This window comes from Diceros bicornis, chromosome 6 (genome assembly GCF_020826845.1).
Source record: "Diceros bicornis minor isolate mBicDic1 chromosome 6, mDicBic1.mat.cur, whole genome shotgun sequence".
Classification (NCBI taxonomy): domain Eukaryota; kingdom Metazoa; phylum Chordata; class Mammalia; order Perissodactyla; family Rhinocerotidae; genus Diceros; species Diceros bicornis.
The window spans coordinates 23,321,122-23,393,210 of NC_080745.1; the positions used below are offsets into that span (position 1 = coordinate 23,321,122).

The following is a 72,089-nucleotide window of genomic DNA, read 5'->3' on the forward strand; positions in this document are numbered from 1 at the left end:
GGTGTGCCCTTCAAGTCCTCCTTCCTCCAGAGACGTGGACAGGACCAAACCTTTGGGATAGTCCAATCCTTTCATCAAAGATGGCCCTGTCTTGACAGGTCTCAGCATGAGCTGGGCCAGGAGGGACCCCTGAGGGGAGGGACGGCTGGCACAAGGGAGCTGGGAGCCACACACCTGTTAACTGAGGCCTGCGCCTGGCCAGTGAGGCCGTGCACACCCCTGTGGGGCCTGTGAGGTCTTCCTGTTAAAGATCTTGATCTTAAGGGAAACCTTTCCCAGAAAACAAAGGTCACAGCACGTGTCTCAACCCTTTTTTTTTTTCTTTTGTAAGGAAACTAAAAATGATAGAAACCTGCTTTCTTTTTCTCACTGCTTATCAGAGGAGCGTAGGAGCCCAGGTGCTGACACAGGAACAGAATCGGATTTGCTCTGTGAGGCCAAGTTATGGTGCCAGTATCATCCCGGTTTGCTGGGGATGGAGGCTTCCAGGGATGCAGGACTTTAGTGCTAAAACCATGGGAGTCCTGGGCAACTGGAAGGATCCATCACCCTAGCCGCTGCTCCCCACACCAACACCTCCCACCCCGCCCCTGGGCTGCCAGGTGCCCTTGGGTCAGCCCTTCTGTTCTCAAGGCCTCGAGACCCACAGTGGGGCTTCCAGCTCTCAGGCCTGGCCTTGAAGGTGATGGACCAACCTGGATCCCTCAGGCCCAGCCGGAGCAAGCCGCCCATCTCACTGCGCCAACGCCAATGTTGGTGACCACCTGCTCTGGCAACCTGTTCTGCTTTCTTTTAAAGGCAGGAGGAAAGGCAGGAGTCAGTCTGTCCAGGCACGTGGGGCATTAGGCCAAAGGCCACCCATCCTGAGCTCGTCTGGCCCGAACTTAGAAAGCCACCAGGCCTTCCTCCAGACGTCCACGTCAGTCCACGAGCTAGCCCAGAGGCTCTCGGGCAGCCGGCTCTCCTTGCACACCTCGGCTGCGTCTGTGCACTCTCAGCCCCCGCCCGTCACGACCACCGGCCACCTGAGCGTCCGCGAGCGGGCCGAGGCGCTGATCAGGTCCAGCCTGGGCTCGTCCACCAGCTCTACCCTGAGCTTCCTCTTTGGCAAGAGGAGCTTCTCGAGTGCTCTCGTCATTTCTGGACTCTCTGCCGCAGAGGGGGGCAACACCAGTGACACCCAGTCATCCAGCAGCGTCAACATCGTGATGGGCCCCTCGACCAGGGCCGCCAGCCAGGCCACACGGGTAAGGGGCTCAGCAGGGTGGGCCAGGGTGGATGTGCAGGCTCCGGGCCTGAAGACCCTCGTCCAGCTGCCTGCAGACTCCTGTTACATTCCCCACAGGGTTCCCTGAGTGACGGACGACAGGTAGTTAGATATGAGATGGTTTGGCTGCGCTCCTAGGCAGAGAAGATACAGAGCACTCGTCCTGTGAGTAGTCACACCCAGGCAGGCGTTACTGGAGGTTCCAGGTGCACGAGTTCAGCAGAATTGTTCTCCTTGGCCCTGAACCCTGGACGTGAACGGGAATGTTCACTCATCCACACAGTGGGAACATGTTTCACTTCATTCTCTTTTTGCATTTCCTGTGGCCTGAGGGAGAGGAAAGGAGACACATCAACACTGAAATTAGATTATCATTGATTCCTGTCCACCTGGTTTAATTTTAAAGCTGCCGAGATGACCTTCTACTCTTATATATTTAAATATTAGAAACAGAGTTTTGAGGATTTCACCCAAATAAACTGTCACTTATCCAGAGTTCCAAGCTAGCTGACATGAGATGAGTACTTGAGCTCCATAAGTAAGTAAATAAATAAATTCCCAGCAGTTCTCTTACGTCCTGTGGTAGAGAGGGAAAAAGAGGAGACATTAAGGCAAAAATCGGTGTCAGAGTGGGGATTTCCCACATTCTTTGGGAATGTCCACATTCTGCCTGCAGTCCCTGCTCTTTAAAAAGCACACAAGTCACAGCCTGCTCGGCTCTGGTTCCAGGTGCAGTTATTTGGAGGGGGTTGTGGGGCTACACCCTTCCTCTCCCGCCATGGGGAGAAGCCCTCCAGGCAGGTGCCTTCCCCACAGTGAAAAAAACTACATCTTTCCGGGGCGGGGTTTATGGGCTTCCTGGAGCCCCCAGGCCACGCTGGCCAAGACCAAGAACTCGGGTAACTTCAGGAGTTTTAACTAAGTTAGTTAGATAACTAAAAGTGTAAACAAACTTCCCTCCCTATTTTTCATTTCCTCAGTGAAAATGTACAAAATATCACACCTTTCTCCCACCCCCAATCTATATTGAAGACACAGTCTGTGGGTGTAGTTATGGGATTCTGGCAAATTCTCTTTCCCTCTCTCCATTAAGGACAATTGAGTCCTTGGGATTATATGCATCCAGAATAAAAAAGCCTCTGTATTACCGTTCGGGGTCAAACCTGCAGGGCTTAGCATTGGTGAGAGGGGCTAAGAGTATATGAATTGACACTGACTGAAACCCAGGAAACCCAGGCAAACAAATGACCTTTTACCCAAGGTCATCTCTTCCCAGCACGTCCCAGATTACCTGAGAAAAGGTCCTCACATTCAGAGGCACCTCCCCACCACCACATTAGATCCGTGGCTTCGGTTGCATGTCGTTTCCTCAAAGGCCACCCTATTGGTTCTGTAGAATTTGACCTGACTTCAGAATCTGACCTCAGATTCCTGCAACATTGGCTGGTAGTGCCTACAGCAGTGGGGGTGGTAGTTAGAAGTGGCAGTAAATGTTGATTGAGCTATTCGCTGCTTCTCTGTTCTCTTTGGAAGCACTTCTCTGAGCCGTGTGAACCCACCGAAGCCACCGAGCAGGGGCAGCTTCAGGACCACCGCCTGGCTGAGGCCGTGGCAGAGAACCTGGGAGTGACCTGCAGAAGAGCAAGCCAGGAGGACATGGGCCTGGATGACACGGCTTCCCAGCAAAGCGCTTCCGATGAGCAATAGGGAGCCCGAGGCTGGGACGGACCCACACGGTCAGGGGAGGGAGTCCTCCACGGCCTCGCCTTTCTTTTTCTCCCTTGTGCTCCCCAAAAACTAAACAGAGCAAATATTGCCATCCATGGGAGTACCTTCCTGTGGAATAATGAGAGCTGTTGGAGAAAACAGAGTAACTTGATCTCAGGTTCTTGAAAAATATCTCACACCATGAAGAAAAACTGTTGGCCCCTCGCCTCCTTCCCCCAGTACTGCTCCAAGTGCTGCCCCAGAGCTGCAGAATGGGGAGGCATAGAAGACTTTCCAGAATTTGAAAATCAAACAAAAGCCATGTGATATCTTAAAACAACTAAAGTAGAGCACATAAAGCACTCTTTCCTGCCCTGATGAAAATAAGACAACTGCATGTTAAATAATTGGCATTGTATACATTACTGTTACCTTGAAAAAGAAACGAGCAGCAGCACGTACCATACCATCAGCTGGTCACATGCACTACGGTTAAATCTACGTATAAAGAAAATCTCCCTTTATCATATTTATGCAGATGTTAAGTAAGTATAAACCCGTGACAGCTTTACTGAAGAAACGTGCTAGTGCATGCAGTCCTGTCTACGGTACCCTGTGCAGGAACCCCACAATACCTAGCGATGTGAGTGCAGCAGTCTAGGCGAGGCGGAGCATGGAAGCCGTCTCGGAGTGACATGACGCCCAGCTACAGTTCAGGGCGACTTCCTACCACAAGCCAGGCTCCGGCTCGCCCGGGGCTCCCGTATGCTTCACAGGGACACACACTTGTTTTCCAAGCCAAGAGTCTTACTGTGCCGCAGAACACTTGCACACAACTTTGTTTTTGGCATTAAAATGTTTATAGTTATTGCTGTGTCCAGTTGTTTGAGTTCTGCTGAAACTATTGTCTTTTCTAAAAAATGTATCCTTTCTTGTGAGAATGACATTTGGGCAAATTCTGAGACAACTTTTCTCATCTTAGATTCCCATAGGTAGAGCAGAAACCTGGCTTCTTGCTGATGCGAGGGAGGGAGAAGGGGTCCGGAACACGGTCCAAAAAGAACATCATCACGGACCTGGTGAACCATCCCTTATGGAAAGATAATAGTTAGAAATAGTCAATTTGGAAACAGTCACACAAACTTCTTCAAGGTGTCTAGGCTCTGGAAGTGTGGAGGGAGTGGAGGGTAGTGCAGAGAATGCCTTACCCCTTGGAAGTAGATGGTAATGCTGTATTTTTTTTTGGTAAAATACGAATTAGCAATTAATAACAATAGGTGGGCTCTATAATCAGAGACACAGGACATTATTCTCAGATCAGCAATCCCCGGAGACGCAAACGTGGTTGTTTCTGATTGATGTGCAGGTGTTTGTCTAATGAGGGGCTTATGTGACCTCACTGCAGTTCCCCAAGTCGGGCAAACCAAACTTGGCTGGCAGCTCCTGAAATCCTCTTGGGTGGCTTTACAGCCAAGCCCTAAGGACCACATGGCAGGCCCTGAGCTGTGAGGGTGGCCTCCACTAGGGTGTCTCCTTGCGTTTAGTAAGACAAATGACAAACGCCTAGCAACAGTCAGCCTGATGTACAGCTGACCACTCCTCGGGCATCCAGAAGTAAGAAACACCGAAAGCCACCACGTTCCAGAAGTGAACTCTCCTGAAAGAGCTGGAAAACCAGTCTGTAGGGAAATGGCAATGCACATGAGAAGGCGGAAGCCCTGGGTGCTCCTCCGTCTCGTTCCACTGGAGAGATTCGTGAGCTTCTCCTCTAACCATTGAATCCATTACTTACCCTAGTTCTCCGTGCAGCATTCTGAGGAGGCAGCTGGAGAGGAAATTTATAGTTTATCAACAACAGTAGGGCCAAATTCCTCAGATACGAATGCAACTCTCTGCATTGTCTAAGAAAGAGTAACCTCATCTTGAGTGTGTGTACTGAGAATGTGTAAATGCACACACACTTATATTCACAGGTGTACGTGCCCACAAAAGGAAGGCTCACTGTTGGACTCACTCTGGGACTCCTCATGGCTGTCAATGATGCACACTTTTTTTTAAAATTGTGGTAAACAACTTTTATATTTACCACTTGTGAGCTTGTTAATCTGGCCTTCAGCCAGTCAGCTGCTTATCAGACAGTATTCCTTGTGAAATATTGTATTATTAGCCCCCACTTAAAGGAGATATTCCTAAGGTGACATTTCTTGCTGGAGTTATTCAAGTGTTATGTCAGCATACAGCTCGAGTTATTTTCTGCATTTGGACACTGAACCCAAAATTGTTTCTTCTGTAAAAATAATAGAAAAACTGTAGTGCTTGGTTTTATATAAATCGTGGCTAATCTGGCATTACTGATTCTAAATTTTGCACTGTGTTGAAAGCATCTGTGCCTGGCAAGTAGTTTTCTAAAATCACTCGATGCTCCAACTTCTCTTTGCCCGTAAAATGTGCAATGCAATGCCTGTTTACTTAGCCTTGCCTCTCGAGCCTCCAGCTGTCTTCTGTTTTGTCCCAAGTCATTATGCTTCAGGGACACATACACCTGCCATCATCTCTCTCTCTCTCTCACACACACACACGCACACACACACACGCATGCACACTTCCCAGACACAAGCTTCTATGAATACCGAGCTAGAGAGAGAGAGAGAGGAGGCAAGGCCCATTCCACATTTCCCGGGCTCCCATCACCCCTTACCCCATGCTTGATGATTTGAGGGCTGGGAATGGAGTGAACGACTGAACTTGCAACTTTAGTAGAGACCTGTTCCTGTCAGCCATGATAAGCAGAGAGGTTATATTCTGTGAATTTAAAAGACTTGTCCATCTCCTACGTGTGCTTACTCTTATTCAGAGGTGAAAAGAAACAGTTTTTAAAATACTGTGTGTTCAGTGGCTGGTGGTACAATCTGTTATGGGGAAGAGGAAAGAACGATTTAGTAAGTCAGTCCATTCTCCAGATCAGTTCTTTGTCTCATCCACCCATGTTAATCTAGGTTAAATTCCTCATACCAGCAATAAATATGCCAATTTTGTGCTTTTTGACAGGAATTTTTCCTTCAAGTCTGGACTCATACCCACTTACCTGTTAGGTATCTGGATTTGTTTAAACAGTAGACATTTCAAACTTAGGTATAAAAGAGAATTCCCGCCCCCGCCCCCCCCCTTTCTCTCTGAGTGCTCCTCATCTCAGTTGGTGGCACGAGCATGGACACAGTGCTCAGTCTCCTCCTCTGGTCCTGGCTGTGCTCAGTGAGTGAGTGGACCCCAAACGTGTTCTGCCTCAGCATCTCCTGCCTCAGCAGCGCCTCCTCCCTTAAACCTCAGCAGCATGCTGCTCTACAGGCGGGCACCTTTGGCCCTGAGTTCGAGTTATTTGTGAATTCATCTAACCTGACACCATAGACTAGGTGGCTCAAACAACAAACATTTATTTCTCACAGTTGTGGAGGCTGGGAAGTCTCAGACGAAGGTGCTGGCAGATTCAGTGTCTGGTGAGGCCTGCTCCCTAGTTCACAGACAGATGTCTTCTCACGGTCCTCACGGAGAAAGGGCGAGAGAGCTCTCTGGGGTCTCTTTTATAAGGGCATTAATCCCATTCATGAGGGCTCTGGCCTTATGACCTAATCACTTCCCAAAGGCCTACCTCCAAATACCATCACACTGGGGGCTAGATTTCAGCATATGAATTTGTGGGGAGGACACAAACATTCAGACCATAACATTATCCTTTATTAAATTTCATTTCTTAAAATACAGGGATTGCATCTGACAGCTTCATACATGCTCCCTGATCATTCTGTTTGACAGTCATACAGTAATCATTCCCAGTGAACACTAGATGCTCTTTCAATCTATAGCAGCTACCATCTGTCACAGCTAAATGTCAGCTCTGAGGTCTGGGGGCACATGATGCACTGGAAAAGCCAGCCAGCCTGGGACACAGCGGGAGGACACAGTGGGAGGAGTCGAAAGATCATGGGCTTCGGAGCCACACAGACTTGGGTTCAAATCCTTATCTGCCACTATAAGCTTCTTTCTTTCCCATTAAAGAGCACATGCAGAAGCTCCCAGCACCCTACTAATGCTAGTGGCCGTCCCGAACCTGTTCTGCACCGTGGATCTTCTGAGATGGTAACACTCTTACCCTCCATAAGCACATTGGGCTTCAGCTCTGAGGGCCCTCGAACTGTCTTACCTTCTCTGAATAAATCTCATTAGCCTTCCTTCCAAGTTAAGGCAAAATCAAACCTACAAAGCCATCCTGACTGAAAACACTGAGCTCAAAAGGGCAAGTGGTGGAAGGAAAATGTCCCTTCACACTTCAGATGGATGAGAATCCTCATAAATACAGAGCCCCTTCCTGGAAGCACCGGTAAAGCCTCCATCCTGATGGGGGTCCCACTTCACTGGGGCAGACCAGCTCCACTGGGCCCGTCTCGGGGGAGCACGTAGCCAACATCTCCCCAGGCTGCCTCCCTCTTTCTCAGTTCCCCTGAGGGCTGAGTGGGGCTCGCTCAGGGTGGTGAGAGTCGGATAAGAGTAGATTTATTGTAGGGGTCGGGTTCCCGGCCTTGTGAGAAGCCTCTACCTGCTTCAGAGGCAGTGGCCATCCCAGCCCGCTGAAGCTCACAGACCACACTGCTCGGTGTGCCTCCTGTCCCGGTGAGTGTGGCTGAAGTCACATCCAGCCTGTTAGATGTCATGAGCTCCGCCTCCCTGAACAACCCAACTGGGCAGAGACAGTGGGACAGAGATATCCTCTTCCTTACACTGGACAAAACACCCTTTTTAAAAGATTAGTTCATAATCTATTAGGCCTTTTAGCTGTGATTCCTCAAAGGCCTGGCAAATCTAGACCAAGGTTCAGAAACCTACCTTGGGAGAAAGCACTGAGGAAATACATTGACTTGAAGATCCTGTCACAGGCTGCAAACTGCTGTATGGGATTAGAGACTGTAATGCTTCCTGCACTGTCCACCGCGCCCAGTGCTCAGCTCACGGGACACCTTGCTCCAACACACCTGGACTGGTCCATGGTTAGATAGGGGCACACTCCGTACTAACACCAGCTGGGTTTGTAGCTGATGCTCGTTGCTAAAAAATCCTGGAAATTCAGAGATCTTCACCAAAAATGATCTAAATACACTGAACTGTTTATCACTCCCCTACCATCAATCACTCAGAGGGCAGCTTTTATCATTTACGAACTCTGGAGTTTCAGCAGTCTTTTCTACAGTGCCCTGCAGTGAGCTGAACCTTATCCTTCTACACCATTATCCTTGTCAGCCCAGCCCCTGGCACTGGGCACTCTCCAGGGATCACACGGATGGCTGAAGATGGTTTCCTTCCATGCTGTGGCACTGCCTTCCTTTGACAACACTCATTTCCCCCTTTTTCTGGAAGGGAAACGAGGCACAAAAAGGTTTAAGAATATGTCTAAGTTGACGTAGTCAAAATGGGGCTCTCATCTGTACCCACAGGCCTGACTCTGCTGAGTATCAACTGCTATCAACATTTCTAAAGACCATTTATCCCTCCCACAGAAGAACTGACATGTTTGTAACCATCACATTTATTTTTATTTTATTAAGCAATAAGCAAACAAACAATAAGAGGTGGACCTAAAATGGTTTTCTTTTGAAATAATAATTTTTGAAAATCAATGAACTGTTACCACTTTAAGCTGCAGGAGACTGCAGCTGCACCTGGAGAGGGAGTTAATTTTCATGACACACAAAATTGATTAGGCAGTGGACTCTTTCCTCCCCCTTCCCTGGACACATGTATAAACTTCAATGGGGGCAAATTCCATCTAATACTCTGAAAACCATTTCTCATTTCGTAATTTACCCAAATCATATGCACAACTGCAAGAGGAAATAAACAGAAATCTCTCAGCATAAATAAGCCACAATGGATTGTTAATCTTGTAGAGTCAATCCAGCATTAGGGCTAATTTGATCTTTTAAACATTTTATGGAAACCAGCTGTCAGGCTTTCTTTGGAAAAGCCCACAAGGTTCCATACATTGAAGACATGAAACTCTGACAGGCAGGGCATTGCTCAGGCTCCTCTTGAGCTGGCACATTCCTTCACGTGCAGAAAAGCAGAACACAAATCCTTGTCACTTCCTGCTGCTCTGCACACACGTCACAATATCTGGCAAAAGGTGGTTTCTGTTTTCCTTGGTGACCTGTGGGAAGAAGCAAGAGAGCGGGCTTCAGAGTTCCTTTCCTTTTTTGCAATCCTGATAGGCAACAGTCGAAGACAAGAGCCCGGAAGGCCGGGAGAGGGCGAAGCCCAGCTCTTCAAGAGCACTCTGAAAACAAGATGGGGATGGTTGAATCTCACCACCAGCTTCTGCAGTGATGGCTCAAAAAGTGAAAGTGGGTTTTGATGACTGATGGATTTTAACCATGAAAAGAGCTGTGAGTTGAGCCCTGTGTGAGACTCTGGGATGGACAATGGGAATGCAGGATGGGATGGGACACAGCCCAAGTGCAACCTGACCTGAACAGAAGGGACTGCCTGAGGGAAGCCAGGGGAACTTGCCCACGAGGTGGGCCCACTGGCCGTGAGTCGCACCCAGAGTTCTGGGATGCTCTCGAAGCTCAGTAATCTACTCCTCTCTCCATGAACTCCGAAAATCAGTGTTGCAAGGAGCCCCTCACACCAGTCAACTCCTCATTTGAAAGATGAGGAAGGTGGAACCCAGACCAGTGCAGGGATTTTCCTGAGATCTCAGGGGTAGTTGGTAATACGATACAGACTAGAACTCAGGTCTCCCGACCCCCCTATTTTGGTAATAGCGTTACCAAAACAAACAAAAGTAACACAGAGTTTATTTGAGCTTTACCTGGTGATCTGTTTATTTTTCTTTCTTTCACCACCACAGTCCCAATGAGTATAACAAAAGCATTGAGACACCATCGGGGAGTCTCAAGTAAGGGCAGGGCCACCTCATCTCCCATTACCAGTGCCATCCTGTTTGGCCTCACACAACATTCACCCATTCAACATACACTGATGGCGTGTCAACCAGAAACTGGGCAAGGTGCTAGAGATAGAGAAATGACTCGTATAGGGACCTTAACCTCATGGAGCCTGTAGACCATAACAGAGGGACAGACATGAACAACAATGAGAGCAATGAGTGGAAAAGGATCCATGAGAGAGAGTCTGGAAAGGCATGCTGCACTGGGGGTTGGGGGTCAGGAAAGGCTTCCACAGGTGGTGATGCCTGGACTTAATTTTGACAGGTGAACAGTGGGAGAAGGGCACCCAGACAGCGAGAAGGACCTGAGCAAAGACTTATGGCAAGAGGGAGTGCATGTGGAAAACTTCAGCGGGTTCAGTGTGGGTGGACCCTGAGAGGAGAGATGGGCCTGGTCCCACTGCAGAACTTCACACTCTCTGTAGCTAACAGAGGGCCTGGCACACAGTAGGTGCTAAATAAATGTCTGATGAGGAAATGCATAGTGGACTTCATCACTTTTGGCTCCTCAGCAGCCACTCACCCTTCTTGTAAAAATGCTTTGGTTTTCGTTGGAGACTACAGTCTAGTAAACTAGCCCACAGTCAAGGAGTGCAAGGTGGACCCTGGAGATCTTCCTGAGAATCGGAATCCTGAAAGGAGTCAGCCAAGCAGCAAATGGCTGAGGCTAATCCTCCCAGTGGTGTCCAAGGACACTGCCCATTGGTCCCTGCCATGCTGCTCCCTGGGGCAGCTCTGGCTCCCCTGAAATGGGGACCATCCGCTTTGCCTTCAGCTTGAAGAGAAACCGCACAGCCTGGCGAGGCTTTTTGTTGCTGTTTTCACTTAAATTAGCCAAAGTCGATTTCTGCTATTTGCATTCAAGGAAATCCCCTGATATGGAACAGCAGAAAGGGGGAGGCAGGCAGGCCCCCAGTGGTGGGAACACAGTAGGCTCGCTGGGGAGATTCATGTGGCTTTAGCAGTAGCATGCAGAAAGGACTGGCGGCCAGACTCAGAGCCATTAGTTCCCTTTTCTCCACCCTGATGTCACCAGGAATTACAACAGGTTCTGCCTTCGGAGTCTGTGAGAGTCTACCGTGTGCCTCAAAGGAGAAGAGGAGATGAGGGGCATTTGGGTCCATTTCCTCTTCTCTGAACATTTCATCACTTCCTTTATAGATGTAAGAGAAACGATGAGATGTTGAGCTGGGAGAGGAAAGAAAGACGGAAGCAGCATAAAAGAGAAATGGGCAGGCGGGAGGAGGAAAGGAAAGAAACTGTCCAGATGGAAAGAATTAACTCTAACTTTGCAAGAGGGGGTACTGAGGAGGGGCAAGCACAGCACTGCTCCCTCAAGACACCATTGCCTCTAATATCCGTGAGGAGACACTTACTTCTCCATCCAGCTATTAAAAGGAGCTGTCAGAGATGGAGCCTGAGCATTTGACTTCACCAGTTCTGCACTGGACGGTTCTGATGCTGCTCAATTGTAAATATAAGTTGGTGCAGTGAGATACAGATGAGATACCAGAATCAGCCATTTGCAGTAAGGACGGGGGAAGGAAGGGAGGCTGTCTTCCTATGGGTCATTACTGAAGCTTCATTTCTATTCTTTCAGTCCCTAAGCCCTTTGACAGAATGGTTAGGGGGCATATGAAGGGAAATGAAGGGCGACAAGGTGGAAGACCCCACTGTCCAAGATACAGGTCCTGAGTGAACGCTGTGTAAATGGCACACCCAAGGCCTGCAGAGAAGTCGGATTTTAACAGGAGTGAGGCTTCAGAGGTAATAAAAAGAGGCCCAAAGAGCGCTTACATGCCACACAGCCCTAGTTCCATATTTCAGGGAAATGCCTCGTCCTCTCCATCACCACAACCATGTGGCAGCCCTAGACTCAGTACACTGGGCTGTCAAGGCCTCTGTCACCTCCTTTCAACTTCACATAGGCCTGTAAGGTACATGAGACACGCACGATTATCCCATTTCATACAAGAGAAAACTAAGGCATAGGAGACGAGAGAGTTGCAAAGACTGATGAGTACAAACGCCTCACCCATTACCCAAGGGTCCTGACTGAGTGAGGCCTGACCCTGCCTCCCTCCCCCCTCACGAGCTGCTGGGGGCTGAGGGTGCTACAGCAGGGCAGTGCCTGCTGCCCCAACACTCAGAGAACACTCTCAGCCTTGGTTAGATATAAAAAGAATCAAAATTCAAACTGGAAAAGATGCATTTTAAGAATGTTTTCTCATTAAAAATTAATGAACAGAATGCAAAAACTACATTAATATTTTGCTACCCCCCTCTGATTTCCCTAAGATTTCTGAAAATCATGCAGGATGATACCTATGTGAAACTGTCTACTGTATTCAGTTATTATGTTCCTTGTACACCAATGACAAACTCTCACATGCGAGGACAAGTATGGCATCATCTGTCAACCTCGGGGCCCTTCCCTTTATGTAAAATTCTAGTCTTTTTATTCAACCACCAGAATCTTGGCTGCAGAGTCTTTCCTGAAGGCTAATTAGAAGAGGGAAGTGGGGGCTGGGAACAGAAAAAGAAGGTGAGGAACACTGTAGAAAGGAACCAAGGTTGACGCACCCTCCTCCTTCCTGCACTGCAGCCTTGAGAGAGAGAAAGGCAGCTGAGGGAAAACCTGAGCACTCTGCCCCGCCCAGTGGCTGCAGGAGTGGCCTACCCACATGGCCCTTGGGCAAGGGAAGACTGGACGGTGAGTTCTATGGGGACAGGTGCTGCCTCTCATTCATCCTGTGTCTGGCACACAGTGGGGGCTCAATAAATGTTTATTAAATTCTAAGCTGAGAAGAGTCTTTGAAGTAGAGCTGAGTGGTTAAACAAACATTACGAAGAGTTGGACCATCTTAAGCGTCTAAGTTGCTCTGTGCCTCCTGGGGCCATGGAAGGGCCTGAGAGTCAATAGTCAACAATTTGGGTGCCATAAATAACACCAGAAAAACTGTGAACATTTGGAGAGAGGCACAGGCAGGGAAAAAAATGCCTCTTATATCATGTGCAAGAAAGAAAAACAAACCCACGTACATTTCCTTGAAACTGTGTGGGAAGGACCCTGAAAAGTTTCTAATAAGCAAAGGATTACAAAAAGAAATTAATTTGACAATGCTTATTATTATAACAATACATATCATAAGTTATTACTAGTCTCTCTGTTTCATGTTTTGTCTTTACTTTATTGAACCTAAAAATAGGATCATTCATGAATGCAAACCCTGTATCTCTACTTTTTCTAGAAAGTTAAAGTTTTTAAACCAAGAATTATTTTGCCAATGGAGTTTTCAGGAACCCGGGGCCCACGGCTGGTAAGGGCCTATATGTCAATATCCAGGTGGCAATGAGGAGGACGCTTCCCTGGAGGAGGAAGAAGGGGTGATGGCTTCTTTAAGGATCCTGCCTACTGACTTCTGTGTGTATATAAATTGAGATATAATACATATATCATAAAATTCAACCTCTTCAAGAGTAGAATTCAGTGGTTTTTAGTCTATTCACAGATTTGTACAATCATCAGCACTATCTATCTGGAATATTTTCATTGGCTACCCCCAAATAACCTTATTCTCATTCACGACACTTCCTCCTTCCCTCCAATCCCTCGCAACCACTAATCTATTTTCTATCTCTATGAATTTGCCTATTCTGGACATTTCATACAGATGTAATCACACAAGATGTAATCTTTGGTGACAGGCTTCTTTCACTTAGCATAATGTGACGTTAATTCACCCATGTTGTAGCATGTGTCACTACGTCATTCCTTCTTATTCCCAGATGATATCCCACTGGGTATGTGTACCACATTTTGTTTATCCATTCATCAGCTGATGGACATCTGGGTGGTTTCCACTTTTTGGCTATTACGAACAAGGCTGCTATGAACACTCATGTACAAGTCTTTTGTGTGAACATGTTTTCAATTCCTTTGGATATATGAATACCTAGAAGTCGAATTGCTGGGTTATATGGTAACTCTACATTTACCTTTTTGAAGAACTGCCAAACTGTTTTCCATGGTGGCTGCATTTTTACATTCCCAGCAACAGTGTTTGAGGGTCCCAATTTCTCCACATCCTCCCTAACAATTGTTATTTTCCATTTCTTTCCTTAGATTTTATTATAACCATCCTAGTGGGTGTGAAGTGGTATCTCATAGTGGTTTGATTTGCATTTCCCTAATAACTAATGATGCTGCACATATTTTCATATGCCTACTGGCCCTTTGTCTATCTTTGGAGAAATGTCTATTCAGACCCTTTGCCCATTTTTTAATTGGTGCGTCTTTTTACATTGTAAGAGTTCTCCATATTCTGGGATATAGGTTGCTTATCAGATATATGATTTGTAAATATTTTCTCCCATTCTGTGGGTTGCCATTTCACTTTCTTGGTGGTCTCCTTTGAAGCACAAAATTTTTAATTTTGATGAAGTCCAATTTATCTATTTTTTTCTTGTCACTTGTACTTTTGGTGTTGTATAAATAAGACTTTGTCTAATCTAAGTTTACAAAGATTTACTCCCATATTTTAAGAGTTGAATAGTTCTTACAGTTAGGTCTATGATCTATTTTGAGTTAATTTTTGTACACGATGTGAGGTATGGATCCAACTTCATTCTTTTGCATGTGGATGTCCAGTTTTCCAGCACTATTTGTTGAAAAACTACTTCATTCAATTGTCCTGGCACTCTTGTCGAAAATCAATTGATCCAAGATGTAAGGGTTTATTTCTGGATTCTCAATTCTATTCCACTGATGTGTGTCTATCCTTATGCCAGTACTACACTGTCTTGATTAATGTAGCTTTGTAGTAAGTTTTTTTTTTTTTTTTATAATTTTATTTATTTATTTTTCCCCCCAAAGCCCCAGTAGATAGTTGTATGTCATAGCTGCACATCCTTCTAGTTGCTGTATGTGGGACGCGGCCTCAGCATGGCTGGAGAAGCGGTGGGTCGGTGTGGGCCCGGGGTCCGAAACCGGGCTGCCAGCAGCGGAGCGCACGCACTTAACCGCTAAGCCACGGTGCCGGCCCTGTAGTAAGTTTTAAAATCAGGAAGTGTGAGTTCTCCAACATTGTTCTTTTTCAAGATTGTTTTAGCTGGGTCCTTTGCATTTCCATATGAATTTTAGGATTAGCTTGCCAATTTCTACAAAAATCTCTGCCTATTGACTTTGACTTAGAGGTTGACAGATGAACTCTCACTCTTGTATCTACAGAACAGGAGTCCACAGACCCAGAGGACAGCATCAAATTCTTGATGAGATTAAAATGATTTATGCCCTGCTTAGTGAAAAAACCCATGGCAGTTAGAGAAAGAGGTCTAAAAATTTCCAAATTGGAGGAAAACTTGGACCTAGCTTCCATTATTCCCGTGATCTTGCAATCTACAAATAAAAACTAAAAGAATAAAAACTGCTTTATGGAAAAAACAAGTTTAAATGGCTCTAAATTCACAATAGTAGAATAGATTTTAGTTATAGTAACATTTTTATAAAGTAGAAAAAGCCAAATAATTTCTAGGGATCTGAGATTTTATAGCAAAATCATCTGAATCACCCCTATCAATGAAGGTAACAGTACAGCAAGGTTATGCTCATAATGCTCAGGCTTCTGAGTTAGACAGACTGAGGCTTGAATTCTAGCTCTGTCGCCTGCTAACTGAATGACTTTGGACGAGTTATGCAACCTTCCATTGATAAAATAGAGATTATATGATAGACCTCCCCAGGTTACCGTGAAGTCTGTATGCACTGATGTACCTACAGTACTGAGCACACCACCCAGCTCCAGATGCTCAATGACTGGTGGCCACCTTGGTATCTAAATCAATGCTCCGCAGACTCCAGGCACCTCTTCTGTCCCCTCAGTAGGCAACATTCTCCAGCATTTCCATTAAGAAAATATTTCAAAGGAAATGATGAAATATGCTTTCTAAATACCATTAAAACGACCAGACTCATTTATATGTATTTTTTGGTAAGAAGTGACTAGCAGGGACAAAAATATTCTTTTCATGTTGTTAATTAGAAAACTATGAAAACAGTACACACAGCTCTTTCTAGTAATCTTGATCCATGAAGGTCTTCATCTCTTGCCTCTACAGCATTAACATTATAATTAAATGTTTTTTGACAATTAGCCTCAAATAACCAAATACTGAAATAAATTAAAAACATTTACGAGTGGCTATACTTAGCAGTAAACTCTAGAAGAAATCAGAAAAAAAATTTAACCAAACTTCTGAAAGAGAAACCAATTTCAAGAAGGCAGCTGTCAATACCGTAGCCTGCACCATCACAGAAGTTTCTAAATTACCAAGACCATCCTCCAATGACAGGAATAGTAGATCTTTTGTTACAGTCCCACAAGTCCCTGAGGCTCGGTTCTTTTTTCAGTCTGCTCTTTGTTAGGTAATTCGTATTGTTCTACCTTCAACTTCACTCATTCTTTCCTCTGTTATCTCCATTCTGCTGGTGAGTCCATCCAGAGACTTTTTCATTCAGTTATTGTATTTTACAGTTCTAAAATTTTCATTTGATCCTTCTTTATATCTTCCATATCTTTGCTGAAACTTTGGATTTCTTTGCCGAGACCTTCTATTTTTCATTTGTTTCAAGCATGTTTGTAATTGATCACTGAAGCATTTTTATTACAGCTGTTTTAAAATCTCTGCCCTATAATTCCAACAGCTATGTTGTCTTGCTGTTGGGATGTGTTGACTGTTTTGTCTCATTCAAGTTGATTTTCCTGGTTCTTGGTATGGTAAGTGATTTTCAGTTGTGTCTGTTGTGTTATTCTTTGGGTCCAGTGGTCCCAGCCAGTGTGCCTCCTTCTCTCCACCATTCAGGTCTTCTTATGCTTGTTTTATATATAACATCCAAAGTTTTTAGCTGTACTTAGTAAGAGGAACAGGGAGAAGTGTATCTAGTCCACCTTGTCTAAACTAGAAGTGTTCTCAGGTGTTTTTCTGAAAAGTAATGCTGTTTACTTGACACTATTAAGAACAATAAGTCTAGATAATACAAATAACTTTGAATGGAATCCTTTCCCCCATATCGTGAGTTCAGATCCATCTCCACAGCCCTCACATGCTCACCTGTTAGCAAGGGGAGGCTGCCCTCCACACTTTTCATAACTTATTTCCTTACCTAGAATGTTCTCCCTTCTCTTCCCCACTTCCTCCTTCAAAAACGCACCCAAAAACCACTTCCTTCGGGACACCTCTCCCCACTCCTGCTCATACAAATCTCTCCCTTCTCTGCCTCCCGATTTTGACTGTCCCATGGTCTGTTTTTCTTGAGGGAAGGGAAGATGCCTCACGTGTGCCTGTACCATGGACTAAGTGCTGGATGCAAACGATGCTCTCAAAAATGGATTCAGAAACTTTAGTGCATAATAGAAAGGACCCAAGAAATATCTAATCCAACCCCTAAGTCTGCAGACAAGGAAAATGAGATTCTTCATTTATAAAATAGTAACAGAAAGATCACAGAAGCCCCCAAGGAACACAAGAAAGAGAAGAATAATACGGTATGTGAGCCCCTATCTCTTACATAATTAACCAAAAGCTAATCACTTTATTTACACATCATTAGGAGCAATGATTACCTTGCCTGGAGAATAATTTCCAGTCTGAGGAGAAAATATGGTATTATCTTAAAATATAATGTTTTTTTCTGGACTTAACAGTCAACTCCCCTCAATCCCACCTTAGGACTTTTAGATTAGTTTGCAGAGAGCCAATCCCTGAAGTTTAACACCAGCAATTTCCCAGCCTCCCAGCCTGGGAGCTACCTGACCTGAAAACTAGTTGTCTTTCATGATCTTTCGCTATTCATGATCTGCCTCTATTTCCATAGAAACTCTAGAATCATAACCAAAAACTCTAATATGGAGGCCATGTAAAGTAAGACATAGAGAAGGCAACTTAAAAACTCTGAAGACAAGAGCCCCACAGACTTTTCAAAGCCATCATTGAGGACGTGACCTTGCATGGCTCTCAGGTCTCAGCTCACATGTCACATGTCAGAGAGACCTTCCCTGATCACCACCTCCCTCCCCCACCCTCCAGCCCCAACTACCACATTGCCCTGGTTTATTTTTGGTGCATTTATCAATATCCGAAATTGCCCAACTGTTTGCTTCCATTTTGTTCTCTCACTCTTCCACTAGAATGTCAGCTCTCGGTCAGTCTTGTTCACCACCAAGACTTAGAATGATGCACAGCACACAACAGATGCTCAATCAACATTTACCAAATGAATGAAAGAAAAAAACTGAATGAATGCACGTCTTTTTTCACGTCTGGCTGGTCTAACCCTAATGGTCATTTACTGCCCCAAAAGACCCCAGGATACTCTGGTGACAAATGTGAATGTCACACTAGGCCCAGCTGGCCATGGTGACATTTTAGGTGCTCATGGGTACTCTGTAGCTAGAGCTCACTCTCCACTCTCCCTGACAGGAGTGGCCCTGCCAGCCTGACTTGTTCACTTGGCACCCACAGGACCAGTGAGCTTTTAAACTGGGGGTGGGGAGAGAGGGGTACGAGCAGAGCTCCACCAAGAAAATAGTTAGCACTGACACAAACAAAAGTGGAGCAGGGCAAGACAGTATCTGACTGAGAACGGTACAGAGAGATGATGAGGAAAGAAAAGGCAAGTATGTAGGCAAAGCGCCAGCAGTGCTATCACAGTCCCTTACAGCTGGCTCGGACACTGCCACGAGTTAATAGGACAGAACTACTCATCTCTCACATGTGCTCTATGCCACAGCTTCTCCAACTGCGGGGGGCCTGAGAACCACTGGGTGCATGTTAAAACAGATGACTGGACCCCGGCCCAGAGACTGATTCATTAGATCAGCACGAGGCCTAAACTCTGCACATCTTACAGGCTCCTATGTGATGCCCCACACTGCCGGTCTGCAAACCTCACTTTGTGTAGCAAGACCCCACAGCTGTGCTGTCCATGTGGCTACTGAATACGTGAAATGTGGCCGGTGTGACTTGAGGAACTGAATATTTTATTTTATTTACATGTAAATAGCCACATATGGCTAATGGCTACTGCACTGGACAGTGCAAACAGTACATTTCCATCATTGTAGAATGTTCTATCGGACAGTGCTGCTCTACGGCATCTGGAACCTGTGCTTCAAACTACAGCCACAGCTTCCTCTCCCCACAAGCAGAAGTGGGTCAATTCAAAAGGGAAACCTTTAAAATAAAATGGTATTTATTTGCTTCTGTATCCCAACCTGACCATCACCCTGAGAAGAGATGTGCTCAGACCAAGAGCACCAGCTGCTCAGGTGACTCTGACGTCAGGGAGGTCCTGGTGTCTGGTGGGGAGGTGGAAGAACGCGGCCAGGGCAGCTGAGACGTTGGGCGGCTCCCCCACAGGCGAGTTTGTTTCTTCATGGAGTAGAGATATAATTTAATTTCTATAAATTCCTAGGAAATCAGACTCACCTATATTCTAGCATAAAAGGAAAAAAAAGGTAATTCAAAGACAAACGTATATTTTAGAGCCATCTGCTGTTTTAGGTCATCTGCTCCGTTTTGCAGATATGGAGGACCGGCTGTACTCACACTGAACACTTGAACGTCGTTTCTGTTTCTTATTTCTTCCACAAGGGCCAGCGGTTTCCCCTTAGGGATTGGGATTGTGCCAAGGACTACAGTCCCTGCGGTGGACAGTGTCTGACGAACAGCCTGGATGAAAGGCTGACTGAAGAGCTCCATTTTCCCAATCTCATCGATGACACACACTCTCTGCCCTGGGCCACTGCTGGAACCTGCCTGAGGATGACAAAGACATTAATTGGGACACTAAAGTCACATTAAGTAAAGGGCCCTGGGGTCCCACTCCCCAATCACTCACCGACCAACAGTCATACCAGGGTGAGTCAACTATGGTTTGGAAGATAAGAGATCACCCCCCGGTCCACAGGGAACACTTAATTGGCAAACTAATCTAGAAGAGCTCCCCTGGAGACTGCAGCACTCAGATCACTCAATTCCCTGAGCCACCCAGTTTTCCTGGCAATTTTTACTCCTCTAGAATGGTTCCAAGAATAACCAAGCTTTATATGTACATACACGCAGACAATAAGCAGGACCCAAACGCCTCAGGTTAAAAGAAATGAGACAGCAAGTCTGGGAGCCCTTACTAACACTGGTCTCTTGTTTTTTGAGTTTGAGTCGTATGAGGTTCCCTGTCTGCCGGGAGGAGGTAACTACTGCAAGCAAACGCTTGTGTGTTTCATAATCTGCACTACAAGGGCTGGTGGAAAGAAGTGAAAGTTAAAAGGAAAGGAGTCTTGTTAAAAGAAAAAAAGTGAGCAGGGCTGTGCCCTTTAAATCTCACATATCCTTTCTAATGACTTTATACCAATTCATGTCCATTACTTCCTTGAAAACTCCACTGGGAACAGGTGTGGCAGCCACCCTCTAAGACTCCTGATGATTCCCAGCTCCTGGGATTTGCACCCTTGTGCAGACCCCACTATGCAGTACCAGGGCTGGTCTGTGTGACCACCAGAATATGACAGAAGTGATGGTATGTCACTCCTGAGATTAGGTAAGAAAGACTATTGTTTCCATCTTGGTCTCACTCTCTCAACATCTCCGTCTCTTACTTGTGCATGCTCGTGCTCTCTCTGTCTTTCTCCCTCTCTTGAATCACTTGCTCTGGAGGAAGACAGCTGCCATGTTGTAAGGACACTCTGCCAGCAGATGACAAGGTCATGTGGTAAGGAACTGAGGCCTCATGTCAACAGGTAGTGGGGAACTGAGGCCTCCCTGCAACCATGAGAGTGAGCATGGGAGCGAATCCTTCTAAGCCAAGCCTCAGAAGACTGCAACCTCATGAGAACCCTAAGCCTGAAACCCCGGTGAAGCCACTCCTGGATCCCTGACCCAGGAAACTGTGTGAGATAATAAATGTTCGTTCTAAACTGCTAAATTCTGGAGTAATTTGTTACACAGCAACAGAGAACTAATATTCACATCGTCTCTAGAAAGCCCTCCCAGAGAAAGGTGATATGACTTTGAACAGTTCTTTCAAAGTAGGGACACAACAGAAGACATGATAAACACTTCAATGAACGCTGAGTGACATTTTATATATCTTTGCATAAAAGATTATTCTGAAAACTGTATGTAAAGCTAACTTACAAAGTACTTTTCACTATAATTCTTAGACTCCTTAAATAATGACATCAATACATTCTCAGAACGTATGTCTCAGTTAAGCTCGATTTTGCTCAAATTCCAAATACCAAAGCCATGGTACATGTGGCTGGTGGTAGCCAGTGACACACGGGGCTGAGGGGCAGATCCTAAAGCCCTGTATGAAGCACAGAGGGATGGAGATTTTGTCCAACAGCTGAGACATTCTAAGCCAGGGAGGATCACAAGTTGTGCTAGAAAGGCTACTACCTGAGTGGAGTCAGGAAGACAAGTCAGACATTTTTTTGGATTAGATGATATGAGATTATGGGGTCTAAACCCAGGAAGTGACTGGAGAAAAGCATCAGAGCAGCAGTTTTCAAACTTTTAAGTAAGTGGTACTCTTTATTTTCCTACCTAATGTCATATATATATAACTTATTTTCCACTCATTTTATTAGCAGGAAAAACAGGAAAGGACCCACTGTAATCATCCAAAAGAGGTCTAAACAATCGCTCAAACTTCCGTGTTTCAATGCACTTCATTTTTACCTTTCAATTTAGTTTACGTGTGTGTGTGTGTGTATATATATACATACATATACATATGTATGTATATATATACGTGTATATATATATATACATACATATATATGTGTATATACATATGTATATGTATATATATATATACACACACACACACACACACCCCATACATACATACAGGGACAAAGTTGGATTCATTTTTTTCTTTCCCATGGGATTGAATGATGCTGCGAAGTTGAGCTGAGGCAGCTAACGTTGCCCTCCAGTGATGGGGTGAGGGAGGAAGGGTGAGTATCTGGAGTAAGTTACTATTTATTCCAAACTTTTTCTTCAAAAATGAATGCCAAATTTGGGAGAAGTAAAACAGCTATCAGCCACCTGCTCATAAGCATAAAAATAGACAATCCCACAAGAGCAAGCCATTCCAACTGACTTGACTCTTATCAAGGAGTATTTGGGGCATTTTGCTGCCTCCAGAGGCAATGAATAATTGTATATGTTGTCTTTCTGGAGGTTACCATCTAAAAACCAAATAGAACTCTATTCTGGCATGTGAAAATGACAGTTTAGAAGGCAGTCAATTCAGACAAACAGAGACAATATGAAAGAACGTGTGTGCACCTATGTATGTGTTTATTCGGGTGTATCTATGTGGGCAGTCATGCATGCAAATACACAGCAGCAGGTATAAATACACAGCACGTGGCTCTACAAGCACCCTGCTGCCAGTCGCCACAACACTCACCAATGAGAGCTCACAACATCATTGAAACCCCTGCACAAAGATACCTGGACACACACGCATGCATTATTTTCTACCAATTGGAAATGCTCATTTTAAAACCTTAACTTATATAAAATCCTCATTCTGTCCAGAATTAGGGAATTTTATTATCCAGGAACTAGAGGAATCTCAAATATAAATCTCGGATTTTTAATGAAAAATAGAAGTTATTCATGCTCAATTGAGAGACAGATACCAGATGTTAAGCCACTCAGAAGCCAGTAAAGTTTGTTTTTCTAAATAACACATATTCAAGAGCTTAAGAAAAGAACCACTCAGGTTCAAAACTGTTTTATTTCTACATAAATTCAAGCAGCTTTATAGGGAAACAAAAAAATAAGCCAGTGAACAAACATTTACCCTGTTTACACTGTTCCGGATTCTCTTCTGAGCAGATAAAGACACGGCCTTACAGCACTCGGACCAATCGAGGCTTGAAAACTGTCAGGAGCCTGCCCCGTCCTCCCCATTTCCGGTTGTGGGGGAGTAACAACGAGGAAGAAGCTCATGAAGAACTTCGGGTGGCTCTGGGCCACCAGGGGAAAATCCCTGTGTACACACTCTCTGGGTGTACACACACTTTCTTCCTCGCACACCTTCTCTCCCCAGAGGACAACACAGGCAGCGTGACCGCTGAGAGCTACACCGCAGGCCTGTGTCACTCACCACACCCCTCTCAGGCTTATGTTTCAGTTGATTATACATTTTCACTGTGACAAAGAGTGAGAAAAACTTCTTTGTACAAAGCCTATTTTGTCCTCTGTTTGTTCTGAGGGAGAAAATATTTCCTTGGGATGACAGAGTCCTAAAATTGACCAGCCACGGGTAAGAGAAGCTATGAATAATTTTATAGCTTTGGTTGCACTCAGCTAGTCTGCTTTCTGGAAAGATTAAATCAATTTAGAGCAACAACAAAATATCTTTGTACCAGTTATGCCAGAGACCTGAAAATAGTGTGATTTTTTTGATCCTTCATTTAATCTTTGTATGTACTTTTAAGAATACAAAGAAAATGAAAATAATCAATTTCATTTAACCAAAATATTGAACTGAGAGAAAGCTAAAGTGTTTTTTGCCTTATTCTGAATTATTTTCTTAATATCTCTGATGGTATTAAAGTTACCTTTTTTTTAACATCAGACACACAGACTGGCTTCTGAGCTCGCCTGTCTGGGACAGCAAGTATCAAAAGTCATGGGAGAGAACTGGGGGGTGTCGGTCAGAAGTTAGGCAGAGCTGTAGCCCTTCGCCCCAAAGAGCCACAAGTTCCAGGGAAGCCAGAAAGGTGAATGGTGATAACCGCAGCCACAGCCAAGCCGGCCCACAATTCCTCGATCCTCTGAAGTTATTAGCTGAAAATGCAGGGCACCAGTTAGACTTTTATGTGTGTTTATTCCAAGCCTAAAGTTTCAGAATCCCTTTACAGTCTGGTGGCATGTCAACTGTGTACCGTTAGGGAGTAAAATCACAGGCTGGCAGCCAGGAAAAGACGTCTAGACTGCCCGACGCACCCCGCAACCCAGCCCTTCCCCACTTAGGCATGCGTGCTCTGGGTGGAAGCTGCCCCCACCGACATGCCCGATATCCCTGCCCCAGGGCCCACACACTAGTTCTGAGGCTCCTCTTGTGTCCTAACTGGCCTCTCTGGGGCTCACCCACACCAGCATCTGACCGCAGAGCACCAGAACGGCGCCCTTGGCATTTTCCAAGCTACAAGAACTATCCTGGGACTGAAACAGCATCTACTGGCTGACAGTCAGCCCAAGGGATCAAGGACCCAGTACTCCTCATGATCCCAGTGCCTGGGGACTGGCCTGGACATTTGGGCTCACAGGCCTCCATGACACATTCATGGCTCTCTCTGGCCCCCGGGTTCCTGGCAAACACAAATCAGACTGCTGATGTGAGGCTCCTCCCAAGGTACTGCCGCCAGTCACCTCACTCACATTCTCAAGAAAAATAATCAGAACTATCCCGACGTTTTGCACCTCCTCGCAGCCAGGGACTAACGCACTTGCGAGCATTATCACATTCAGTCCTAATAACTTCATGTAGCAGGTATCAGCATCTCTGTTTTACAGATGAGGAAAGGAACTGATTCCTACCAAGTCACAGAGCTCCCAAGTGACAGAGCTGTGAGTCAAACCCAAGATCACCTGATGCCAAAGCTCTCTTCCACACCCAGTGAGCAATACCACCTGCACACTTTCAATGTAAAATAAGGAAAAAATGAATCTAAGACATTCATCGAACCATGAAGAAAGTACTTTTCTATTCAATGAGAAGCAGTAACACTTCAGTTTCTAGGGGCCTACAGAGGCATAGCCAGGAAAATCCCGATTTTTTTGGAGCAATCATATTACTTTCAATTACTCAAAAAGAACTACATGTTTGGGGTCTCAGAACAATTAACATCACCAACACCATTTTATCAGGTACAGAGAATGGCCCCCTTTAGGGGCCAGATGTGAGCTGCAGGTGGAGGGACCTCCCCTCTACTAGGAGCACGCCTCCTTACACACAGCAGAAGAGACACGACCATGTATCCCCAAATGTACTAACTTCTGCCACTTCCTTATCAGCTGATAGTGTTTACAATAAATTTTTTAATTTCACTTGCTTAGAAAAATTGTAGTCAATATTTAAACTTCTGATAGAACTTGGGTATCTTTGATACCTGATATCCTTTCATTAGACATTGCCTGGAGAAGAGAAAGTTGATTGTTTTTCCTAAAGTAAAATGGTGATGACTTTTTTCCTAACTAGTGACGTAACTGGATACAAATGTAGAGAACAGCTTAGATTAGGAAAAACCAACTATTATGGCTTTTTTAGTTCAGCTTTTGAACGTACAGTGATGTTATGTTTGTTAATTACTGCTCACTTTGTTACAGAAAGTATTTCAAAAGGCAGTCAAGTTACTTTCCAGTTAAAGCCTCAGGAGAAAATTATTTTTATGTTAAGATAACCTAATGAAGATAAAACAATTAAAATTGGGCTAGCCCCGGTGGCCTAGTGGTTAAGTTTGGCACGCTCCGCTTCAGCGGCCTGGGTTCGGTTCCTGGGCGCTGACCTACACCATTTGTGGGTCAGTGGCCATGCTGTGGCGGTGACCCACATACTAAACAGAGGAAGACTGGCAACGATGTTAGCTCAGGGAGAATCTTGCTCAGCCAAAAAAAAAAAAATTAAATTAATTAGGAGAAATTTTGATGAGGAGGATGTGCATGATCTTAAAGAGTCTCCCTGCTCCCTGTTTATTTGCTTCAAAGGAAAAACCAGTAAATACAGAGTAGAGAAAATGGACAATTCTTTGATCAGGTAATCAAAAATTAACATCACGTACCTCCAGATGAGATGCCCGAGAAAGAGGCATCACCATTTATGTAGTAGTCTGGCTAAACCCAATCATGAGAAAACCTCAGAAAAACTCCATAAGAGGAATATCCTATTAAAATAGAACTGTATTCCTCAAAAATGTCAATGCGATATGGGGCCAGCCCAGTGGCATAGTGGTTAAGTTTGTGTGCTCCGCTTCAGTGGCCCGGGGTTTGCAGGTTCAGATCCCAGGCACGGACCTACGCATCGCTTATCAAGCCATGTTGTGGCAGGCGTCCCACATAAAATAGAGGAAGATGGGCACAGATGTTAGTTCAGGGCCAATGTTCCTCAGCAAAAAGAGGAGGATGGGCAACAGATGTTAGCTCAGGGCTAATCTTCCTCACCAAAAGAATAAAAAAAAAGTCAATGCCCCAAAAGACAAAGAATGAGTGTGGAAATGTTCCAGATTAAAGGAGGCTATGGAGATATGACAACTAAATGTAATACTTTACCCTAGATTGGAGGAAAAGAAATGTTACAAAGAACATTGTTAAGTCAACTGACAAAACTGGCAGAGGAATGGTAGATTAGATCAAGGTATTTTCTTAGTGTAAAATTTACTGAGGTTGATAATTATATAAGAGTATATCCTTATTCTTAGGAAAAATATACTGAACATTTATAAGCCAAGTACCCTGATGACTGCAACATACTCACAAATGGTGTCCCCCACAAATTTATATATTTATACAATCATACACACAGGGGAAGAAAGAGTGAACAAATGATAGGGCAAATGTTAAAAATAGGTGACTCTGGATAACAAGTATACCAGTGGCCTTGCACTATTTTTATTCTTGCAATTTTCTCTGACAGTAAACTTATATCCAAATAAAGTTTTTACAAATACGTTTTTTTCTAATTTCTTAAATTAGAATCAATACAAAAAAAGGAAACACACCCACACTTTCCCAGTATCAGATTGAAGAAAACAACCAACTCATCATGTGTGCACCTCCTTCTGAAGGACTGGAGGGCTTTGAACTGACATGTATGGGAGGAGAAAGCCAGAAGAAATGTTGGAAGTGGGACAAAGTGAATGAGTAAAAAGGAGAAAGGTAACAGTTTATACACATTTTACCCTCGTCCCACTTACGGAGCATGTGACTTTTCCACGTTTCTTAGGAGTGGGCTGCAAGAACTGCATGAAGGTATCGAAACCCAAGGCTGAACCTGCTCAGCATCTAACTCCACAGAACCTCACTAAGGCCAGCAAAGAGCAATAACGAAGCATCAGACCCTGCCCAGTGGCATTACGGAGGTTACCAGCAAGGGCTACCATGACAAATCCTGCAAGATAAACTGCAGGGCCAACCTTACACCGAACTTTCAGGTCATTTCCTATTTTAATTCACTGCAGAAATTTTTTTATCGAAAATGTTAAAACTAATTTTTATGTTTATATCAGAGAGCTTTTAGTTTCCCTGGCTGATCCTGCAATACAAATGTGTAATCGTAAGGTACAGAAATAGTGAGTGAGGAGGAACAAAGAAACAAACGTCACATTTGCTAACAATGAGGGAAATTCTAAAGTAATGCCTGGGCTCCTGTCGACCTTTCAAGAATGGATCCTGACTAGAACTTGATTTTTCTAAATTTTCTCCAAAGCCTAGTGGGTTGAAATACAAAGACGCACTTCCAGATCAAGTGATAAAAAAATAACCTTTCCCTAGACAGGAGTTCTCTCACCTTCAGATAAAATTTCAAAGATTCAAAGCGGAGTCTTATTTCAGATTCAAAAGGAGATCCTGCTCTCAAAAACAAATATACACTAAAAGCCTTATTTTGATCAAAACAGGGAAATACAAGGTTCAAACTACACTGATTTTTATTGGGTGTTCTGGTTCTAGTTTACAATTCCTTCCATGGATCTTGATTAAGAACGACACTGTTCAGCCTAGAAAATAGGGCTTTGGGAAGGTATCTCTTGCTTAATCTATTGTTATCTTTTTTGTGTGAGCAGGGAACCAACAAAATATTAAATTCTACTTTGCATCAACTTCTAATAAAGCTTTCAGTGTGGCTATCAAAAAGACCATTAAGAAAAGGCCAGTGATATCCTATCAGTCTTGATCATTAGAAAATAGAAAAAAAATCCTAGTTACAGTAGCAGCAGAAAACAGAAGAGACCTATGAATAACTTTACCAAAAAAATTTTAAAGAAAGAAATGAAAAGAGATACTACGTTTTTGGCTGTGGAGAATGAAGGTTGCCTGAAAAATTAAGATACTCTTTATATTCTAAATAACTATCATTTCATATAGTTCCAATGACTCCATATAAGACTTTTTTATAATGGATAATAAAGTTTTGATTCTACAACTCATGCCAGCTCTACCACTTATAAGCTGTGTGTCCCTGGGCAAGTTTATTTCTATTCTATGCCTCAGTTTCCTCACGTGTAAAACAGGAATATAGTGATAGTCTTATTCTGAGGATGAAATGACTTAGTGCCTGGCACACAGTTTGTGCTCAATAACTGTTAACTACCGCTGCCACTACTACCACTGCTACCACCATCACCACTACCACTGATACCACCAATCCTCCTACAATTTGGAAAAATGAACGAAAAACAAAAGATAAGACAATTTTATGAACAATAATAATAAGTAATTACCATGGTAATTAAAAACACTATGGTACTGACGCAAGGATCAAACATATCAGTGGAAGAGAACAGATAACTCTAAACATTATACACACACACACATACACATTTTTAATATAATTAATGAAACATAATAAACTAATGAAAAATGGGTCATTTAACAAATGGTTCTGGTAAACTGGCTAAGTATTTGGAAGAAAATCAATTGAGAGCTCCTTGTATATCACATTCTAAATAAATCCAGATGGATTAAAAATGTCAACATTAAAAAGAAAAAGTATACAGAAGAAGAAACAAATTTTCTATTAACTTAGAATAGGGACAGACCTTCTCAATGTTAAAAAAAAAAAAACAAAAAACAAAAAGAGGGGCTGGCCCAGTGGCCTAGTGGTTAAGTTCGGCATGCTGCACTTCAGTGGCCAGGTTTTGGTTACCGGGCGCGGACCTACACCACTCGTCAGCAGCCATGCTGCGGCGGCAACACACATACAAAATAGAGGAAGACTGGCAACAGATGTCAGCTCAGGGACAAGCTTCCTCAAGCAAAAAGAGGAAGATCGGCAAAAGATGTTAGCTCAGGGCTAAAAGAAAAGAAAAGAAAAATCACCAAAGTGACAAACTCAGAAAAATCTAGTCAATAAAATAAAGAGGTTATTTGCCTTACAAAAGATCTCTTTAAGCCAAAAGAAAAAAAAAAATGGGAAAAAGAATGAACGAACAATTTATATTAAATAAAAGCGTGTTTTGTACGGAAAATCAGTATAGTGCTCAGCGTTGGCAAGAGTGCAGCAGGACAGACACGCTCACGCACTGGCAGTGGGGTGAAAAATGACACAGCTGTCCCAGGAGCACCTCAGTGCACACAACAAAACCCTCAAAGTTCACATCCCGTCACCTAGTACCTCCACTTTCAGAGCCTTCCCAGGGAAACAATCACAGCTGGAGAAAAAGACTGATGTACAAAGTCTGTTTGTTGCAAGGTTACTCACAATAGTGATAAACAACCTAAATGTCTGACATTGAGAGAATAATGGTTATAGTGAAGATGAAAATCTATACCATGAAATATCAAGCAATCATTAAAATATCAGTTTTAAAGATTATCATGCTGTAAGACCATTCTCATGTCACTCAATCATATTAAGGAAAAATACCCAAGCCTATAAAACTATATGTACCATATTTCCCAATTTTGGGATGACTGAATAAATAAACTACGTATAGAAAAAGGGCAGAAACAAAATATGCTAACATTGGTTAACTCAATAAGATTATGAGTTATTCATATTTTCTTTTTTCCTTTATATTTTTTTAAAAATTTTCTACCTTGAGTATGTAGAACTTTAAAGAAACTTTCAAGAAAACCCTAAATGTTGACAAATAAGGAAAGATGTCACCCACAGAATGAAAAAAAATCAAGTCAACCCTACAAAGGACTTTCTAAAAACCTTACTGAAGTCTAGAATGTTTACCAATCTTGCTCTATTTTCCTTTATTGCCCACATGTGCCCATGACAGTTGATGGGTCCTCATTCCTGCCTTAGGAAATGAGAGGGTGCCACAGCACAAAGGGGATGGGGTCATGCCTGGACCTCCTCCTCCAGCCTTTCCCTAGCTTGCTGCTTTTCAGCTCCCAGCCACAGTCTTACTTCCCAGCACACAGCGGCCATAGCCCTGCTAGCCCAAGCAAAGAATTATATTTCTTATGTTTTTCACAGTATTTAAAAAAACTCAAAATATTTTTCACCCATAGTGAAATTTCTTATACATAGGAGGCACTTAACAGATATTTCCTGACTTATTGTCAGAGTTTGTGTTTCCATACATGCCAGCACTATGAACCCACCCATTGTCTAGCTGTATAAAGTATTCACTTGCCTAAGCACTTTCACCTGTCTAAAGCTTTCAGTTTACTTTAGTTGGTCATTCCAATTTCCAGTAATAAAAACTGTCTCTTTATATCCCCTATCTTTGCCTAATTACTTTAACTTTTTTTAAGTATAAAAGTAAAACACTATTCCTTTTCTTTTCTTTATCCCAATAAAATATATGGACATGGAGGGAAAATTTCTGCTTCAGAAAATAAATCCATGACCTTGACTATATAAGAACCTGCAGCCCAGGAACTTTTCCTACCTGGAATGTGAAAGTCTAGGTTTGGTAATCAAAGTATAAAAATATGAGAGAAGTCTGCTTTCCTTAATATTTCAATTTAAAAAAAGGGATTCAAGCTCTTATTCTGATCAGCATAAAATTTCTTACATAATCTCACAGATAGACTTTAAGCACATATGTGCACGCTGTTCTCCCAAGATTTTGTCTGTTCTAAGCAAGGTAAGTAAAAATCGATTCATTGTATTGATACAGTGCCCAAAGCTGGAGTCTTCACATAGAATTTCACTTGAAATATTTCACTTGCTTTTTGCACATTTAAGCAGAGAGTTATGTATCTGGTAGGAAAAGAACTAGAGAGAAAAATATCAAGTTCTCTGACTGCTCCCATGCAATACAATGGCCATAACAGTCCCCAGCACAGGGAATGAGGGAAAGTGTCAAGAGGAATTAGGCAACAAGGAGATGGCAGGAGCAGGCCAGGGGGAGAAAGCAAACAAGGTGGACTGAGGAGCATCAGCCCTCTACAAAATAGAGTGCAAGATATTGCCAGCCCTCTACTATTAGAAACTGTCCTGGGCAGGCTATAGCTAAAATTTTCAGCAGCCTTGGGCAACTAGCAAACCAGGCCCACCACAAATTTTAGCTAAGCCCTGAATGTCAAAAGAAGAAGAGAGGTGAAGACATGAGGAGTGTTCCAACCAAAGAAAATGGTAAGTGCCAAGGGCCGACGGCTAGTACAGCCCTGGCATGTGCAGGGAACATGTTTGAGCCAGTATGGCTGGAGACTGGTGAGATGAGGTCAGATATTAGTAGGGCCAGACAGCACAGGGCCTTCCAGGCCATGGGAAAGACTTCAGACTATATTGCTGGTACAACAGCACCCTCCAGAAGGTTTGTAATTGCCTCTTGAGACAGGTCTGTACCATTCAATTTTCACAAAAGTAAATCAAAGTAGTAAGTCTATAGCAGATTAAATGAAACCCATATTCCTTAATATGGTCCACAAGGCCCTGCATCATGTGGCCCCCACCCACCTCACCAACCTTACCCTCTTCTTCACCTGCTCCTGCCTCAGGGCTCTGGGGCCTCAGTGTACATCTGTTCTTGTCATCTATAATGTTCTCCCCAGACCTCCCCCGCAACACACCCACCCCAATATCTTCTCTCTGAAGTGATAGTGCCTTCTTATCTTTTCATTGTCATCTCCTCAGAGCTGTTTCCTGGTCACCAGATCTAAAGTTGGTTCCTCTTACCTCTCTCTCTCAAAGCACCCTGCTTTTTTTTCTCACAGCATTTGTGACAATTATACCTTTACTTGTTTAATGTCTACATTTCCAACTAGACTGAGAGTTCCGAGAGAGTGGAAAACATGTTCTGTTTTGTTCATGACTGTATATCCAGGATTTGATAAATATTTGATGAATGAATGCAAAAAATAAGTAATATATAATCAACAAAACCAAAAGTTGGTTCTCTGAAAGATCAACTAGGGAAATGTGACATCAACATCATGGTGGAGAGAGTTAGTCCCTTTCTCTCTCCCCTCTAAGTTATAACCAACTGGACATCCATTGACCAATAAATGATTCTCTACACAGCACAAAAGGATGCCTAAGAGATCCACACATCTATACGTCTGAAGGTGGGGGAACTGGAACCCTGGGAGGCAGTGGAACCAGCAGAGTAGTCCCCTCCACCTCCCACAGCAATGGCGATCCAGGGCACAGATCCTCACACCGACGTGTGTGCCTGTGAACAGACGCTGTGGGAGCAAAAACAATAGAAATCCCTGGCCGTCCCCCAGCAGATCTGGCCCGCATGCCTGCAAGCAGATGCTGTGGGGTCAGAAAAAGCAGGCACGGCTTGCTCCATGCAAGAACCAAACCTCAGAGCCGAAGTCCCTCGGTGGCTCCAGCATGCATGCACCCTCGTCCTCCCCTGGCAGTAGCCAGGTTGTTCCAACAGTTGACATAATATGCAAAACTCGGACTTTCCTGGCTGGAGTGGGGGGCCTTGACCTGAATTTTCAAAACACACTGGCTAGCACCAGAAACCAGAGGCTGCATGAGCGAGGAGCAACAACCACCACTCCCTGCTTAGCCCCTGCTCTCCCTCAGCAGTGGCAGGTGGAACCTGCGTCTAGAAGCTTCAGGAACCACAGCAGAACCGGTGACCCAGCCCCCAGTGGCAGTACCCCCAACACTGGCTCCACCAGCAGCAGGGGATGCATACAAGTCCCCAGATCCCTGGACCCCCCCAGGAGCAACAGGAATACTCGTGAACCCAGCACCCCCGGCAGCGGTGCAGCCAGCAACTGCAGACAACCTGAGAGCAGGAGTACAGGTAGTGCACAAGGCAGCAGCATCTGAGCCTGTGGAGAGCCCACAGAGAGCTAGTGGAGGAACCTGAGATCCAGGTGACCTGGGAAGCAGCAGAAGTGCTCACAGCCTGGTGACCCCAGTGGTGACACCTGAGATTGCAGTGACATCATAAGCAGCAAGGCACCAGCAACCTCAGAGGCACAGTGGCACAAGGAGGGCACTGACAGTGCCTCTGGCAGAGGCAGTGGAGAGGGAAAGTGCGGGTTCTCAAATACAACCAGAAGCAGCTCAAAAGCAAAGTAACCAAAGCTGTACACAAATAAGAAAAGGTGATTACTACCACAAAAGTGCAGGCAGAGAATCAATTCATCAAACAGCATGAAGAACTACAGTAACAGTGCAGAACAGAAAGAGAATGACAACTCTCCAGAAACCAATCCTAAAGTCACATAAATTTACAATCTAAATGACAGAGAATTCAAAATAGCTGTCATGAAGAAACTCAATGAGCTACAACAAAACTCAGACAGTGCAATGAGCTGAGGAACAAAATTAATAAACAGAAGGGATACTTCACCAAAGAGATTGTAACGCTAAAAAGAAAACCACACAGAAACTCTGGAAATGAAGAACACAATTTATGAAATGAAAAATAATGTAGAAAGCATTAAAAATAGAGCAGACCACATAGAGGAGAGAATAAGTGAACAAGAAGATAGAAACCTAGAAATGATTCAGGTGGAGTACGAGAGAGAACTAAGATTTTAAAAAAATGAAGAAATTCTTCAAGAAATATCTGCCTCAATTAGGAACAGTAACAGAACGATAATATGTATTCCAGAAAGAGAGGAGAGAGAGAAGGGAGTAGAGAGCTTATTCAAAGAAATAACAGATGAGAACTTCCCAAACCTGGGAAGAAACTAGACATATAAGTACATGAAGCTAATAAAACTTCTAATTACTTCAATGCAAAAAGACCTCCAAGGCATATAATATTAAAACTGTCCAAAGTCAGTGACAAAGAAAAAATATTAAAGGAACCATGACCGAAGAAAATAACCTACAAAGGAAACCCCATCAGGCTTTCAGCAGATTTCTCAGTAGAAACCTTATGGGCTAGGAGAGAGTGGAATGACATATTCAAAATACTGAAAGATAAAAACTATCAGCCAAGAATACTCTATCCAGTGAAATTATCCTTCAGATAAGACAGAGAAATAAAAGATTTCCCAGACAAACAAATGTTCAGGGAGTTTACTGGCACTGGACTGGCCTTACAAGAAATGCTGAAAGGAGCCCTCCTACCTGAAACAAAAAGGAAAAGGTTTACAAAGCTTCGAACAAGGAGAAAAATAGACAGACAGAATCAGAAAATTGCAGCTCTATATGAGAATAGCTTAGTGAAAACTTAATTATAACATAAAAGATAAAGGGAAAGAAAGCATCAAAAATAACTATAACCACTTTAACTAGGCCACAAACTCACAACATGAAAAAGAAAAATTTGTGACAACAAAAACACAGGAGAGGAAGAGGAAGAAGACAGAACCTGTAGAGGCTAATGGAGGTAAGAGGCAATGAGAAAAAGGACTATCCCACCTATGAGATCTTTTATAAAAACCTCGCAGTAACCACAAAACAAAAAATCAGAGCACAGTCATAAATCATAAATAAAGAGAAAACTGAGAAAAACATCACAGAAATCTACCAAACTGAAATGTCAGACAGAAATACAAGGAAAAGGAAATAATGAAAATTAGAACAACCAGAAAACAAAAGATAAAATGGCAGTATTAAACCCTCATATATCAATAATCACTCTAAATGTTAATGGATTGAATTCACCAATCAAAACACAAAGTGGTTGGATGGTTTTAAAAAACAAGACCCAACAATGTACTGCCTCCAGGAAACACATCTCAGCTCTAAGGACAAACAGGCTCAGAGTGAAGGGATGGAAGATGATACTCCAAGCAAATGGCAAGCAAAAGAAAGCAGCTGTAACCATACTTATACCAGATGAAACAGACTTCAAGACAAAAAAGATAACAAGAGACAAAGATGGGCATTATATAATGAAAAAGGGATATTCCACCAAATGACATAACACTTATTAATATATATAAACCTAACACAAGAGCACCAAAGTATATAATGCAACTATTAACAGACCTAAAAGGAGAAAATGACAGCAACACAATAATAGTAGGGGACTTTAACACCCCCACTTACATCAATGGACAGATCATCCAGACAGAAATTCAACAAGGAAATAGTAGACTTAAGTGAAACACTAGATCAGATGAACTTAATAGATATATATATATAGAACATTCCATCTAAAAACAGCAGAATACACATTCTTCTCAAGTGCACACGGAACATTCTCATAGATAGACCATATGTTGGGAAACAAAGCAGATCTCAATTAATTTAAGAATTCTGAAATCATATCAAGCATCTTTTCTGACACAATGGTATGAAACTAGAAATCAACTACAAGAAAAAAGATGGAAAACTCACCAATATGTGGAGAGTAAACAACATGCTACTGAACAACTATTGGATGAATGAAGAAATCAAAGGAGAAATTAAAAAATACCTGGAGACAAAGGAAAATGAAAGCACAACATACCAAAACTTATGGAATACAGCAAAAGCAGTACTAGGAGGGAAGTTTATAACAATATAGGCCTACATCAAAAAAACAAGAAAAATCTCAAACAATCTTACACTATACCTAAAACAATTACAGAAAAAGAACAAACAAAGCCCAAGGTGAGTAGAAGGAAGGAAATAATAAAGATCACAGCAGAAATAAACGAAAGAGACTAAAAAATCAATAGAAAGGGTCAATAAAACTAAGAGCTAGCTCTTTGAGAAGAGAAACAAAATTGACAAACCCTTAGCCAGACTCACTAAGAAAAAAAGAGAGAAGACTCAAATACATAAAATCAGAAGCGAAAAAGGAGAAATTACAACAGACACCACAGAAATACAAAGGATTATAAAAGAATACTATGAAAAGCTATACACCAACAAACTGGATAACCCAGAAGAAATGGATAAATTCTTAGACTCATACAACCTCCCAAAACTGAATCAAGAAATAGAGAATCTGAATAGACCAATCACAAGTAAAGAGACTGAAACAGTAATGAAAAACCTCCCCCAAAACAAAAGTACAAGACCAGATGGCCTCTCTCGTGAATTCTACCAAAAATTCAAAGGTTTACTACCTATCCTTCTCAAACTATTCCAAAATACTGAAGAGGATGGGATGCTTCCTAACTCATTTTACAAGGCAAACATTACCCTGATACGAAAACGAGACAAGGACAACACGAGAAAGGGAAACCACAGGCCATTATTGCTGATAAACATAGATGCAAAAATCCTCAACAAAATATTAGCAAATCAAATATAACAATACATTAAAGGATCATACACCATGATCAAGTGGGATTTATTCCAGGGATGCAGGGATGATTCAACATCCATAAATCAATCAAACTGATACACCTTAACAAAATCAAGAATAAAATAACATGATCAACTCGATAGACGTGGAGAAAGCATTTCATAAGATCCAACATCCATTTATGATAAAAACTCTCAATAAAATGGTTATACATGGAAAGTACCTCAACATAATAAAGGCCATATATGACAAACTCACAGCCAACATCATACTCAATGGTAAAAAACTGACAGCTATTCCACTGAGAAAAGGAATAAGACAAAGATGCCCACTCTTGCCACTCTTATTCAACATAGTACTGGAAGTTTTAGCCAGAGCAATTAGGCAAGAAAAAGAAATAAAAGGGATCCAAATTGGAAAGGAAGAAGTAAAACTGTCACTATTTGCGAATGATGTGATTCTATATAAAGAAAACCCTAAAGAATCCACTAAAAAGCTATTAGACATAATTAATGAATACAGTAAAGTTGCAGAGTACAAAATCAACACACAAAAATCAGTGGCACTTCTATACACTAATAATGAACTAGCAGAATGAGAAATCAAGAATACAATCTCATTTACAATCACAACAAAAGGAATAAAATACCTAGGAATAAATTTAACCAAGGTGAAAGACCTATACACTTAAAACTATGCAACATTATGGAAAGAAATCGAAGAAGACATAAAGAAGTGGAAAGCTATTCCATGCTCTTAGATTGGAAGAATAAACACAGTTAAAATGTCCACATTACCTAAAGCAATCTACAGATCCAATGCAATCCCAGTCAGAATCGTAATGATTCTTCACGGAAATAGAACAAAGAATCCTAACATTTATATGGAACACCAAAAGACCCCGAATAGCCAAAGCAATCCTGAGAAAAAAGAACAAAGCTGGAGGTATCACACTCCCTGAATTCAAAATATACTACAAAGCCACAGTAATCAATACAGCATGGTACTGTCAGAAAAACAGATACATGGATCAATGGAACAAGAATTGAAAGCCCATAAGTAAAACCACACATCTATGGACAGCTAATCTTTGACAAAGGAGCCAAGAATATACAATGGAGAAAGGAAAGTCTCTTCAATAAGTGATGCTGGGAAAGCTGGACAGCCACATGCAAAGAATGAAAGTAGACTATCTTATAGCACACTTAAAAATTAACTCAAAACAGATTAAAGACTTGAATGTAAGACTTGAAACCATAAAACTGCTGAAGAAAACACAGGCAGTGGGCCAGCCTGGTGGCACAAGTGGTTAAGTGCACACGCTCCGCTGCTGCAGCCCTGGGTTCACCGGTTTGGATCCTGGGCGCGCACCGACACACTGCTTGTCGAGCCATGCTGTGGCAGCGTCCCATATAAAGTAGAGGAAGATGGGCATGATGTTAGCTCAGGGCCAGTCTTCCTCAGAAAAGAGAGCAGGACTGGCATCAGATGTTAGCTCAGGGCTGATCTTCCTCACACACACACAAAAAAAACACAGGCAGTATGCTCTTTGACGTCAGTCTTAGCAGTACCTTTTCGAATACCATGTCTCCTCATGCAAGGGAAACAAAAGAAAAAATAAACAAATGGGACTACATCAGACTAAAAAGCTGCATGGCAAAGGAAACCATCAATCAAACAAAAAGACAACCCACCAACTGGGAGATTACTATTTGCAAATCATATATCCGACAAGGGGCTAATTTCCAAAATATATAAAGAACTCATACAACTCAACAACAAAAAAATAACTCAATCAAAACATGGGTAGAGGATATGAACAGACATTTTTCCGAAGAAGATATACAGATGGCCAACACGCACATGAAAAGATGCTCAACGTCACTAATCATTAGGGAAATGCAAATAAAAACTACAATGAGACATCACTTCACACTCAACCGAATGGCTATTATTAAGAAGACAGGAAATAACCAGTGTTGGAGAAGACGTGGAGAATAGGGAACCCTGATACACTGCTAGTGGGAATGCAAACTGGTACAGCCGCTATGGAAAACAGTATGAGGGATTTCTCAAAAAATTAAAAACAGAAATACTACATGATCTAGCCATTCTATCACTGGGTATTTATCCAAAGAACATGAAATCAGTAATTCAAAAAGATACATGAACCCCTGTGTTCATCACAGCATCATTCACAAGAGCCAAGATGTGGAAGCAACTCAAATGCCCATCAACAGATGAAAGGATAAAGAAGATGTGGTATATATATATATATATATACACACACAATGGAATACTACTCGGCCGTGAAAAAAGAAAAATCGTGCCATTTGCAACAGCGTGGATGGACCTTGAGGGTATTATGCTAAGCAAAATAATGCAGACAAGGAAAGACAAATATCATGATTTCACTCATATGCAGAAGATAAACAAACATATAGATAACGAGAACAGACTGGTGGCTACCAGAGAGGAAGGGATTGGGGGGAGGGCGAAAGGGGTAAAAGGGCACATATGTATGGTGATGGATAAAAATCAGACTATTGGTGATGAACATGATGCAGTCTGTACAGAAACTGAAATATAATCATGTACACCTAAAATTTATACAATGTTATAAGCCAATATGATGTCAATAAAATAACTTTTAAAAGGTTGAGGAAAAAAAAAGATCATCTAAATTACAAACCTTCATCTAGACTGGCCAAAAAAAGAGAGAAGACTTCAATAACTAAAATAATGCATGAAAGAACATAAAATACTATAGAGCTTACAAAACAAAAAGGATTATAGGGGAATATATGAACCACTATATACCAAAAAATTAGATAACTTAGATGAAATGGACAAATTACTTAAAGACACAAATTACCACAACTGATTCGACAAGAAATAAAAAATCAGCAGACCTGTAACAAGTAAAGAAATTGAATTCATAATTAAAAAGCTTCCTATGAAGAAAAGCCCAGGCTCACATTGCTTCACTGATGAATTCTATCAAACATTCAGAGAAAAATTAAAACCAATCCTTCATAAACTTCCAAAAATTAGAAGAGGAAGGAAAACTTCCTAACTCATTCTATGATACCAGTATCACCCTGATACCAAAACTAGACAAAGATATCACAAGGAAAGAAAGCTACAGACCATATCCCTTATGAATATAGATGCACAAAGCCTCAACAAAATACTAGCAAACACAATTCAGAAACATATAAAAAGCATTATACACCCCAACCAAGAGGTATTTATTTCAAGAAAGCAAGGTTGGTTTAACATCCAAATATCAATTACTGTAATATACTATAATAATATTATAAAGAACAAACATCATATAATCTCCTCTGTATGTGCAGAAAAAGGATGTGACAAAATCCAACATTTCTTCATTGTAAAACATCCAACAAACTAGGAATAGAAAGGAACTTCCTCAACTTGATGATGGCCATCTACAAATAACCCACAGCTAACATCGTACCTAACGGTGAAAGACAGACTGTTTTCTTCCTAAGATCAGGAACGAGACAAAGATGCCCACTCTTGCCACTTCTATTCAACATTGTACTGGAGGTTCTAGCCAGGACAATTAGGCAAGAAAATGAAATAAAAGGCATCCAAAGTGGAAAGGAAGAAGTAAAACTATCTTTACTTGCAGATAATATGATTCTGTATATAGAAAATTCTAAGGAATTCACTAAAACACTATTAGAACTAATAAATGAGTTTAGCAAGGTTGCAATATACAAGATCAATATATAAAAATCAATTGCATTTCTATACATTAGTAATGAACATTCCAAAAATGAAATTAAGAAAACAATTCCATTTACAACAGCATCAAAAAGTATAAAATACTAAGGTATAAATTTTTTAAAAAGAAGTATAAAACTTATATGCTGGAAACTATAAAACAACATTGTTGAAAGAAATTAAAGAAGACCTAAGTAAATGGAAAGACATCTCATATTCATGGATCAAAAGATTTAATATTGTTGGGGCCGGCCCTGTGGCACAGCAGTTAAGTGTGCGTGCTCTGCTGCTGGCGGCCCGGGTTCGGATCCTGGGTGCACACTGACGCACTGCTTGTCAGGCCATCCTGTGGCGGCGTCCCACATAAAGTGGAGGAAGATAGGCACAGATGTTAGCTCAGGGCGAGTCTTTCTCAGCAAAAAGAGGAGGATTGGCATGGATGTTAGCTCAGGGCTGAGCTAACAGCTCAGCGTGTTGGCTGAGTTTTTGTTTTTTCCTCACAAAAAAAAAAAAAAGATTTAATATTGTTAAGATGGCAATACTCCCCAAATTGATCTACAAATTCAATTCTATCCCTATCAAAATCCTGGCTTCAGTAATCAGGACAGTGTGGTATTGAAATAAGGATAAGCGGACTAGAATGAGAGTCCAAATTAATCCTTATATTTATGGTCAACTGATTTCAACAAGAGTGCCAAGATAATTAAATGGGAAAGAATAGTCTTTTCAACAAACGATGCTGAAACAACTGGATATTTATATGTAGAAGAATGAATTTGGATCCATACCTCGTACCATATACAAAAATTAATTCAAAGTAGACCACAGGCCTAAATGTAACAGTAAAACTATAAAACTCCTAGAAGAATACAAAGGAGTAAACCTTTGTGAAATTGCATTACGCAAAGCCTTCTTTGACAAAACACCCAAAGCACAAACAACATAAGAAAAATAGATAAATTGGACTTTTCAAAATCAAAAACATTTGTGCTTCAAAGGATATCATCAAGAAAGTGAAAACGACTATAGAATGGAAGAAGATACTTGCAAATCATATATCTGATAACAGACTGATATCTAGAACTTATAAAGAAATCTTGCAACTCAGTAATACAAAGACAACTAAGCCAATTGGGGCCAGCCCTGTGGCACAGTAGTTAAGTTCGGTGTGTTCCGCTTCAGTGGCCTGGGTTTGCGGGTTTAGATTCCGGACACGGAGCTACCACTCGTCAGCCAGGCTAGGGCGGCAACCCACGTACAAAACAGAGGAAGACTGGCATGGACGTTAGCTCAGGGCTGATCTTCCTCAAGCAAAAAAAGAAAAAAAAAAGGAAGAGGAAGAGTGGTAACCCATGTTAGCTCAAGGCAAATCTTCCTCACCAAAAGAAAAAAAAAAGATAACTAAGCCAACTGAAAAATGGGCAAAGGAAATGAATAGACATTTCTCCAAAGAAGATACACAAATGGCCAATAAGCACATGAAAAGATGCTCAACATCACTAGTCATTAGGGAAATGCAAATTAGAACCACAATGTGATACTGCTTCACACCTACCAGAATGGATAAAATTTAAAAGACAGATAATAGATGTTGGCAAGGATGTGGAGAAATCAGAATCCTCATCCATTGCTGGCTGGAATGTAAAATGGTGCAGCTGATTTGGAAAACAGTCTGGTAACACCTCAAAAAGTTAATATATAGAATTACCATATGATCCAGTATTTCTACTTCTAAGTATATACCCAAGAGAATTGAAAACTTGTACATGAATGTTCAGAGCAGCATTATTCATAATAGCCAAAAATGGAAACTTATCCAAATGTCCATCAACTGAAGAATAAAATGTGGTATATCCATATAATGGAATATTATTCAGCCATAAAAAAGAATGAAGTACTGATATATGCTACGCTATGGATGAACCTTGTAAACGTTATGCTAAGTGAAATAAGCTGGTTACAAAAGACCACATATTGCATGATTCTCTTTTTAGGAAATGTCCAGAATAGCCAAACCTACAAAGAAAGTAGGGTAGTGATTGACAGGGGCTGGGGGGACAAAGGAATGGAGAATGACTGCTGAATGGGTATGGGGTTTCTTTTGGGGATGACAAAAATGTTCTAAAATTAGATTGTGATAATTAGTTGCACAATCCTGTGACTATACTAGAAAAAACTGAATTACACATTTTAAATGGGTGAATAGTTTAGTATGAGAATTACATCTCAGTGATATAATGTGTTAGGTGCTTACCATTAAGTTCATATAATACTTTCCCTTCCTAAATGTTTATTTGTTGTGCTGTGAAAACAAGGTTAAGATACAAACAAGGGGAAGACAGAGGAAAGACATCTTTGGGGATCTTGGTAGCTGGACATTACAGCCCTCCCAATATAAAATATTTATATGTGCTGAATTTAGGTGACAAAGAATTTACTTGTAGTTCAGAGTGACAGCAAATTATGTTGCATATCCTTACTAAGGCTTAATCACTCAAAGACTTTTAAACTGTAAAATGTAAAACTGACCTCTCCTTAAGAGCCAAAGCCTCTCTGTTCCCAGGGCTGGCAGCAATGCACTAAGAATAGATGGCCTCAAGAAGCAGAAACCACACACTCACATTCCTCAAGACCGGAAGCGCCAACTGCTCGAAGGAAGTCAGATCTACCACATACTGCCCAACTCGGCATTCACGTTTTCCAGGTGGAGGCTCTGACCTGAATGAAAAGACAGTATGTTCTTTGTTGAAAGACCCCTATATTGATTTCTGGGTTTTAGCTGCTCCACTGAGTCTCTGGCCTTCCATATATGCTAAATCAACCTTAAAAATCACCTACATAAAAAGTGGTGATGTGCAAAGCTGATCTGATTCCATGCTCTCTCCCGAGGGCAGGACTACCACTAAGTGTGCACACCACCACCAACGGGCATGGCAGTTACCTTGGTGGGGCCACTCCTGAAGCTCCATGGAGCTAGTGCGCCAACTATTTTTGAAAAGTAGCACTAGAAACTGGGCTATGAATTACAAAGCGAGAAGAGCTTGTTACTCAGTGGAGTTAGTCTTAAGTGAAATATGATTATTTTTATACTTTGTTTTTCATATGATGGTTTCAATCTCTGTTTTCTTTCTCTCAGAAACCCATAAAGGCCCCAGATTCTTCAAGACAGAAGAGATCATTTAGCTCAACTCTGTGCCAGGGAGAATAAAACACCAGAGAAATGAAATATCAGTACCCAACTCGAGATAAAGGTCCCCGTGTGCCGGATAACGTGACGACATCGAATCCTATTCTTCTCCCTCCCTGTCTGACTTCTTCTGTATAAAATCCATCAACGGCCACGCCAGAGGACTTTAAAATCTCACTGGCTTTCTGGATCAATGTTGTTTTTCCAACTCCTACAAAAAAAAAAAAAAAAAGTCTATTAAGAACCACTCCCTTGCTGGAACACACATAGCACTCGCTGACTCAGAGCAATCATGGTGGGGAGAGAAATAGGCCGCAAAGGGATTTTATGGATATTAACTTCACTATAATTTTGATTGCTCCAGATGTTAATACTTTAATTTCACGTAGAAATAAGCATAATAAAAATATGAATAGTACCATCAAGTTTATTTTTAAATTCTGAAACATTATTAATTTTGTCACATACACAATCCTAGAACCAACTGAGTGGTTTTCTGATGACAGTCTCAAGTGCGATTTGCATCCTATGAGACAAGCTTCTATTTTCTCCTAGGTTTCCTCTCCTCCTTGGATGGCCACATTTTATCACCTAGGAAGTAAAACCAGCCTCGCTTGAGTCAAAGGTTGGGCACTTTAAACTAGGATTTCAACCTTCAAGACACTCTGAACCTACCTTTAAAAGTGGGCAAACCACTTCACACCTCCATGGACTCACATTGCTATGTCTCCTGAAAATTTGTCTCTTAAATACCACTACCACCACTAGAAATGGTAATTTTTAAACTTTTCCACAAAAGCAATCCTATCAGATTGGCAACCCCTTCCATCACGTCCTCCAGTGCGCGTAAGCATTCCTTTGACTTGCCCCGAGCCCTTCCCAAATTATAACCTATGCACCTTCATACCTCTGACCCCTTCCTTTCCTCCCAGCATGGCCTGTTGACCACTCTAATTAATTCTTGTGTGTTTTACAAGCACCAACAGGTGCTGCACAATATAATATTAATCACTGACATTAGGGAGCCAGGCACTGTTCTAGCACACTTCACAAGCATTTTCTTGGTTAAAGCCTCACAACCACCCTCTGAGTCAGTTACCATCCTTCTCCCTGTTTTACAGACGAAGAAAAAGAGGCACAGAGGGGTTAGGTAACTTATCTAAGGTTACACAACTAGTAAGGACCATACATTTTAATACGTGCCTTTATCTGTCACCATGACTTTGTTTATATGAGCCTCATTCCCATAGAGATTTAAGTCAGTGACATTATGATCGCCCAAAAATGGAAAGACAGGGAAAACTTCTAGGAGGTCTGCAATAGAGCTATCTTGAGATACCATACACAGGGTTGCAAAACATATTATTTCTATGGCTGCCCCCAGAGTAATTAGGGTTCCCCAAGAAGACCTTTCAGCTTCCTTGAGATAAAATATGATCCCTTCTTCTTATTTAATAAATCTCTCCTCCAAACTTCACACTAACAAACAAAGGCATCTGGTCTTTCGGAACAGCAACCTAAGAGGATCCCAGCCACATGCTCACTGCGGCTAGTAAGAGAACTGTGAAGTGTTCTAATCCCAGCTCTGTCCCTCAGTAACTGCTGATTTAGGAAAGTCACTGAAGAATCTGCTTAATGCAGGCAAGTGGCACTGGTGGCTACGTTAAGCTGGTACTTTTCTGAAGGGTAACTTCAATGTGCCTACCACAGCACACAGCAATTCTATGGCTAGGAATTCATCCTCAGTAAAGAATCTGACAACAAAGATACGTGAAACAGGATGTTCACTCCAGTCTTCCTTATAATAGCAAAACATTGATAATGTTACTAAATGTTGCTCAGTAAGGGAATGTTAAATTATGGCATCATGTATATAATGACACATAAACACACAGGAATACCATGTAGCCATTAAAGAGAATACTATTTACTTATATTTATTAGTACAGAAAACAGACCACAATTATATGAAAATAAATGGAGAAAAAGCAGGTTAAGAAACAGCAAACAGAGTATTATTCCATTATGCTTTTTTTTTTTTTAAAGTCATGTATGTGTCTACAGAAGAAAACACCAAGAAGAATACGGAAAGGTTTACAGCACTTATTTCTGATTGTCACTTTCTTCTTTAAAACTTTCTTGATTTTTTTTTTTCGGTCTTATAGTGAGTAGGTATTACTCTTATTGTAAGAAAAAACAAAACTGTTTAAATTTTGAAAAAGATAAAATAGAGCATCTGTAATAAACGGTACACTGTGTGTCCTGTATGGTAGGTAGGACATAGTAAGGCAAGAAGAGGCATTTGGCTCAAGTCCCTTTTCTCCTCTTCACTTCTAGAAATCTTCTTTCAGTTTCTTTTTCACCTCCATTATTTAAGCTGCTACCCTAGTGCTGTCTACACTGGTTAAGAAGTGGCCTGTGCTTAAGGAGACCCCAAAATGACAGCCCCACACCATACACAGAAAAGAAGAGGTCAGAAAGCTCCAGAATTATTTTGGATCTGGTTCTCCCATAAAGCCAACCCTGAAATCAAGATTCAAGTGTAAGTAGTTTAACTTGGGAAGTGATCCCAAGACCCGCCGGTAGGGAGGTAATTGCATTATCAAGCTCCGTTACCACTCCAGGTAGCTGGAGCTTAACCCCACTGGGGAATCCTAGGAGACACATGGCTCAGAAGTATCCTGTCTGAGGGTGAGGAAGTAGGGACTTTATCCACTAACTTCCATCTAGCATGGGTTGGAGGCTGCTCCTGGGGGACAGGAATTCCCTGGCCCTTCAGGTCTGCCCTCTGTGCTCCAGTGACCAGAGAAAGCCCTGCAAGATGGGTCATGGGCTGGACAGTTGGAAGTCGGGAAAAAAGCTAAGTGCCAAGAAGACATGGGTGGAGCATTGAGAGCATATACAGCAAAAAGTGACCTCTTTTGAGAAGATACATTACCTGATGGTCTCAGTACACAGAGAAGATCTAGACAGCAGGCAGAGTTTGCGACTGAGTTTGTGACAGATACCAAGAAAATTAAACACACACACACACACACACACACCCCCCCCTCAACAACAGACTACAAAGGAGAAAAAAAGTTGTGTATAAAAGGAAAAGAAATTACAGATTAGCTTTTACATAGTCATAATACTGGAAACACTGACTACTGAGCTAATCCAAATTATATTATAACCGCATTAGGAAGATGGGGAGAAAGAGAAGGTGTGGGGGTTTAAGGACAGGCTTAAGAGAGCCATACTGTAGAATCCTCTGAGTCTTTCAACTATGTGTACATAAAACTTTTATAAAGAAGAAAACAGAGAGAAGAACCAGTGCTGGTCTGGCCAGCCTCTGTTCCCAGCCACCTCCAGGACTCAGGCAGATACAGTCACAGTAATAGGTCACCTCTGTTATGAAACACATAGATGTCTTAGGGCCAGCCTGCTGAGAAAACGGCATTCCAAGTTTCAAATAAAGGAGTGACAAATCAGCTTTCAAAAGACAGTCCTCCGCAATATTATGGAGTACCTTTGGATATTAGAAATTTCTCAAACCACCCTCCTCCTCACCCCTCCCACTGCCTGGTAAAAATAAAATTCCAAAGTCTGCAATATTAAGTGTAGCCTTTGCTACTTAAGGCTAAACACGATCACTAAAATAAAGTGAAAGAGAATTCCACGCCCAGGGTTACAATCTTTGATATTTAAACTCACAGTTAACTTGAAAATTAGACCCACCTTGCAAAGGAGCTGAAAAAATCACTTTCTCCCCTCTAAGTCCATCTTTCTTCTTTAGCCTATCTGATGCTGCCACCACCTTCCTGCCTCTCCTTTTAGTCACCCCGGATACACGTGCAGCACCTTGGTTTAAAAGGCATCTCCTCCTCTAGTCTCTCATTTGAACACACACTGTCCCATTCACATAGTCCCGTAGGGTTGAGGGATTTGCCCAATGGCAGGCATTAGAGGGGACAGGCACAGACAAAGGATCTGACACTGAGAAGGAGTTCCTCTAAGTCTCAAGGCTTCTCAACCTGCAGCCTCATCCATGGAGGGAATTCAGGGGGCACTGAGCGTGGACGTGGGAAAAAAAGGTTACATCTTTAATTGCACTATCCTTCTGCGATTCCGCCCTTCCTTTTGTTGTCTATGCAGGCCAGAGTCACAGGGCACCACGTGTGCCTATCAACAGACATCAAACACCTTCCTATCAATCACGGTCGCGGCAGATATCCCGAAATTTCGTTTGTGCACATCGCAACATCAAAACGACAGTAGCTGTTATCGCCACCGCTAGACCGTAGGATTTAATGCCTTAATAAAGCAGCCCATATGCGACCACATCACGAACTCGTTCTCTTTCTTACCACAGCTGGCTTCATTTCCAATCCTATCTAACTTATGTACTTACAACCACGTTTTCTGGGCAACGATACGTGGGCTTCAAACTACCAAGCCTGTCATTGAACTCGGGATTTTGGAGGCCAGCAGCCCGAGCCCTGGAGCCGGCCGCCCTCCCCCAGAGCACGGACCGCCCCCTCCACACGCCCACCACGCTCACACTCTCGGCCTCCGGAGGCTGAGCCCCTGCGGGGTTACCTGGGGGCCCCGTCAGGAACACGTGCCGGGCCATGCCGGTGGGACGGGTGGGGGTCGCGACCCGGGTCGCAGTCGGAGTCGCGGTCGCAATCCGGGGTAGGGGTCGCGGCCCAGTTCCCGCCCCCCGCGTACCACCACGGCCGGCCGGAAGCACCGCCCCCCACTGCCGCGCAAGCGCCTCAGCGCTCTGCCTCGGTCCGCGCATGCGCTTCCGCCCTCGTCCTCGGACCGCGCCTGCTCCCTCAGCTCTCGGCCTTGGTTAGCGCGGGCGGCGTCTAGCCTTCCAGGGGCTCCGAGGTGGGCGGCTAGTCCTCTTTGAGCCTTGTTAGGGTCCCTGTACTTCAGCCTTGGTGCTGGGCTCACATGGCGTGTTTGCTAACCAGTTAACCAGTTTTGCTAACCAGTTGCTCGAGTTCTGCCCCTGGGACCCGGACCTGCGAGCTGAAATTCCCGCAGGCTCGGGGACAGCGCTTCTGCGGGGGCTTTGAGTCCTGGAAGCTTTCCTCAAGAGAGGAGGCGTTGCTACCGATTCGAACTATTTGCTCAGTGGTGTCAGCCATAGCTGCAGAGTAGAATTAGCTGATTAAACCTGCTTGATGCCGAGGCTCCACCTCCAGAGATTCGGGGTGATTGGTCTGGGGCGAGTTCTAAGCCTCTGGATCTCTTTTTGTTTTTTAAACTCCCCGGCAATTTCTAAAGTCCACCGGGGTTGAAAACCACTGGTTTAGGCATACTTCCAATCTTCAGCCATGCATATGAAGACCAATTTCCCTTTCCTACCTCTATACCATAGGCGTAGACCAACGCAAGGCCCGGTTGGACTATCACCCAGTGCAAACAATTAAGTGGCTTTCCGCCCCTCACTTAACTACCTGAAGTATTTCAGCCAGCGAAATGGAGTGTCACTGGCCTTGGGCGAGATTTACCTGTAAACTCTGCCAGTCTAACAAGTGAACAGTTGGACTTGTGATCAGTCATCTTCCTTCCTGGCTGAGAAAGCAATTTCAGTGAGTGCTCAACTTAACTGGTTTGTGCCCACGCAGGACGTCCAGGGCTCTCCTTAGCCTGCGATATACGACAGTCAGAGGGCCTTAGTTTCTTGCTATTTAAAAAGGAAATCATCTAAAAAAAGTCAGACTTGTACAGTTTAGCTGCCACCATGATTTCTGCAACATTTGTAACGATGCATCACCGGTAATGTAGGGCCTTCCACCTACATTTCTTTCACCTTCATGCAAACTGGAATCAAGACCAGCTAATGTAGCCAAGTAAATGCATAGGAGTAGTTTCCAAAAGAAAGAAGGGAAATATGTACACAGTCATATATATACTCTTGTGTTTATTAAAAACATTTATTTTTAAATGCTAATTATGTAACATTTTCCATCGCTAAAAAGCAATTTGTATTTGCAAGGCTCACCAGAAGTCAGATTATTTTCTTTTGATGCTATACCTGGAATTCCAGTAGCTACTAGCAGGCATCGGTTTAGGTAACTCAAGGAACGTACAGGCTTCAGGTGTAGAGAATTAATGTCTCAGAGAGCAAAAAGAAAATTCTTCTGTAGTTGGATGTTCGTTTTCCATTAAACACTGTTTCTTTGGGTGGTGATTAAGTGGCTGTCCTCACTTTGTGATAATTCATTGATCTGAGTCTTTGGTTTTATACAGTTTCCTCTGTGTGTTCTACATCAACAGATGAAATACCTTATATTAGAAATTAACAACAAAAGAGAGGAGGGCATAATTAGGAACACATTTAAAAATAAGTAGGTTATTAACTTTTAGTTAGTTGTTAACTAACTTTTGCTTACTATCCTATCAAGGTAGAATTACCTAAGGAACAGGTAATTCTAATCCTTTGTCCCTGCAGCACTCAGGTGCAGGCTCCCTTTTGATAGGATGCAGTACAGTTCTTTATCAAAGCAGTTTGTAAGTACATGCCTGAAGTCTCTACAATTCCAAAAGTCCTAAAAAAACAATTTTTTTGTTTGTTTTTCATATCTCTGCTTTGCCAGGATTGTCCCTGTCTTAAAACTGTAAGTTCCATGTTTTTGGAACTCCCTCCATCCCAAGCAAACCCAGATGGTTGATCATTCTACAGTTAAAGGACAGAGGAGCGTTTGAGCAGCAAACCAAAGGGCTTTATCGGGATAAGTGCTACAGAGTGAATGTTTGTGTCCCCCCAAAATTCATATGTTGAAAACCTAATGCCCAAGGCGATGGCATTAGGAGATGAGGTCTTTGGGAGGTGATTCAGTCATGAAGGCAGAGCCGTCACGAATGGGGTTAGCGCCCTTGTAAAAGACCCCAGAGAGATCCTTAGCCCCTTTCTGCATGTGAAGATACAGTGGGAAGTCTGCAACCCAGAAGAGTGCCCTCATCTGATCATCCTAGCACCCTGATCTCAACTCCTAGCCTCCAGAGCTATGAGAATAAAATGCCTATTGTTTATAAGCTACCCAGCCTGTGGTATTTTGTTATAGCAGCCTGGACAGACGAAGACAGTAAACAAACAGTTTCCTTCTTACAATAGTTCATTATAAGCTGGTTGTTGTGAATATAAGGTCTTGTTCCTGAAGAAATAATCTTGTCAGTGGTGATAACTATAGAGCCTATTTAACACAGTCTATGCCTGAAACCCATCCGTTAGGACTCTGGGTCCTATCACTGTGCAGCAGCTGCAATGACTGCACCGCACACTCCCTCTTCCTGCACTGTGTGCCTGGTGCTCCCCCGCCACACCACACGCACACAGTCCTGGTGTCCGGCGGTATCTCCCTGGCCTGGACACAGAACAAGGGTTCCGACCTGTTGTTTGGGATAGGTCCTGAGTACAAGGAAACTGAGAACAGAACAAACAATTTGGCTACTGGGGATGTGAAAATACAAAAGTGGAGAAAAAGGACAAATAAGGTGAATGTGTTGTTTTGCCAGCCTGGCATTCATTTCCCCTTGTGGAAATAGCACCTAAATTCTCCTTCTGGGAACATCCTTTCCCCAGGCCCAGTTCCTGTGATTGAAAGGAGTGGATCCCTCTCTGCTTCTCCAGGGGAGCATGTGACCAAGCCTGGTCACAGAGACCATTCCGTCTCCCTGGCTCAATGATCGGATCCAGAAAGCTCATGACCCAAGCTGGGTCAGCAGCATATAAAACCAAGACTCTTATCTGAGCTCTTCCTGCTCATAAGCATGTCACTCCCTGCAACTCGGGATTGAGGACAGCCACCAGCCAGTGAGACTGGAGCAGAGGGACAAGGGGAGTGAGGGGCCTGAGGGGCCTCCCCTCCCACTCTGCCCAGTGACCTCTTACTCATCCTCCAAGACCGGCTCAACTGTCATTCCTCTGGGAAGGCTTTTCTGATTCTCCTAGACCCTCACCAGTGCTGCCCCAGCCTTCCATTCAACACCCCCACAATTGTGACAGTGCAAGGATCTGTTTACAAATGTCTCTTCTCCTGCCACCCAATTATGAATTTCTCAAAAGGCAAGGATATAAAGGATCTTTTCTTCTCCACCTCTTTATACCCAGCATGCAACGCAGTACTTATAGCACGTTCATCCACCCACTGTGGGCCAGGAGCTGTTCTAGGCACTGGGGGTACAGCAGTAAAGAAAACAGCCTCTGCCCTGGTATAGCTTATATTCTAGTGGGGAGAGACAAACAAATAGACGAGAAGGTATAATAGACACATGATGGTAAGGCCATGGAAGAAAAACAAAAGGATGGGGAATGGAAAGGGAGGTGTATGTGCCTTTTGTAGAGAGTGATCAGAGAAGATGTCACTGAGAAGACATTGTCTGAGCAGAGCTCTGAAGGAAGCCAGGCTTGTAGAAGTCTTGGGGAAGCAGTCTAGAAAGACAGATCAGTATGTGCAAAGGTCCTGAGGCAGGAGTGGTTGGCCTGAGGGAGGCACAGCAGCAAACTAGTGTGGCTGGAGCAGATTGGGAGAGACATTCGGGTGGGAGATGAGGTCAGAGGGGCAGCAGAAGCCCAGATCCTTTTATAGGCCATGGTGAAGACTGGCTTTTACTGTAGCAAAATGGGAAAGCCATCAGAGGGTTTGAACAGAGGAGTGGCATTATATAAGTTAGTTTTAGAAAAAGATTCTCAGGCATCTGTGTGGGAAAGAGACTGTAGACGGACAAGGGTGGAAGCAGGAAGACCAGTTAGGAGGCTATCATAATAATCCAGATGAGAGATGGTCATGCATTTACTGGCATATATGTATAATGGGTCCTCAGTAAATGTTTTTGTGAATAAATGAGTGAATAAATGAATGCCAGCCACAAAGACAGCACCAGACTGTCAGGGAAGAAGGAGAGCAGTGATAGAGGGGCAGGAGAGTTGTACAGGCTTTCCCAGCCTTACAGCGTCAGTGTTCCACTGAGATAATATTAATCATCCTCACGTGATGTCCCTGGAGCGCAAGCGTAAGACTTGGCTTGACCAAACCAGTGGGCCAGGGCACTGGCTTACAAGTGCAGGATTCCATGAAGAATGGCGAACCAGCAAAAACAAGGGAATTCTCTCTAGCCTTGTAACAAATGATGGGAGTAAAGAAGGAAGCTTCTAAGAGTGAATTGCCAAGGACAAGCTGAGAGGTACGGGGAAAAGGAGGCCTGTTGGCAGAGCTTCTATTTGGCTTTACGTCATTTCCTCAGAATGCTAACACTGCACTGCTATGTTTTGATCAGGCTCATATTCATTTGGTCCACTCGGATCCCATCAGTGGAGAATCTATTGTTTGCAGAATAATATGGTACTTGTTCTGGTTTGAATCTGCCTCCGACGGGTAGGATCCAAAAATTGCTGCATCTAATGTTTATTCAACACCTGCTAGAAATAGGGCTGGTTATTTAATACCTTTCCTTCCTTCCTCCTCTGTCACTCCCTTCCTCCTTCCTTCCTTCCTCCCTTCCTCCTTCCTTCCTTCCCTCCCTCCCTCCTTCCTTCCATCCCTCCCTCCTTCTTCTGTTTCATTCCAGACACTGTGCACTGTGGTAAATACTAGGGATCAAAGAAACATCTGAAATAGCTTCTGTCCTGATAAGAAGAAAATCAGAAATAATTTCATACCTGAGGTCCAAATTAAAATAAATAAATAAGTAAATATCCATGAGCTACATTTTTCCCTTCAAAATGAAAATACCTTTATTTGAGCTCCAGGGGGAAGAATTACTTTCCTACCCCTTTAGATTACCTACTTTACTAAATAAAAATTATCAGTGAAAGAGTTGGCATTGCGTTTTAGCCACGAACATTTTAATACTTGGACATGTTTAACAAATGAGAATAGCTAATATTTACTGTGTTTACTGTGTGCCAGGCTCTCCTCTCAGAGCATTATAAACTATATTATCTCCTTTAATCCTCACAAAAACTTCATTTTATATATGGAGAAACCAAGGTACAAAGACGCTAAGGGACTTGCCCAAGACCGCAAGACACACACACACACACACACACACACACACAGAGACATATATGTGTGTGTGTGAATGTATATGTGTGTATATGTTTTTCTGTATGTGTATGTGTACATGTGTGTTTATAAGATTCAAACTCGGGTACAGTCAGGTGTAGCTTAATGAGGGGGATGTGTTCTGAAAAATGTATTGTTAGGTGATTTCGTCATTGTGCGAACATCATGGAGTGTACTCACACAAACCTAAACAGTATAGCCTACTACACACCTAGGCTACATGGCACTGATCTTATGAGACCACTGTCGTATATGCAGTCCGTGGTTGACTGAGATGTCGTTTGCGGCACATGACTGTATTTGGGCACCAGAATCTGTCTGATGCAGATTTTTAACTTTTGTCCTAAAAATAGATGGTGGGTAATATCACAAAGCAAGAAGGGTCATGTGAGGACTGCAGACATGGGCCATTGGTTGCTATTCCCGCATCTAGGAAAACATGACTCGTATCAGAGTGTGATAAGCGCTCTAAAGTCGCTTTTACAACAGTAAGAACACGGAGATAATGAGGGGATTCTCTTTGCCTGATTCTAATCTCATTCTTCTCCCCAGGGCTTTCCAGAATGGTGATTACTATCACATATGTCCTTGTGGACCAGCCGACTTGGAGACCCCGGATCAATCGGTGATCGTCAGGTCACTTTGGAGGGACACTGCCACTGTCCCGCTGAAGCCAAACCAGACACCCTGCCTGACCTCCCTTAGCCAGCACAGCTACACCACGAAGTGTCTCTCTTCCCACTGAGGTGTAAGTTCGATGGTGTTACTCAAGGTTCATTGTCTTTCCCTATAAATCGTCTGTAGGGGAAGCTAATTGCTTTTTAACTTGGTCAACATATATCATCCCCAGAATTGTTTGCACAATGGAGCCCAGGCACAGGAGGCTGCTGGTTTTAATTAGGTGCATTCATCCCCACAGGAGCCTTGGCACGCCTCGCTGCCCTCTGGTACATTTCTAGTTTGGAGGGTGGTTTCAGCTCCACCTGCCTGACAAGTTGATAAAGGTTCTGCTGACTGAAAATTAAGGAGAAACTCGAGGAATAATTCATTTCCCCTTTTATTGTATATCTTCAGTCTTCCCAGAAGGGCAATGTGCATTGATTTTTTTTCCCAGGTCAAACTTCATCAGCCCCTCCTAACTCTGCATGAGGTCTGAAAGCTGGTGGGGTTGCGTGTATGAAGTGTTAATGTGTGGCAGACTAATACATTATTTGGGGCATTTTAAGGCAGGCTCTGTTCTCCCACCATGAACAATTCCACATTGGCTAGTGAAACAAAGATCCTAGATTCTTGACTGCAGTCACCCCAGTGTGAGACAGAGCAGGTTTTCATCGAGACGTGGATGGACAGAACTGTTCTACCTGCAGACCTCGACCTCCAGTCCTTACTTCATAGTGATGCTCCAGGCTGAGTCAAGAGCAGGGTAAAGAGTTATTGAGAAAAGAGACTCAAGGCCTGGTTCTGTTCACTGCCCAAGAGACTCTTACATTTGAAGAGCCAAGGATAGTTGGCTCCTGGGCTACCCTGCCTGGATATAGCCCAGCAAGATACTAAGAATGCCCTCATGCCTCCTTGGTGCAGCAGAGTAGAAATGATGCCATTGTTGCATGGGAGGACTAGGCCAACCTTGAGTTTGCTAGGGCTCCTGCTTGGTATGGAGAAGATGTAAAATGTTTTCACATGTCCAAAGGGATCATATGCTCTCTGTCACAGGGCCTTTGCACATGCTATTCTTCTGCTTCAAAGGCTCTCTCCTCCATCATCTTCCCCTAACTAACATTTATTCATCATTCTTGACCCTCTAGAACATGCCAAATGTCCCCGATATATGCTCCCTTAGCTTTCTGAACTTCTAGTTCATTTCACTTACCATAATAATAATTGAATAATTAGGTATTTAAATTTACTTAATGACTTTCTCTTCTGCTAGACTGAAAGCTTCATGAGAAAGGGAACCGGATCAGGCTTATTCACCACTATATCCCCAGCATCTAGGTGTTCAATTAATGCTTGCTAAATAAATGAATTGCTGATTCAATAGTTTATTTTTCAGTGGAACACTTTTGAAAATCCTCCTTTACGGTAAAGATATTTGGAAAGAAATACAAATGAATAAGTAGCAGCCTACTGCACATATCAGCATTCTGCAGAAATATAACTTCAGTGTCATCCATCATATTTATCAATTCTACAGCTTATAGAGTGCTTATTAGGCATTCCAGGGTAACAAAAGGTGTATACAACAGGCTCTTTGCCCTAAAAATACATATAATCTAGTTTGGAAGCCACACCAACACTCATAACACAACTAGATAATGATACAAATAAACCCTGTATAAGCATTAATACTATGGACACTTCACATCCCATTAGGATGGCTACTATAAAAAAAAAAAAAGAACAGAAAATAACAAGTGTTGGTGGGGATGTGGAGAAATTGGAACCCTTATGCACAGTTGGTGGGAATGTAAAGTGATGCAGCCGCTATAGAAAATAGTATGATGGTTCCTCCAAAAATTAGAATTACCATATAATCCAGTGATTCCACTTTTGGGTATATACCCCCCAAAATTGAAAGCAGAGACCCAAAGAGATATTTGTACACCCATGTTCATAGCAGCATTGTTCACAAGAACCAAAAGGTGGAAGCAACCCGTTAGTGGTTGAATGGACAAGCAAAATGTGGTATATCCGTGCAATGGAATATTATTCAGCTTCAAAAAGGAAGGACATTCTGACACATGACACAACGTGGATGAACCTTGAGAACGTTATGCTATGTGAAGTAAGCTAGACACAAAATGACAAATACTGTGTGATTCCACTTATAGGAGGTAGCTAGAGGAGTCAACTTCATAGAGACAGAAAGTAGAACAGTGGTTGTCAAGGGCTGGGGAGGGGGAAATGGAAGTTGTTGGTTGATGGGAACAGGGTTTCAGTTTTGCAAGATGAAAAGAGATCTGGAGATGGATGGTGGTGATGGTTGCACAACATCGTACTTAATGCCACTGACCTGCACACTTAAAAATGGTTAAGATGGTACATTTTATGTTATGTGTATTTTACCACAATTAAAAATTAAAAAAAACATCAATAGATGGAAACTTAGGCAGAAGAAAAGAGATCACTAAATGCTGGAGTGGTCAGAGAAAGGGTTTTGGAGAAGGTGTGGCTTGAGCTGGGCTGTGGAGGATGCATCACTTGAATGGGTGAGGATGAAGAGGGGAGGAGAGCCAGGAGAAAGACCTTCACTGTTGCAGAATGACCCCGATGTCCAAGGGCAGATCTTCTATCCAGCAACGGCTTTCGTTGGAGCTGGAATCCTGGTAAACTGGCTCCTGCAATTAAGGGCTGGTGAAGATCATTGAGAGGGATGGTTCCAGAGCTCCTCTTATGGTCCGCCAGGCCTGGTTGGGTTAAAGAGATGCACATACCCTCATGGTCCCCAGGAAACAACCCCAACTAGAGACTTTTAGCACAGATAGCTAGAAGACCCAGGATTGTCCTTAGCCCTATTCTGCTCCTTTCTTGCAGTTGCCTCAAGTCAGATTTTGTCTAAATGGCCGACAGATGGCCTTGGAGGACCACTCTCCCAAATATGCAGACTGGACAGGCAGGGGAGCAAGGGTGGAAGGGAAAGTGGGAAAGAACAGGACTAATGGATGTGATGACACTTGAGCTCATTGGTGGGAGGAAAACTGGGCTGTGCAAATACCAGACTGGTTTCCCATAATTACACCCAACCCCATGCACACACGCAGCATGTACCACCCCACCCCAGGTAAGCAACCCCCCTGCCATCCTGCAGACCTGAGGCTGGGTAGTGGGGACACTCTCCATCTTCACCAACAGGGCGCGCCCCTCCAAGCCTGCATAAGCAAAAGCAGGGCTGTTCAGCACGGCTTCACACCCTGCCACCGGAGCACGAGTGACACTGAGCACGGCCACTTTTGATAGAAAAACATTTAGAAATGTGAAAGGAGCACTGATGTGGGAATTCAGGTCGCTGAGCCAAGACCAGATTGTTATTTTACCCTAGGCAAGTTGTTCAACTTCTTTGGGCCTCAGTGTCCATAAAATAAAAAATAAAAATAAAAATAAAAATAAAATTCCTGCCCTGCAGGACACTCAGGTATGCAGTAGGAATGAAGTGAGGTTGTTTATGGAGAAGCTCTCATAAAGTATAAGGTCAATAAGCCGGTATTACTGTATCCCAGAGTTCCTATGTGCTGGAAGGTGGAACATGCCTGATGAGTTATTGGCACCTTCTCTTAGGTCTTGCATTCCTCTTAGAAGCTTTTCTTAGACTTGTTTTTGTACTCCAGGTTTTTGTTCCTTCTTTTTCTAAATTTTAATTATGTAAAATTTCAAACATGTGAAAATGTGGAGAATAGAATAATAAGCCCCATGGACCCAAACCCAGCTTCAGCGATTATCAACTCACGGCTGATCTTGTTTCATCTCCGCCCCCTGCCCCAAACTCACGCTGAACTTTTTTAAGAAAAATATCAGACGTCATATCATTTCATTGATAAATATTTTGATATGCACTTCTAAAATAGTAGGATACTTTTAAAAACATGACCATAATACCGTTACCACACCTAAAATATTATTTCTTGATATCATAAAATACCAACTTAGCGTTGGAAGTTCCCTAATTAGCTCATTATTCTTTTTAGTTTGTTTGTTCATGCCTTATGCAGATTCTACTCAGGTAATTCGCTGAAAACATCATGTATCCCTTTGATATAAAGGACCCCTTCCATCTCATTTTTTCCTGGTAATTTCTTTGTTAAAGAAACTGGTGGTCCGTCCTATGGAGTTTTTCACTGTCTGGGTTTTGCTGACGTGTCCCCGTGGTATTATTGAGCCTGCTCCTCTGTACCCTGTATTCCGTCTAGACTGGTGTTCCATCAAGAGACTTGATCCAATGGCTTGCCCTGGGATGCTGCTGCCTTTCTTGATGTGTCCAGATGTACATCAGGTTTGTAGAGTTTAACCTTCCTAAAGTAGCAGCTTCTCCTTCTCCTCATCATCATAAAGCATAAAGTTCATTAAGCTCACGACCTATGTGTTAAGCTCTTACACGCATTATCTCATTCTGTGTTTCACAACAGTATTATGAAATAGCGTAGTTAAAATCTGACATTCATTTTAGCTGCCCAGCAGCTAAACCCTTTTGTACGTTTGGGGAATTGCTCACCTTATGAGTCTTTGCAGGAGGCAGAGTTCCCCTCTTTCCACTTCAGATACCGTGTTTCCAGCCTCCTTTGCAGCCAAGGAAAAGGCAAGTGACTGAGGCCACACCAATCAGATACTTCCGTCCTTGGCGTGAATTAGATGCTGTTGACACAAAGACACAGGGACATGGTGGCCATGGGGTCGGTGGCCGTGGCAGTTGTAGCCATGGTCCTAGCGGAGCATTCTGTGTCCAGTGCTTGCCTCAGGCTCTGCCGCATCCCTGGGGGCCGGACCAGGCCCTTGCTCCTGCGAGATTCTTCCTGCATCATCCCCAGGCCTGCTTAGTCTGTTATATAGACTGCTAACTATTATATAGTTATAATCTGATTACAACCTGATGATCTGATTTCACAACACTGACTGCTGAGTGCTTTGCTGAAATCTGAATGTATTGTGGGGTGTTTAGATCCATTACTCTCTATGGCTCGGTAATTGCTCTGAAAACGGCTATTATAAAAGAACTGTTTGACATAGCCATGACCCTTTAAATGGGCTCTGTGCAGGGACCTGGGAAGCAGCTGTAAGTCTACCCACGCCATAGGAGACGCACAGTGAGACAGGGAGCAGCTCTCTCGCGTGTGTATATGTGCATGCATAGATTCACCTCATTTAAAATTCTGCTGCTGCAGCTGCCACTCCCAAGAATGGTTCCTTCTCCAGGACGCAGACTCTGCGGGGTCACTCAGGGTGGGGAAGCCGGTGCTGCTCCCACCCAGAGGGCCTGCACTGCAGGGCTGTCTGCTGTCTGCTCCCTCCCCCCAGACAGCACTGCCTCTGCAGGGCCAGGAGCTCCTTAGAAAGGACGTGGTGATGTGCTCTACGTCCAGGAAGGAAGCCACTGGTACCTCTGCCGTATTGGTTCTGGAGAAACACAAAAATTGTGTGACTTGTCCCACCAACCCTGTAACGGAGCCAAAATTTTCAGGTTATAAAGTCATGTTTTCTGTAGTCCCTCTGAGAATTTCAGGAACAGAGGCCCAGAATTGGGGGAAGAGGCTAGAGGAGCGAGACCTAGCCCGTAATCCCCAAATACAGTGTTGGGTGATGAGAAGCGCATTGCCCCAGGTTGACGGGAGGCCTGAGTTTGCAGTGTGCCTAGGCTAGAAAAATACAGGTGGACAATGCATACTCCTTTTTTAACCATTTAGTATTTCGGACATACTTAGACTAAAATTGTTTATCTGAAATTCAAATGAAGTAAGCATCCTAGATTTTTATTGGCTAAATCTGGCAACCCTAAGGGTACCTGATTACTAACTGTGTCCAGGCAAGTGTCCCCTCCCCACCACTCTCATTGGTACCGTGAGGAAATTAGACCTGAAAGCCTCAAGGAGTCCTTGGCTCTCAAATCCTGATTCTGAGATGCAGTTAGGAGAAGGAAAAGCTAAATCTGAGGTTTAGAATATCTTTGGGGACTGGCCCAGTGGCATAGTGGTTAAGTTCGCGCACTCCACTTCGGCAGCATGGAGTTCCCCCATTCAGATCTTGGACGCGAACCTACGTACTGCTCGTCAAGCCATGCTGAGGCGGCATCCCACAGAGAGCAACTAGAAGGATGTACAACTATGACATACCACTATCTACTGGGGCTATGGGGAGTAAAAAGGAAAAAAGGAGAAGATTGGCAACAGATGTTACCTCAGGGCCAATCTTCCTCAAAAAGAAAAAAAAAAGAATATCTTTGAAGGTAAAAAAAGAAGAAAAGAAAATAAAACATGGTTGTGTATGACAGGATACTTAGCCGATATCTCTACAGTACCAAACTGATCAGATTGACTGAATGTTTCTCTTTTCAGATAGCAATTTGAGGATTTGTAGGCCTAGCTTAAAGTCAAAAGGCAAGGTTAATATCAAAATATTAAAGGAGGCTCATGTCAGATATTTATGAATGAATATATTCACTTTATTGTTATTATAATGAATAAATTGAAATAATTTAAATGTCCTAAAATAAAGGTATGATTAGATAAATTATGACCCAGTCATACTATAGAATAGTGTGTTTTATGTAGCCAGGAAAAATTCTGCTTGTGAAGAATTTTAATGAGTACAGGAAAATATGTTGTTTTTTTAGAAAAAGGAACCAAAACTTTGTAAAATTTATTAAAAAATAAAAAATATATATATTATGTATGCACAGAAATAAGCCTAAAATGTAAATGATTAAAACCTTAGTATTGGTTATCTCTGGAGAGTTGGATAAGAATGATTTTGATTTTTCCCATTTATGTTTTTCTGTATCTTTATGTTTTCTACAACAAACATGTGTCACTTTTTGTTTGTTTTGTTCTTTTGTGAGGAAGATTAGCCTTGAGCTAACATCTGTTGCCAATCCTGCTCTTTTTGCTGAGGAATATTAGCCCTGGGCTAACATCCGTGCCCATCTTCCTCCACTTTATATGTGGGACACCTGCCACAGCATGGCTTGATAAGTGGTACGTAGGTCTGTACCTGGAATCCGAATCCACAAATCCCAGGCTGCCGAAGCAGAGCATGTGAACTTAACCACTATGCCACCGGGCTGGCCCCACATGTGTCACTTTTATAATTAGAGAATGTCAACATTATATAAGTGGAGAACTCTTTGACAAGCAATAAAACATGGCTCTACACAGGTATCAGTGTATAAACTACTTAATATAGTTTTAGAATCTTTAAAATTCTAAAAGAACTATGAAAAAAAGATTGAGAACTGGAAATACAGTTATTTAGATATAAATCTGCACTTTTGGCCAATTCTTTGTCTTTGATTATGACAAAATTTCATGATCATTCACAATTTCTGTCATTTCCCATCTCCAGAAATGAAGTCTACAGCCAGCGGTTGGCATTCTGTGCATCTGGCGAGTCTTAACCAACACCAAGGAGCCAGTGTGGGGGAGAGGTTATAATTTTGAAAGAGTAGAGGGTAGAGAAAGACTCTCTGTGGACACATTTGAGTAAAAATCTTTAGAAGGCAAGGGAGCAAGCTATGCAGGTGTCTGAGGAAAAAAGCATTTCCAGCAGAAGGAATAGCAAATGCAAAGTCTTTGAGGCACATTTGACGAATGGAAGGAAGCTAGAATGGCCGGAGCAGAATAAGCTAGGGGGAGAGTAGTAGAAGAGGATTATAAAATATTGTATAATTGTAAAGAATGTTTACATTTAACAAATTAAAATTTAAAAGAGTAATGCAATGTAACGTAAACGTGCTTTTCACAAGATAATTACAATAATTATACAAAATTAATTTATAATTCACTATGGGTTTATTAGTCAGTGTTCTCCAGAGAAACAGAACCAATAGGATGCATGTGTGTATGTGTGTGTATATATGTATATACACACACACACAGAGATTTATTTTAAGGAATTGGCTCACATGATTATGGATGTTGGCAAGTCCAAATTCTGATGGGTAGGTTGGCAGGCTGGAGACGCAGGGAAGAGTAGTTCCAGTTCAAAAGCCATCAGGCTGGAGAATTCCGTCTTAATTAGGGGACCTCAGTCTTCTTCTATTCATGCCTTCAACTGATTAGATGAGGCCTACTCACATTATGAAGGGAAATCTGCTTTACTCAAAGTCCACTGATTTAAATGTTAATCTCATTCAAAAACCACCCTCACAAAAATACTCAGAATAACATTTGGTCAAATATCTAGGCCCTGTGGCCCAGCCAAGTTGACACATAAAATTAACCATCATGGAGGGTGATGTGGTCTCGTAATGATTTAAAGTTGGTTGTTCTGATTTAAAGTTGTGTGACGTCTGTCTTCATCTTCACATCCTATCAGTGTGTCATTGTGACTGTGTGTTAGGAGATCATTTGAGGCCGGAGCCCAGTGGTCTTCCTGCGCCCTTTTGTGAAGGGCCCTTTCCTCATACACACAAATGCAAATGTACATACTCTCATCCACTCTCGTGGGCCGAGCCCCAGCAGAGGAGCTAAGTCAACGCGTTCTTCTGTGGCCTTGAGGAAACCTCTCACTGTTGCACAATTACTTCTCTTGTTCTCTCCCATGTATTTCCTCCTTTAGGAAATTCTATCCTCTCTATTTAAAGATGACCCCATTAATATGTTGCCTTCTGTATCAGGTATAGTTTGATCACAGAAACCAATCTCTATGGGTGACATAGAGTGAGGGATTTATTATAGGGTTAGAGCTTACATAGCTGTGGGAGCTGGTGCAGCCAGCTTGCCTCTGTCCATTGTTGAGCCTGACACCCCTAGAGGTCAGTTAGATGAAGGGCAGCTGGTCAGGGTTGAGAGCAAGGGCACGCTGGAGCCTATTTCTCACCAGCTCCAACCTCGAGGATGGGGGTGGCCTGTGGGAGAAGCTGGCACCTTTTCCTCAGAGCTGCACACTCAGGCCCAGGGCTTGGAGAAGCTGATGGAGATCTGGCAGGAGTTAGGAGAGCTGAGCGTCCAGGTGTGCCCCCAGTATCAAGGGGAGCTGGTAGATCAGTGACAACACACAGGGCTGCCCCAGTGCCCGGCGCCACAAACTGACTCTCTGTGGGCAAAACACACGGCTGCTGCTTTACCACTGCCTTCAAATCTTGCACAAGATGCTTCCTGCTGCCAAAGCTAACCCAGAAAGATGGAGGAGGGACAGGAATTTCGGAAAACGTAAGTCCAGCTTAGTTAAGTTGACACAGTCCAAAGTCATCGCAGTCTACCCTGTGTCAACATGGCATCCACATACAATGCGGTTAACCAAACGCAACCTCCAAGTAAAGATAATAGTGAGCTCATGCTTCTGCCTAGCGCAATGCAGCAAGTCCTAGTAAGATTGAAATAAAGGAAGACATGCTAACGCTCATCCCAAAAGGGAATAAAGTCCCTCTATCCATCTTTGCATGATCATCCTTTTCTAGCTGGGTCACCCTCCCTCTGTGAGACCCTGTAACTTAAGTGTTGAGATCAAGGTTAACCACCATTAACACTTACTATGTTAGATAGTAGGGGAATGGAAGAGAAGAGGAAAACATGGTTAATACATATAGATATTAAAATAAAGAAATAATACTCAAACTATTACATTCTTCATTTCTACAATTGGTTATATGGCCATAGCCAGTATTTATAATAGCCTCCTTCTACTCCCCACTCCTTTTGCCCTCAGCAAGCACCTCTGCTGGTTGTGATTCCTTACCAAACCTTCATTTGAGAAGGTTCTATTCATTAGCAGTCCCGCTATCGTAGGTTGCTGCAGTTTTCCATTCACTATTCAGGAGACATGGGGTTACTCAGAGAAGGCCCAGGTAATCAGCTGCATTCCAGACATACTTCTCCTCACCCCCTATTGTGTCGTAACAACCTAATTTTCCCTTGGTAGTCAGAATCCATCACCATAGCCAATACGGTAACCCTCTTCTTTGCCTGTTGATTGACTGGCATGGGGAGCCCAGAGTGGCCAGCGGGCTGTCCTACCTTCCATTTTAATGGAACAATTGATATGTCTCCTCGTGGACGCATTTATCCTTTGAGAACTAAGACCTCCTGACTAGCAGAGCCCAAGGTCATGGGGATGGAAGAAAACATATTTCACTAGGGATAATCGTGAGAGGAGCCACTCTCATTTCCACCCCTTGATTTCCAGCCCCCTGAATTCTGGCTATGGAAAACAGCACCATATTTTGGTGGCTGATTTAGAATGTTGATTATACACTGTATGCCACCCAGCTGACAGTGTAACTGAGTTTCCAAATGGCACTTAATTGTTCTATGAAACTAGATATTTAGAGTTATGAGAAACATAGTCAGACCAATAAATTCCATGAGCATGAGCCTATTGCTGCATTTCATTTACTGAAAAATGAGTCTCTTGTTCAGAAGCAATGCCATGTGGAATAATATGATGCAGCATAAGCCTCTCCATAACTCCATGGACAGTGTTTTTGGCCCCATTCAAAACTGGCAACCTTTCAGATTACTCAATAAATGGGAGGGAGTAGCAAGCACAGATGAGATATGTGCTACCTCTTTCGTAGTGATAAGAGGGGCTAAAATTCTAGTACCAATTCCAGTGTGTGAGTGTGGGAGGGGTTCCACATCACCAATAATTCTTGGACACCAGCTGGGTGTCCTACAATTCAACTCAATTCTGACACTATCTACCCAGAGAAAGCATCAGATTCCAGAAGTTAAGGGTTCAGTCCCACAGACTGCCTTCCTTCACTTCAGACACCAATCATAAGTCCAGATTGTCACCTGGGCTTCTGACCAACCGCCTATAAATTGGAAGTTCCAACCACCCCCTCCGTGGGTTTGATTAATGTGCTAGAGCAGCTCACAGAACTCAGAGAAACATTTTACTTACTAGATCACTGGTTTGTTATAAAAGGACATATATAACTCAGGAACAGCAAGATGGAAAAGATGCATAAAAGGCATGGGGAAAGGGTGTGGAGCTCCCATGCTTTCTCCAGGTGTGCCACTCTCCCTGCATCTCCACGTGTTCACCACCCCAGAAGCACTCTGAACTCTCTCCTTTTGGGTTTTTCTGGATGCTTAATTATATAGGCATGGTTGATTAAATCATTGGCCTTTGGTGATTGAACTCACTCTCCAGCCCCTCTCCTCTCCCAGAAGGTCAGGGGGTGGGACTGAAAGTTTCAACCATCTAGTCACACCGTTGGTTCTCCTGGCAACCAGCCCCCATCCTTAGGTGCTTTCTGGAAATCACCTCATTAATATAACAAATGATACCTTTACTGCTCTCATCACTTAGGAAATTCCAGGGTTTTGGGAACTCTGTGCCAGAAATGGGGACAAAGACCAAACATGTATGTTTCTTGTTATAAATCACAATATCACAGGGGCCAAATGCAGCAGCTTGTTCTTCATCTTGGCAGGGATATCTCAACAGACTCCAAATCACTGGTCTCTTGGCAATTTAACCAAGAGGGTGGTACCCCTCTGGATTTCTGCAGGATTTAGTTCCTGTCTTTTGAGTCTTACCAAATTATCTAGAGTAATCGCTGTCAAGAACTGTGAAGACTCTGAGATTTTACCCTACTTGTAAGCTAACAAGTTACCTGTTACAGTTTAATGGATGTTAGTAGAAGACATGAGACTCCTGGGTCATAGCCAAAGGACTTTATTACTTAAAGCAATAGCAGTAACTAGAGTATCAGCATTTCTTGTACCAGTTCCCCAAGCTCGAGTTCCTACAGGACAACACAAAGAGGCCCATGTGGGTTCCCTTACAGGAGAAGAACCCTGAACTTAGGGAACCTGAATCTTTTATAATGGGCAGGAAGCATGTCTGCCCTTTGCTCCAGAAGGAGACATTGTCATTGTTATACTATACTGTAAGCATGCCTAACCTTTGCTTTGGAGGAAGACACTATCTCTATCTTCCAAGGCTAGTCAATATACAAACTACCTTGAAAAGATAGTTCAGAATAAAGGCAGTCAGTGCCTCTGCTTGCAAGACATGCAGAAATGTGAAAAACCTTATCTCCCAATGGTTGCTTCTTTGTCTTCACCAGGGAAAAATCGGCATGATAGCTCCAAAATAATGGACCGGCATGATGTCCTGTGAAATGGAGAGATGATTAAGTTCCCTGAGGACTAGAATATGACTTAGGACTGGAAAGTGGTTATAGCTCTGAGATAGGACAGTCAAGGTGTGTTTCTAACCCTGCCAGTTGAAAGCAAATGGTTTCTTATGGTCCTTACTAACAGATATAGAGAAAAAAAACATTCACCAGATCAACAGCTATAGCTGTTGTGTCTATACGCTTGCTAGGGAATATATTGATTCTATCTAGCAAGAAAACCACATCTGGAATAGTAGCTGCAATTGGAGTCACAGCATGATTAGGTTTGTGATAATTCATTGTCATTTTCCCAGATTCATCTGTCTTCTGTACAGGCCAAATAGGTGACTAGAATGGGGCTATGGTAGGAATCACTACTCTTGCATCTTTCAAGACCTTGATTAGGTGGCACTGATCTCTGATATCACTCCATGAATGTAGTTTTGCTTTTGGTTTACTATTTTGTTAAGTAGAGGCAGCTCTAGTGGCTTCCATTTGGCCTTGTTACCATAACATCCTCACTCCAGAAATCAGGGAACCAACGTGCAGAGTTTGTCTGTTGATGAGTATGCATAGTCCAACTGTACGTTCCAAACTGGGGAAATCACCAAAGGATGGGTTTGGGACCCACTAGGTCCACTATGAAATGGACTTACATCAAAACTTAATTGGTCACCTGACCTTCATAAGACCCTGTTCTGATTAGAGGAGTACAGTGTGGTCTGGCTCCAGACATTAGTTTCAGTTTAGAGCCAATGTCCTGTAATCCCTGAAAAGTCTGATTATTTACCTCTTCTCAACACACAATCACTCTGGTAAATGGCCACAGGTCCTTTGGAGGAAGATTTATGGTATAAATATTTGCTGTAGAGCAAGGTCCTTCCTCTACAGGGTTTGGCCTCCCTTCCATTCAAGGGGCTCTGTTGGCTGGGGCTAGAGTAAGGCAAGAGAGGGAGTCACGCGCAAAATTTAAGGAGGTGATTACTCTCAGGGACCTACATGCACTGATCCTGCATTTGCATAACCCTGAGAGGGAGCACCTCCTTAGATTTTGTACCCTAGGGCTCCTTCTTGCCTCACTCCAGTCCCAGCCCTGGGCTGGACTTGAACTAACTCAAGTCTGAGAACTGGTTGAGAGACTGTAACGGTCTATTGTGGTGACTCAGCTTAGACTTCTGTTCACCAGATGTAGAGCTTTTCCACTTATACAAATTAAGAGTTTAGTAAGTGCTCAACAATTTTGGTTCTAGGAACACCATGACCAACACCAAAGACATTGCAGGTCAGACTATTCTGATTACTGATCAGTCTAAGTACTGAATAGCTTTTGCTCTGCTGTCCAATACCACATGTCCTTGCCTGTGACTCAGTGCTTCTGCTTAACCCCAACACCCCAGGATCCTAAAATGCCCAGTGAATGCAGGGAATCCGGTTCAATGACAGCAGCTCCCACTGTCATTTCTGGCCTAAAGATAATTTCACCACCACATCCTCTCTAACAATCAAGCATCAAGAAATAGTGATTTAGTAATCTTACTATAGAAGTCCATAAAAAGGTCCAGATGCATGGTCTACAAACCATTGCATTTTGTGTAAGTGGAAAGATGACTCTTAGCTTTGTTGCACAGTCCCCACTTGTAAAACATGTCAAGTTTGCAGCTCAGTGGTACTGCCCTATTGACACTTGACACAAATAGCGCTACCTCATTGTCTGGCTAGTCTGCCTGCTGCATGCTAGTATTGCTCTGCTTTGCAGGAGCCCAGCCTTTCAGTACAGGCCAAGCCTGGCTGGACAAGGGATACCAAGTGCCCATGATGGTACCCAAGGGGCATTTCCAGCACTCTTTATCCCAGGACTAGTTGACAAGATAACAAAATACCAAGCCCTGGTTGGTTCAGACCCTGGAGTGGTCTTGGGTACATCTTGGGGGGCCCATTTGTATAAACCTAACTACAAAAGCCAGAGAAAACAAAAGGAGGAAGAAGGAACACAGGCTGACATTGCACAGGATTCAGGAATAAATAACTCTATGAATTTATCTCAAAGAACTTTCCAAAACCACTTTTATACCAAGGACTATGGCAGAAATCTTCACTTTTGCTCTAAATCTCTGAGTTCTTTTTGGATGAGATAACCACTCTTGAATTCCCCTTTCCACTTTATAAGGGCTAACTTAGCTCACCTCTGTGCCAGGTTTGATTTGTTCTAGTAGTCTGTGGATTTCAAAGTAGCTAAGCATCTGTGTAGTTTTAGATGGATGTAAATTACTTTTAAGCTACTCATGAACTTTAAGCCTGGAGTCCTTTTTAGAAAACTGAAGAATTTTGCTAAACTACCTCATGGTTTCCTATTGTAATTAAAAAAAAAAAACAAATTTATAATTAATGCTTTTCTTGCTTTATTTAAAACATGTTTTGTTAAATTGCAAATTTTGAATGTGGACATTTTGCCTGTCTACCAGGTCTTACAAACAAGTTGTGGTTTAATTATACAAACAAAGACACTATTTTAAGTTGGAGAGAAAAATTAATCTTTCCTTTCTTATCTCTTTCAGAGAAGCTATTTTCCTTCTTTTTCCTCCCCTTAATTCATCTCCGTGGAAACTCTTAGACTTGCTTTCATAATACCCCAAATCTTTGGAATTTGGGGAGAAGTTTTAAACTCATAGATAATTTTATAATACATGTTTTTCTCTAGCTCATTATGGTTTCCATTTTGAAACCAGAAGCTTCTAATACTACTGGACTTATTATGTGTGGGGCACTATGCTTAATGCTTTGCAGGCTTAATGTTTTATGTTTAATCCACGTAACAACACTACTGAGATGGGCACTTTTAAAAATAAAGGATACGCACCCTTTGATCAGTTTTAACAAATGCATGACAGAGGCCATTTCATCACCTCAGAAAATTCCCTTATGCCGCGTCCCAGACAATCCTGCTGCCACACATACACTAAACAACCCCTGATCTGATTTCTATCACGATAGTTTACTTCTTCCTATTTAGAATACCATGTAGTATATATTTTGTGTGTGTTTGGCTGTATTCACTTATAATATCCATGTTGTTGGTTCCATGAGTTACAACCTGGGCGGCCCGTCTATGTGAACTCAGCTATAAGCTAGAAAAAACAAAAAGAGGAAGAAGGGACACAGGCTGAAGTTGCACTAGGTATGAAAATAAATAGCTCTATGAGTTTATTTCAAGGAGCTTTTTATTCATTCCTTTCCATGGCTTTTTATTGCTGAATAGTATTCTATTGTATGGACATACCAGGAATTGTTCATCTGTTGATGGACATTTGAAATGTCTCATTGCTATAAATGTTTGTATACCCATCTTTATGTGGATATATATTTTCATTGCTCTTAGGTAAATACCTAGGCATGGAATGCCTGGGCCATATAGTGGATATGTGTTAACTTTATAAGAAACTGCCAAATAACCAAGGTAGTTGTAAAATTTTGCATTGCTATTAGAAATGCATGACAGTTCTTGTTGTTCCACAACCTTGTTAACACTTGGTATTGTCAAGTCTTTTTACAAAAATGTTATCCATTAAATATCTTAAGTTTTTAATTTGCATTCCCTGATGACTAATGATGTTGAGCATCTTTCATATGCTAATTGGCCATTCGTATATCTTCTTTTGAGAAGTGTCTATTCAATTTTCTTTCCCATTTTTTTATTGGATTGTTTGTCTGCTTGCTACTGAGTTATAATAGTTCTTTACATATTCTGGATACAAATCCTTTGTCAGATAAATAGTGAATGTTGGTTCTGGCACTTATTAGCTATGCTAGAATTTAAACAAAGTGTTAAGTAGATGTATAGGAAACATTGAAATCTTTATCAATTAAACATTTATAGACCTCAGATTACACACTGCAGGTGGGAAGAGTATAAGACAGGAGTCAGATTTACCAGTTCTGATTGCATTTGTGATTTCAATAGACAAGAGGTCACACACAGAGCCCATTGTTGCTGAAATGAAAAGTACTGATTCTTGTCATGGCCACATAAAAGTTAAATTAGCAAGATTATTATGCACATACATTCTGGTTAAATCTGGAGCAGGGGGAAACAGCTGGATCCGGGAGGTCAAAGCGTTTAGTTATGTTGGAAAGCAAAAAGTTCAAAGAGAATACGTTGTTTCTGATTGTTTCCATCTATATCCTGCAGAAACTAAGCAAAGAGAGATCATCAAATGAAACAAAGGTGCAGTGGCATAACCTCATGTATGCACACAACCAATGGGAAACCAATGAGGGAGTATTCAGTACAAAATTATAAAATAATAAAGTAATAAAATAATATTAAAGGTGGTGGAGAAGTAATTTTAAAGGTCAGGCAATACCCATTCTTCTACTCTAGGAGCCACTGACTGATGATTAGATGCCTTTTAAAGAAAAGAACTTGCCTTTAAATTGTTGCTGAACCTAGACAGCACCCAGCCACCTGGAGCTCTCTTGTTTGCAGAAAAGACTAAAGAGATTTTTAAGGATGATTTTGCTACGCAGATTTATCTCCTCAAACTATGACTTTAAGGGTCAAGGGCTTTTACAAAAGAGTGAAGTTTCTTCATTCCTCATTGAATCTGTGGCCCAGAGATTGGTATAAAGGATCAGTCAGAAAACAGAGGACAACGAGTGTGGATTTGTTAAACTGATGTAAGTCATTGGAAAGGGTGGCCTTTCAAATAGAAAATGGTATATTTTCCCCTCCTTTTCATGTATAACTCAGATCTGGCTTCCCAAGGATTGTTATTACATATTACATATTTAATTGAAATACATGTATCATTAAGTTAAATGAAATTTAAAAGCTACAATAATTTTCAAACACCACACTTTTAGCTAAGTCACTCTTCACACAGGATGTATCTGTCCATTTATATTCAGTCGTCAGTTCTTGGTGATCCACACTAGAATCCAACACTCTGGAATTTTACATTAACACCAGTGAATGCGCATAGGTATTAACCTCCTCTGCTGTGTGGTGCACATTGCTTGAACCATGAAGTGCTGGGGTTCTATGTGCTGGGTGTTGCAGGGAGACATGTCCCTCGTCTAGTCTGATCCTATCCTCCTAGAGGTACAATCCTAGCCTTGCTGGATACAGGGAAGCCGCATGCTTTTGGAAGGCTTTTCTACCACTGAATTTCTCAAACTGTGTGTACATTTCTTTAAGGGAACACAGGGGAAAGAACAGCTAACAAATACTTATCACATGCCAGGCACTACCCTAAGCGTTTTGACGTGCATTAACTCATGCTGTCCTCATACCAAAGTCCTATGAGGTGGGTGCCATTATTATCTCCTCTTACAGCAGAGGAAACAGGCCACTGTCTACCTGTGGTTTTGAATGATTGATGCTGGACCCTTCCTTCTGCATTTCCATGTATCAAAGTGCACTAATTTTTTCGTTTCTCCCCCTAGAACTGAAACCACTTAGACTGTCGATCCACTACCAGTTATATAGAGAGAGAGTGAGGCATATTCCCCTCTCAAGGCAGCAGCTCTTGGTTTTTACTCACTGCCTGGTGACACGGTTCTTGTCTGGCTGTATTTTAGGAGGCAGGACAAGAGATATTTGGAGTGTAATTCCAAAGCCTTGACCTTCACTGTCCCAACTTGCACAATACATTCCTGATTAAGTTTCAAGCAGGGTATTTGGCTTTTTAAAAAAAATCATTTAAAGAATTTATACTGTATATTAGCTCAGTTCTATTTGGACAGTATATTCATTGCACTCATCACATTTCCCTGTCCCCTCATGGACTTCACTGATTGTTCAACTTCTGCTTTGGGCTCCTGTGTGACCTTGGCAAGCCCTGTCACCTCCATGTATCTCAAGTTTCCTCACCTGTAAAATGAGAAAAACTTCTGCTCTTTTGCATGCCTGCTACGGCTTCACTGGGATGCAGTCATTTCTTTAAAATGCTGAGAGAGGTGAAAGTGCCCAATGAGTGT

At 42.6% G+C, this 72,089-nt stretch overlaps 2 protein-coding genes across 2 annotated transcripts in view; one reads left to right on the forward strand and one right to left on the reverse strand.

The window, feature by feature from the left end:
• Positions 1–3,922, forward strand: part of PCNX2 (pecanex 2) — a 295,490-nt gene extending 291,568 nt beyond the window's left edge. Inside the window, exons 33-34 of the mRNA XM_058543013.1 lie at positions 799–1,247; positions 2,801–3,922. Of these exons, the coding sequence (XP_058398996.1) occupies positions 799–1,247; positions 2,801–2,974 (623 nt within the window). The 3' untranslated portion in view covers positions 2,975–3,922. The remainder of the gene's footprint in view (positions 1–798; positions 1,248–2,800) is intronic.
• Positions 3,923–8,597: 4,675 nt separating this feature from the next.
• On the reverse strand, positions 8,598–47,983 carry NTPCR (nucleoside-triphosphatase, cancer-related). The gene is made up of 5 exons (XM_058543014.1): positions 47,859–47,983; positions 43,326–43,488; positions 42,712–42,808; positions 19,578–19,787; positions 8,598–9,170 (listed from the first exon to the last, which is right to left on the reverse strand). The coding sequence occupies exons 1-5, from the start codon at positions 47,890–47,892 to the stop codon at positions 9,102–9,104; spliced, it is 573 nt and encodes a 190-aa protein (XP_058398997.1). The 5' UTR covers positions 47,893–47,983; the 3' UTR covers positions 8,598–9,101.
• Between the last annotated feature and the right edge of the window lie 24,106 nt (positions 47,984–72,089).

Excerpts from the sequence above, each read along its gene's own strand:
- NTPCR (XM_058543014.1), bottom strand. The coding sequence starts at position 47,892 with ATGGCCCGGCACGTGTTCCTGACGGGGCCCCCAG. Across the intron at positions 42,809-43,325 it reads GGACCTTTATCTCGAGTTGG|GTCAGAGCCTCCACCTGGAA; the intron begins GTACTGATATTT and ends CTTTTCATTCAG. Across the intron at positions 19,788-42,711 it reads CGCTTCCGGTCTTGAGGAAT|GCAGGTTCCAGCAGTGGCCC; the intron begins GTGAGTGTGTGG and ends TGTCATCCTCAG.